The sequence below is a fragment of the Hirundo rustica genome, chromosome W, assembly GCF_015227805.2.
Source record: "Hirundo rustica isolate bHirRus1 chromosome W, bHirRus1.pri.v3, whole genome shotgun sequence".
NCBI classification, from domain to species: Eukaryota; Metazoa; Chordata; class Aves; order Passeriformes; family Hirundinidae; genus Hirundo; species Hirundo rustica.
In genome coordinates, this window is record NC_053487.1 from 19,278,659 (window position 1) to 19,350,747 (window position 72,089).

A 72,089-nucleotide genomic window follows, 5' to 3' on the forward strand; every position below is an offset into this window, starting at 1 on the left:
AGGAGAATCTGGATGATCTTCTCTCCTTTCTCAAACACTTCCATTGCCGTGTTCGCCCACACAATGTTGTCATCGATGTACTGTAGGTGCTCCGGAGTCTCACCCTTTTCCATTGCAGCCTGGATCAGTCCATGGCAGATGGTGGGGCTGTGTTCCCACCCCTGGGGCAGTCGGTTCCAGGTGTACTGCACTCCTCTCCATGTGAAGGCGAACTGAGGCCTGCATTCTGCTGCCAGAGGAATGGAGAAAAATGCATTAGCAATGTCAATAGTGGCATACTATTTTGCTGCCCTGGACTCCAGCTTGTACTGGAGTTCCAGCATGTCTGGCACAGCAGCGCTCAGTGGTGGAGTCACTTCGTTTAAGGCACGGTAGTCCACAATCAATCTCCATTCTCCGTCAGACTTGTGCACAGGCTAAATGGGGCTGTTGAAGGGTGAGTGGGTTTTGCTGACCACCCCTTGGCTCTCCAGCTCACGGATCATCTTGTGGATGGGAATCACAGCATCTCGAGTTGTTCTGTACTGTCGGCGATGCACTGTTGAAGTGGCAATTGGCACTTGTTGCTCTTCCACCTTCAGAAGACCTACAGCAGATGGCTTCTCTGATAGTCCAGGCAAGGTATTCAACTGCTTAACACCCCCTGTCTCTACAGCTGCTATCCCAAATGCCCACCTGAATCCCTTTGGGTCTTTGAAATACCCATTTCGGAGGAAGTCTATGCCCAAAATGCATGGAGCTTCTGGGCCAGTCACAATAGGGTATCTCTTCCACTCATTTCCATTCAGGCTCACATCAGCTTCCACCAAAGTAAAATCTTGTGAACCCCCTGTCACCCCAGCAATGGAAACAGATTCTTCCCCCACATGTCTTGATGGGAGTAATGTGCACCTTGCACCAGTGTCAACCAAGGCCTCATAGTCTTGTGGTTCTGATGTGCCAGGCCAACGAATCCACACAGTCCAAAAAGCATGTTTTTTCCCTAGCCTCTACCTGGCTGAGGCAGGGCCCCTCTAAGCCTGATTATCCTTATTTCCCTGGGTGACCAGAGCTGCTTCCTTCTTGGTAGAACTTCCTCTCATAGTCTTGCCATCCAACAATTCATGCAGCCGTTGTGCCAGAGCATCAGTAGATTCTCCATCCCATCTTTTCATGTTTTCTCCACAATCACACAGGAAGGACCAAAGCTTAGCTCGTGGGATGCCTTTTCCCTCTCTATCTGGGGAATGTTTGCATGTGGTGCCAGAACCTCTGACCTGTACTGCAGAGATTTGGAGAAAGCCCTCTTTCATTTCCTCCCTGAGTTTTTTGTGATTCTCCTCCATCTTGTCTGCTAATCCCCACATCTGTGTTTCCAGAGCAGCGATTCTTGCATGTGTTGGACAATGCACAGCATCTGCATATGCTCAGAGATTCTTCGCCATATTAATCACAGTCTCCTCTGTGTCATCCCGCTTCATTATTGCTAAAGCAGAAGAGTATTCTTGTGGCCCAAGTCGTACAAGTTTTCACCACATCACAGGTGTACATGGTACCAAGTTGGGGTTCCTAGTGTTTAGGTCATCTGAGAAGACAATCTCCATCACTGCCATTTCTCTCAAGCGCTGAATCTCTTGTTCAATGGTTTTCCACTGGGTTTGCTGCATATAGAGATTGTCTGCACACAGATATCTTTGTGCCACACTTCCCAGGACCCATTCCCAGAGACTGCAAGAGTGAGCCTCCCTCATAATTTCTTGGTCAATAACTGGATCATGTGACAGGGATCCTCAATGCCTTGCTTCAGTGCCATCCAGCATTGTAGCCTCGCCTGCAGCATCCCAAAGATGGACTAACCAACTAATTATAGATTCATCAGGTCGTCGAGTGTAATCCTTTCTTAGGCCATGAAGGTCCTACAGGGAAAAGGACTCAATAGTATCTCCTGATCTTGTAGCAGTTGGTTGGGCTCCTGATCTTGTAGCAGTTGATTGGGCTTCTGATCGTGTGCTAGTTGGTTGGACTCTCGATCCTGTGCCAGTTGGTTGGGCTTCTGATTTTGTATCAGTTGGTTCAGCTTCTGACTGTGTATCATCAGTTGCTTCAGCTTCTGATTGTGCGTCAGTTGGTTCGACTCCTGATTGGGTGTCAGGAGGCATTGAGGATCCTTCAGCTGAATCATCGTCTACTGGTCGATCGGTTTTGTCCATGTGCTTCTTTCCCTTCTTTACTGCAGCAACTGCTGGTGTCTTAGCCTCACTGTCTGGTTTAGCTACAACCTGAGTAGCTGTGGGGTTGGCTGCAGCCTGAGTGACTGATTTATCTCCCTGCTCCCTTGCCTCTATCTGCTGCCCTACAGTGTTTAGCAGTGTGCGACTCATTCTAGAAAAGCTACAAACTGTATAGAGGAAGGTCACCAGCTGAAATACCAGGAAGGTGGTGTCTTTAACATTCAGGAGACCCTGAACATTCTCCAAAAGTGATGTAACTGACTCAAAAGAGAAGAAGGAAAGGAGAGGCTGAAGAGCCTCATCCCCTACTCCTCCTCTAACAAACTGGGTGCAATTATTGATAAATCCCCAAAACATGCTGCTGGAACTAGGAGGCAGGGTAGGACGAAAAAAACATAAACCAAACATACCTGGAACAAACACCAGTACCTTTATAAGCCTCCTGTAAACTATAATCACTGAGCCCAGCAAAATAGCTATTCTAATTTGTGCATCCCTAGTGTAAAAGCTGTATCTTAGGGACTATATTGGAGCTATTTCTGGGTAAGAAAACAAACCTAGGGACCAGAAAGGTATTAAGACCTCAAAAAAGCCTAGGGAACAGAAACACAGAAAAGACTCCATTCTAAGAGACATTAGGAATTCAAGAAGCAACATGGCTACTGACTGTTTAATCCCCACACAAAGGACAACCAAAAATGCAGTTAATAATCAATACAAGTTTTTCCACTCTCTCGAGCCCCGCAGTGGGCGCCAATAAAAGTATTGTCCTGGTTTAGGGACAAATTTGGGAGAAAATCCCTGAATAGGATCCCTCTGGGAAGCAAATCCAAGTGGCCCCTCCCTCCAACCGGTCCAGAAAAAAACTTCTTTGGAGAAAAGTGGAAAAAACTATTTTACTTAACAAACAAAGTGCATACAAGTATAAAGAATGAATAATATGAAACAATAAAACTTCTCATTCTGGAGTGAGATGGCAAATTGAGAAAGTTCTTGCCGTGGGTGTAGCTCTGCTCTCTCTCAGTCTCTCATCAGTCCCAGTCCCTCTGGCGCTGCTGGAAAATGCCAAGGTCCAGGCCCCGGTGGGCCACAGGTGCAAGCCCCCAGTGATCCCCTGGGTTTTCAGTCCAGAGCAGGTTTAAACAGTTCCAAGAAAAAGGGAAAAAAAACAGTCCAGGGAACTTCTCTGCCCTAGCTAGATGAAACTAACTAAAAGCAAAAAGATCTCTGTCCTGCAGTCTCTCCAAGCCTCCGCTGAACACCCCGTCTGGAGAAGAATGTGGAGGAGTCAGGCAGTTTTCTCAAAACAAACTCCATGCTTCTCCTTTGCTCTTAGAACCAGTCTTAAAGGCACAGGACTCAATATACAGCACAAACAGAACAGGCATTGGGGATACAAGCATCATAAAGTTACCCTAGGACACCTGGCCCTGCAATCAGCTCTGAAACACCCTGCCTGTCCTAAGGGCACTTTTTAACTCCTTGGCCAAACCCAAACACCTTCCAGGCTAAGTGAAGAGATTTGGGGATTCTTTGGAGTAGTTTTGCAACCCTTGACTAATTCTAACTGTGTGTTTTGTTTGCCCAGAGAGCAAGAGCCTGCCAAGAGAGCTGATTCCTCCTTCTGTCAGGTATTTCCAGAGAGTCTCTTTTGGTTTGATTTTTTTTAGTGGAAATGTCTTTGAGATTATTGAATGTGATATCTTACAGTCTTTAACCTGTGAGAAGAAATAGAATTTTTCCCTCTGTTCACTACAAGCAGCTCTAGAAATAATGGTCTTATGAGGCAGCCAGGGAAATTTAAAGATAATCTTAAGGAAACTGATGACAGCAATTAAGCTATGGAGTGGATTGCCTACAGAAGTTCTGCTGTTGCTAGAAAGGGTCTGACAAACTTGAAGATGCATTTAGGTGGAGCTGATCCCTCAAGATCCTTCCACCTTGCATTGTGAATGAATCAGGAACAGAAATGAAGTGTGCCTTGTTCCTTTTCAGCCTCAGAGATTCCTTTCCTTTCCTTGTCAAGGCAGGAGTTATGACCCTGACTTGCTTTTACTCTCTTGGTTTATTACAGTTCAATTTGTGTGGCTTGGAGAAGCAGATTTAGCAATTGCACATGGCAGAGATTGTCATGGTGCTTTGCAGTTCTTTCTCTTTCACTTTTTCCCAAGACTGACAAAGAATCTTTATAATAAAAATGAAATTATAGCAGTCATTCTTACAGGCTTGAGCTGTCACATCCATAAAAATACACCAACAAATGTAAGTCCACACAGAAATGTTAAAGGACAGAGAAGACATCAGTATGTTGGAGGAAGAAAAAAAAACAAACTGTTGTCTCTAATACTGCATTTTCCTTTGAAATAAGTGTCATAGGCAAGTTCAGAGTTTCTAATTTCAACTCAGAAATTCTAATCAGTGAAGCCAGGACAGTTTTTCCAAGTAGAAAGGTGTTTAATTCCCTGGGATGGGGAGTGATGGTTAAGCTCATTTGACAGAGAGCTCTCTCATGTTTGAATCCTAAAATGAAATTCTTTGCACATGTTTATGCATTCAGTGAAATCAGAGGTCTTTGTACTGTGTTTACTGAACAGTTTTTATGATATATAAATACTAGCACATTCTAGTGGGTTTCTAACAAACAGAATGGTCTGCTCAGTCCCAATATGGTCCTGTGTTAGAGCAGATTGGATGGTGCCCTTTGATGATGGGAAATGCATTTAAACTCCATCCAATGACATGTATGGCTTATAAATTTAGAGAGGCTGTGGGTGTAGAGAAGTTGATTGTATAGCATTATTCATTATGTCCTTTATATCAAGTTTTGCCTCCTATTCTGTTCAATGACTGCTGTCCTAGGGTAACTTTATGATGCTTGTATCCCCAATCGTCTGTTCTGTTTGTGCTGTATATTGAGTCCTGTGCCTTTAAGACTGGTTCTAAGAGCAAGGAGAAGCATGGAGTTTGTTTTGAGAAAACTGCCTGACTCCTCCACATTCTTCTGCGGACAGCGTGTTCGGCAGAGGCTTGGAGAGACTGCAGGACAGAGATCTTTTTTTGCTTTTAGTTTCAGCTAGCTAGGGCAGAGAAGTTCCCTGGACTGTTTTTTTCCTTTTTCTTGGAACTGTTTAAACCTGCTCTGGACTGAAAACCCAGGGGATCACTGGGGGCTGCACCTGCGGCCCACCGGGGCCTGGACCTCGGCATTTTCCAGCAGCGCCGGAGAGACTGGGACTGAGGAGAGTCCGAGAGAGAGCCGAGCTACACCCACGGCAAGGACTTTCTCAATTTGCCATCTCACTTCAAAAGGAGAGGTTTTATTGTTTCATATTATTCATTCTTTATACTTGTATGCACTTCATTTGTTTAGTAAAATAGCTTTTTCCACTTTTCTCCAAAGAGGTTTTTTTTTACCGGACCGGTTGGAGGGAGGGGCCACTTGGGCTTGCTTCCTTAGAGGGATCCTCTACAGGGGTTTTCTCCCAAATTTGTCCCAAACCAGGACACTGCACATTAGCATTCTTCTTGATCTTTGGTGCATGACGCTTCCCGCAGAACTGGGTTGAACCTGTCCTCCTGCTTTAAGAATATTCTTTCTTCTGCCCCTGTCATTAGAAAAAACTTATTGATAGTTGATGATTTTCCAGAACTCTTCCCAGTTCCTAAAGCTACAGGCTGGATACTCACAGTCCAGCCATGTCTCTGGAACAGCACTGATGGGTGGATGGATGAGGGGCTGCTGGATCATTTAGGAAAGGCTCCTGGTGTCACCTTCTACTTTGGCCACAGGTAGAAGGTTCTCCTGTGTCTCTGACTGATCACTTGGGTTGGCAGCTGACTTGCAATTAAAATAATGAGGCAATTATTGAGTACTGGGAGTGATAGTCTAAATTGCACTGACCACAGAATTAGTAGTTTGTGAATTAGTAGCTCGTGAGGAACAGAGTCCCCTCTCTTCACTCTCACTGTCTGTAAAGCACATGCCTCTTTCTATTACACTGAGTTTATTTTAGCCCCATGCTCTGTGGTGTAAAATGCTTTCATCCTGCTTTGTGGATAATCTTCCTTAGAGACAGAGAAATCGGGCTGCAGGGAACAGGGGAACATATTTTCTGATATACTTATATGGATTATTATTATTATTATTATTATTATTATTATTATTATTATTATACTTTTTTTTTACCAGTAGCTTTAAGAGCTAAGTGAATTTGAGCCAGGTATGGCAAAGACCATCCCCAAGGGCATACCTAGTGTCTGAAACATGCCACCTCTAATTTATCCTTCTGGTTTTAATTTAGAAAAAAACATCCAAAATTTGTATCTTAAAATGATACATCTTGTTTTTCAGATGGTATGAAAGAATGGAAGAGCAATACCTCTCTTGCAAAGGAAGTAAAAATGTTTCAAGCTGATTATCTACAGCCATGTCTCAAGTAAGGACCATTCTCCCTTCCAGATATTCCCAGATATCTCATGTTGCCTTTAAGATTTTATGTAAACAGGGCAGTCTTAAAACAGCCTCCTTTAGCTGCAAGTTTTTAGCCTCTCTTAATTTGTCTTAAAGCTTGGACATGTTTATGGCTGAAGGTCCTACTTGTTCCCTGGTCCAACAGCAGCACAGAACAGGGAAGTGGGTGTTGATGAATATTCTGAGATGTTTCTCTGGTTTGTGAGGGTCAGGGACTGAAGTGACTCCGTACCAATGCAGACTGCTGCAAATTTCAGCTGCCTTTGGTCAGGGCCATGCACAGGTCTGGGAACACCTCTTCACCTATTTCAGCACTGCTCCAAACACCAGGATGGAGAGAACAAGGGTCTAACATCTCAGGAGAAGCAGCTTAACTCCTGGTTAATAACAAAATAATTTATCTCAAGATAAATTGAGATGGAAAATGTGTCTTTCTGAACACTGAAGTGTGCTTCAGGCAGAATGGAGCTGATGCTTCACCAACAAGCTCCAGAAGGTGCTGATGCCTCAGCAGTTTGTAGGAAGGGTTTTTGTTTTTCCATTGTTTCAGGACAAAAGAAACTGAGTGTTAAAGCAGATTCTTTAGAACTGAACTAATGCAGCAATAGCATATCAGGCAGAGAGAGGCTTTTTTAATGTCTCCGTGGTGGTGAGCTGCCTTTTTAGCCTGCGTATACCTTACAAATTATGCAAGTGAAAACTTTTCTCAACAAATATAATAATGCACAGATAAAACCAGTAAAAGAATAGTAAATACAGTAACAATAGTAAAAGAACAATTATGTGTGAACCAGACAGCAGAAAGCAGAGCAGGAAAGCTGAAGTATTACCAGTGTGTGAATGAGGTAATGTAGAAAACACAATCTGGTGGCATCTTAGTGAAATGAAAAATGTTGAAGGAAAAAGCAAACAGTCTGATATAAACATAAAAGCACCAGCTAATGTGGATTGCAGTAACACATGGAATATTGGTATTGTGCACATGTGGACTCACATACCTGGGTACATCATCAGCAGTAGTGAACCCCTTTCAAGTGCTGCTTGTTTAGAGCAGCCAATACCCAGGGATGACTGGAAACCACTCATTTGCTAAGCTTCTGTAAATGAGGAAACAGAAGGCAATTAGTGAAAGTCAAGACTTTAATCTCTTACTGCTCCATGGACTTTGTTCTCGCTCTGGAGCTTTATACAGACAGTGTGAGTGTAAAGACCTACCTGGGAGGAAGGTGCAAAGTATAACATTGTTCATTATAAACTAATAACCCTCCATATCCATAGGGTGTTTTAAAACATCATTTACAACACAACTGCATGTGGCTGTCTGATCCAGGAGGGAATTTACAGTAGTTGAGAAAAGAGTAATCTGATGGAGTTGTTAAAACTAGGAAGTGCTTTGAGTCAGTGGCAATAATCCCCAAAGTGGTGAGCTGTGTGTTACCCCACTATGCAGCAGCATGATCCCTGAAGTGTTGATCAGGGTGAAATACTAAAGGAAAAAAAACTTGCTTCCTAAAACTTTTGTGCTTCTTAAAACTGGGTTCATTTTGCTGGTTCGGGGCAGTGACTGGTTTTGCCAGAAGCAGTGTACCGGGTTAGCTTTACTGGGGTACAATTAATTCTTATATTCTAGTTTGGGGGCAAAACAGTTGCTGTGCTAGCAGAACAAAGCAATTCAGAGACCAGACAGTGGATCTGTGTCAAAATAAAAATTCCTTCCTCAAAAAATACAGCAGTTGTGGGTTTAAACTGCAACTGTTCTAATTGTGAAGTGAAAAATAAAATCAAAATACACATTTGACTCGAATGTTTTGACTCTTTTCCAACTTGAAACATAAATAAAAAGTAGTTATAAAATTAAGTGCATCAGCACACACTGTCCCTATCAGCACAAGGATCTCACTTTTGGAAGAATAATTTAAAACTTTTCAGGTGGCTTGTCGGCTAAAAAAAAAATAAAACCAAATCACCAAACTCAAGCTCACCATACAACTCATACAGGTGTCATGGGTTAGTACAGTTTGGTTTTTTAGTTATAGAGCAATGTAGAATGATTCTCCAGGTCAGGACCTGGGAATTGCTTTAGAAAGGACAGGGACCTATCAGAGGGTTAGTTGGAATATTGGCATCTGTTTTGACCACTGAAAATTGTTGGGTACGACTTTGGGAAGTATCACATAAAACCCCTTGATTTCCTGTAGGTGGGCCTTTTTCCTTCTTTCCTTTGGCCAGAGAGAGACAGGTAACATTGAATTGGGCTTGCTGCTCCCCCCTTTTAGGGGGGAGCTGGCCTGAGGCCTGGCCAGATTCTATCGGTGCCCGGGTGGGGGGGGGGAGGAGAGGTTGCTGCTTTACAACTACTTTCTCCAAACTTCCCTAGAGCAGGGAGAGATCTCTGCCAAGCTCCTAATAAGAGCTATGGGCACCATTTAGGCTGAAGCCACCCCGATTTACACTGAGGGGTGGCTGAGAAGGCATTTATGATCCTGCCTGGGTTTTTTGTGATTCCTGACTGCCTGGGTGCTCTGATCTCTGATGTTTCTGCGTGAGTTTTTCCTCCCTCACCAGCTCGGCCTTGAACATCTAATACCATGAGCTATGCGGTAAAGAAAAATACTCTGGGCAGATTTAACCCTTTCCTGGCAACATGAAGCTTCCAGAGCTTGGCCCTTCTCTGAGAGAGAAAAGAGAGGGACAGAGGACAGAGTGAACATAAAGAAGAAACAGCATGAAGTCAGTAGAGTGAGAGCGAAAAGACTATTGGGACAGAGGGCTGAAGAGTTGGTTGTTCCATTCTTACTTGAGCAATGGAAATGAACTCTATATTTAGATCATTCCTTTAAATCATGGGAAAGATAAGCATTTGAGGAGATGATTGTTTAGATTTGTGTGTGGATTTGAGCAAAGGTGTTTGTGATGGACTAAGTAATATTAATCCTATAAGATGTTTGAACAGAGATAGAGATGAGAAGCCCCCTGTGCCAGTGAAGAAGTGAGAAGATATCTCTGTTCCTTGAGATGAAGAATCCTTTGCTTTTGGAGTTATTCATCTTTAAAAGGTGACACCCCAGTATGCAAAAGTCTAAGACCCATGACCCATAAGCAGCTTAAAAACCTGCTAATGGGAGGGATCACAAAGGCAGGTTTCCCTGAGTGGCTGTTTTTGTAACAGTTTAAAAACCCACAAGAGAACCATTCTAGGTTGTCAGTGGGATCCATGACTCTAAGAGAGACTCTTCTCTTAAAAAATTGATGAAAAACTATTGTCAGATGGTAAAACTGACTGAAAATTACAAGTTTTGTCTCTTTATGTTGTTTTGTAGGAAAGTTAACAGTTTGTAAGGGGAGGGAAGAGTGGTTTAGGAGTTTCATTCTGTTTTGTTTTCGTTTTTTTCCTAACTTTCTTTTTCCATTCTTTTAGTGTGTGTTAATAAAACTATTTGTTCATTTTTAAGGTTGAGCCTGCTTTGTTTTTCTTCTAGTCTCTCTCCCACAGAAAAAGAGTGAGTACTAAGACCAAAATTTAATGAACCTAAAACCACTACAGCAATCAGGAAACCAGATATTCATTGCTTCACATAAGGCTCCTATCTGAATTCTTTCTTGTGCTAAAAGGTTCTATAAGATAACGAAATCTTTTATGCTCAAATGGGCGATAAAAGCCATAAAGCCTTCCAGTAAATGGAAGTTCTCATAAACAAAACACCAAGTTCCATTTAAAAGAACTGTTTCATGTTTATGCTGCCAAGTTGCTGATGGTGCATAAAGTTGTTCTCTTAATAATGAGTTGGGTAGAAGAACGCCCAGCATCCAAAAATGTGTTGCCTCCTCAGAAATCTGCATTTTAATCGGCTGATGAAACAGATGTGTGAGGATTGTCCGGAGCTCTGGTTCTGAAATCCCAGAGGAGCAGCTATAGATCTTATACATTTTTATAGGAAAAAAAAAAAATCAAGTTGATTTCTTGCTTTCTACCTGCCTGGTAATAGACAAGTCAGAAATGGAATCTTTCTCAGAACTGGAAAGGGCTCAAAATGAATATTTTTTTCAAAAATAAATTCTGCACAATGTTTTACCTCAGCAAAACCAAAAGCTTGCTAAATGCAACCATTACCTGAAAACTTTTCCATGTTGCATTAAGACAAACAGCATAAACTCTGTACTCACAGAAAATTGAAATTTCAGGTGTAATTTGTAGGAATATATCAAAACTTAGGTCACTCCAAGAGAGAGAAACTATGAAAAAAAACCCCCAAATTTCATAACAGAAAGATATAATATATACTATATATATATGTAGAAGAGAAGCTCTGTAGGTCCCAACAAGGTATTTCAGTCAGCCTCTTCAGCTGCTACAACAGCAACAGTAGTAGTGTGTAGTTAAAATCTTGTAGTTACTAATGGTCTAGAAGTAGAAGCAGGTTAAAATATTCCTATTCCAGTTTCTGTGCCCAGATTCCTCAAATATTCAGATATTTTGTTCTAGTCTCTGTATGCCTGTGATACACATTGACCAAAGAACTGTTCAGTACACTTGTTATTTAAAATCCCAATCATCCTTCATCTCAGCCATAGAAATTTCATAGCAGTTGAATAATGGAAATGATGATGCATCAGAAATTAAGTATATCTTAAGGCATTCTTTCATCTTGAGAGGTTTTTGGGTAGAAAAACAGTCTCTAAAATCTATAGCAGATTTTATTTATGGATGTTAAGAACTTACTCCCTCACTTTTAATAGTTTTATATTCTAAACACTTTTCTGTGCTACTTGCTTAATGATCTCAGATTTTCTTTAAAGACAGACCAGTTGTTTCTAAAACACATTTTTATTCGGGTACAAGTAACAGCAAAGATAAACCCCCAAAATCCCTGTCTTGTTCTCTCCAAAAATGCCAAGGTACCAACACATGTGTCACAAGCACAGCTCCTTTATCTCCTCTAATAAGGAGCATTGTTCCTCAGGCAGTCTGTCCAGGAGAGGGAAATGCAAATTGTTGCTTTGGAATTGAACTGGTTTCCTGCTCTTTGGTCATAATGAATGTAATATCTTTCCTTGGCATGGAACTGTGGAGTGTTTAACACACAGATCAGCTGCTCCCTGTGTTCCACATGTCTGCAGGCCCTTTCCTTTATCAGTTCCCTTCCAGCATCCCTGAACTGTAAATTAGAACTGGCAGCATAACGCAGATATCACTGCTGGGGTTCAAAGGACTTGTGTGGTGTCAGGAAGAAAGTTTAGCATCATCTTTTTATTTTGTACTAAGCCTTAAAATGTTTTGTTTATCATGCAATGTTCTGTTCTGAAGGGGGTTTTTTGCAAGTGATATTTGGTAAATGATAACTGGCAGTGTTTCATTCAGCTGAAGGATTTACTCCTTAGCATGCTGAATAAGGTCTTTAATGGGTAGGAGGAAATTTGTTCAATGAGGGGTTTTTTGCTTGATCACCAATCTCCTGCATAGTATTAATTATCTGAAACAAAGTAAAATGACTGTTAAGTAACCTCAGCAATTCAAACAGGAAAATGGTTAGAACAAAGAAGTGACTTCTGCTTCAGGGTAAGTTCAACACTGTATTATTTCATTTCATACCATGAAATACAATCTTTTGAGTAGTTGAAAATACTGAGAGCATCACAAACCCAGTGTCCTTATAAAGCAAAGTAATTTATTCTGTTTTGGTACTCCATGTACTGCTGTTATACTATAATACAGAGATGATTTTTCCTCTCTAGTGGCACAGCAAAAGTAGAAGTGTATTTACATGTTCCTTGACAATTTTAGATTATAAATCATCCTAGCTACTAATCAATAAATGCAATTTAAAAAATCTAGATTTTTTTCATATTCCAGAGATTTCCATTTCTTTTTGAAGTGTATAAGTTGCAACTGATATCACAATTTATTATAAGGAACATATTAATGGGATAAGAGAGCTTTCTTTCACTCTTTATGGTCTGACATGAGCTAGTGCTAGCAAGGTAAATGAGTCTTTAAACCATAACCTAAACTCTGTTCAACCCTTTCTGCTCGCAGAATTTTCTTACCACTGAATGTAAAAGGAGAGCTATAATTCTGAAATCACACAAGAAGCATTTCAGATCCAATGCTGCTAGTTATGCATTGCAAGATACCTTGTTAAAATACATTTCTAAATGAAATATAAAATGATACAGCAGATAAAAAGCCATTGTGGGTGAGCACACAAAAATGCTTATACAGAACAGTGGGAATGATGGGCTCTGAGCAGCCCCTTGCTGCTCTAGTGTGGGACTGGACAGACAATGAGTGCTGTCCTAAAACAATTCAAGGTATTTCACCTCATTGTGCTTTTGTATTTTCTTCTTGTGGGAAGTAGAGCATGTTGTCATTGCAGAGCCACAAACCACAAGGGCAAAGGATCAGGTAGTACCAAACCCAACCTGCCATTGTTTCTCTCAGCATCCTCTACCCCAAAATTGCTGTGGAGAGGTGGCAGATGGGGCTTCAGGTGCTGCAGAGCCAACACACCAACACTCGGGTGTTCCCCAGCCAGGCCTTTGCTCAGTGCTCATCTGTTGTTTCCCCTCTCCACTCACCTCCTGCTGCTCCTCTAAATCCTCTCTGCCTCAGCGTGGACCCCAAAGAGCAGAATCTGCTGGTGCCAGGCACGGCCACAAAGCCTGACCTGCATAAAGTGGGCTGTGACCATCTGTTGTGGTTTCAGGCAGATTTTGGGAGAAACCCTCCCACGGGGCCCACCCTCCCCTCCCCCAACCGGTTCGGGAAAAGGCTTCCTCAGAGAGAAGTGGAAAAAAACTGTTTATTAAACAGGCAAAGCACTCCCAGCACAATACCTGATGACAAGAGCTTCGTGCCACTTACGGAGGGATAACAAACTTAAAGAAAGTCTCCTCTTGAAGATAGTCACTGTGTTCCATTGCTCTGTCTCCGCTGGCGCCGGGAGGAAAGGAGATGTGCAGGGCTGGTCTTGGTGGGGTGGGTCCCCTGTGGAGGCCCCCGGTGCTTCCCCCAGGTCCTTAGTTCGGAGAGGTTGGAACAGTTCCAAGGAGAGGGCAAAAAAGAAAAAAAGGAAGAAAAAAAAAAGGAAAAAAGAAAAAAAAAGAAAAAAAACTTCAGCTATTCTACAGCGTCTAACTACGCTAGCACTAAACTAACTAACTGCCGTATGGCAGTGTCCCCTCACGCTTGGCAGGCGCGCAGGCTAGCTCAGTTCAGCACTGCCACAGCGAGGATTGGTCGGGGTTACAGGCAGGGCGAGTAACCTCCTCCCGGTGGGTTCTTGGTTCCCCACACCAGTGAGTGGACCTGATGGAGTTGCGACTGCAGCGACGGAAAAAGGATCGACTCTCTTGAGCAGGGTAGAAGGTAGTTTATTAAGGGGAGTCTGGCAAGGAGCTCCACCTCAGACCACTGCTGCCCAAAGAGAGCAGAGATCAAAGCCTGACGGCCACTTATAAACGGGGGAGGGCTGACAACGGGTCAGCCAACCAGGGAACACGGGGGTGGTAACAGAGGTGTCAACTTCTGAACCATTAACAAATCACAGGAGGGTAGGAGGGGATTCCCCGGGCACCAGCCTACCACTCGACGCCTCTCCTGGATCTTTCCAGAATCCAGGGAAGGGTCTCGAAGTGACAGACAGGGCGACCATGAGGAGAGGAGGGAGGACTGACAGGGACAGGTGCAGGGAAGGAATGACTGACATAAAACGTCTGGTTAAATACCTAACTCAAAAGGGGGAAAACTATTACAGAACACGGGGGGGTACAGTGGATAGAACCATTACAAAAATAACTTAAAATTCTTACAAAAATAACTTAATAACTTAATAAAACAACTCTTGCACCACTACACTGCCAGGGAAAAAAAAACAACAGAGCTTCTTTCGTCTTGCAGTGTTGCAATTCCCCCGCTTCAAGGTCACTCTGAGGAGCAGAGTTTTCCTGGGGAAAAACAAACCATGCTTCCCCTCCCCTTTGCACCCAATAGACAATTGGGGGATACACAGTCACCCTAGGACACCATCCTGAATAATTTTTGCTATAAACACACACTTCTGGACAGAGCTCAGTTTTCAAAAGCCAGTGGTGTACTTGTGATTTGAACAGCAAGTCCTAGACATCTGCTCTCTTGTCTGAAAATGCCTTGCATCTTCTTCATGGCAATTCCTGGTGCTCAGCTTTAGCTGGTACAAGAGCAGAGCCCTGCAGCCAGGCTGTCCCAGCCTTTGGAAGAAGGAGAGGGACATCTTGCTTTGATTCCCTCTACCAGCTGCTGTCCCACCATCAGCACAGCCTGACCCAGGCAGCCCAGGGTTAATAGGAACAAAGTGGGGACACTGGGCTGTCTGGATCAGGTAATTTGGGATGAAGTGGGGGCACTGGGCTATCTCTGCAGACTGGCACCTTCCACCAAACCTCAGGTGCAGGGTGGCTCTGCCTTCAAAGGGAGGATCACACAAAGAAAGCCTCTGCTCATCAGCTGGTTCTGACTTCACTCCCTATTCTAAAGCCTTCCTTCAGCTGAAAGCAGATTTTTATCTGCCTCAAGTTGTTTATGGGGTACTTCTGCCTACCAGGCTTCATAACCCTCTGTGCCCCCAGTCCTTCTGAGAGCTTCCCAACCCCATAAATAATAAACGGGGCTAAATAAATAAAAAATAAATAATGTAAGTATAAATGTAAACACTGTTCCTGGTCGTGGTGTTCCCAAGGGAGTATTTTTCTGTTTTATATCAAATCAGTTTTGTTCCTTGTAGCCCCAGCTGTCACAGCCAGAATTCCAGAGCAGGTAACACCCTGCACACACCACAGTGCAGCACCATCCCAAGGTTTGGATGTACATGGAATTTTGGTCACATTAAAATTCAGAAGCTTTGTTTGAGGCTCTTTTCATTACCTGGTACAGACCACCATGCATGTGTTACTGTTGTTATTTATGACTCCAATAATCCTCACCACATCTACAAGGCCTTCCAGAAGTTGTTCCCTATTTCCATTACAATGGGATGACTTTTGGGGCCCGCTTTCTACTGACCCTGGTAGAAAGTTCTTTATTAAGCAAGGCAACGTGCTGCATGCAGGTAACATTCCTGACCTGGCAAACCAACAGTGTTTCCACATTTTATATTAGAGCACCTTTCCTCCCCCGAGGAGGGTTACTGCAGTTTCTGTAGTTTCCTGCTGAAGCACAAAACACTTTCTTATGGTCTGTGCAAAACAGAGGCTGTTGTAATCATATTTTACTGCTTTCCAAGAAATGCTCTTTTTAAAATTGTTTGTGAGAAGCCACTAACAGCTCTTCCAAGCTGGTGAAGCAAGAATGAGGTTTTATGACAAGATTTTCTTTGCATTTGGTTCCTTTGTAACCAGTGGGATAGAATTTACCTGAAATGCTTTTTATAAAGACTCCTGTTTAAAGCAGGGTGTCTGTTTGGGTTTAATGCCTGGAGGAAAAGTAAAATTTTTTATATGTGATGAATGTCTCCAGATGCCACAGTGCCCTAAAATACTGTATTGTTGTAGGCACTCACCCTAAAATCCATATCTTTCCAAATGCCTGTTGAGCAGATTTGGTGAACACTTTTTAATTTCAGAGACAGAGCTTTTGGTGAGTGTAGAACAGTGTAGAACAGTGCAGAAGGTATTGCTCCATCACCTCAGAGGTGTTTTGCCCTAACATGGTACTACAGAAATGAGTTTTTATTCTGTGACTGACTGTACTTTGTGGCCTTACAGCACAGTAAACATGTAGGGGAAACAAACTGACAAAATAAAGAATTTTAGGTTTATCATTAAGCAGAATACTCATTACACAAGATTCTACAATTATGTTATTGTTACATGACCTTGCAGAACAAAGTTATGTTCTCAGTTAAGGCTTGCCTGACACTGCCAGAGGAATCCAACTCAAAATATGCTGGATTGAGAAACCGAGTTCACATTCTTCTCTGCAGAGTGAGATTTTGAATAAGTAACAAACTCCATCCTTTCTAGATAAGAGCCATGTGATATTCCATACATAATGATGAGGGCTGGGAATGACAGAACAAGAGAGAATGGCTTCCCACTGACAGAGGGTGGGTTTAGATGGGGTACTGGGAAAAAATTTCTCTTTGAGGCTGGTGAGGCCCTGGCACAGGTTGCCCAGAGCTGCTATGGCTTTTCCATCCCTGGAAGTCTCCAAGGCCAGGTTGGACGGGGCTTGGAGCAATCTGGGATAGTGGAAAGTGTCCCTGCTCATGTCACAGGGTGGAACGGGATGGGCTTTAAGGTCCCTTTCAACCCAAACCATCCTGGGATGCTCAGATCAGTTGGTCACTGAAGGCAGCCCATGCTCTGCGGTGCAGGTGCAGGGATGCAGGTACATGTGAGCCGGCAAAGGCGACCGCGGCTCCTGCAGGTGGGAAAGGCTCTGTGGCCAAGCTCCTAACCTCCCGCGAAAAGAATATTTAAGTTCATTTGAGCAGCAGATAACTATGGGTTTACACTCCCCGTACACACGTCGTAAAGAGAACAACAGCAAAGGGCTTTACTGAACAGCGTGGGGCTTTGCTTTTCTCCCAACGCTTGGCGATGTGTCGCTGCAGTGCTGTGCCAGGAGCGCGGTCGGTGCGGAGCCCGTTCCGGGCAGGTGTCGGGGCCGGGGCCGGGGCCGGGGGCGGGGTCGGGTCGGGGCTCCCCCCCCGCAGGTGCGGCCCGCGCAGGTAAAGCCGGAGGGGCCCGGCCGCCGCAGTCCTGCCGCGATGTTCGGGACGCGGCAGCAGCAGCTGCAGCAGCCCGCGTTGCCCCCGCACCTCCCCCAGCAGCAGCACTACTACCGGCGGCAGCAGCACTACAGCACCCTGCCCGTCCGCCGGCCCTGCCCTGAGCCGCTGCCCTGCCTGGACCCCGCTCCGCAGCAGCAGCAGCAGGACGGCGCCGTGGCCTACGACTGGGTGCACACCTACGGGCCGGGCTGCCGCCGGGTCAGCACCTCCTGCTCCCCCCGGGCAGCCTCGCCGCTGGACTGTGGGCATGGCTGTGACCCGCCACAGGTACGGCGAGCACGGACCGGGACCCTGCTCCCGCCCGGCCCCTCAGGCGCTGCCCCCGGACCGGGACTCTACTCCTGCCCGGGATGAGGCACCGTCGAAGCCGGAGCCCGACCCTGGGAGCTGCGGGTGCGCCCGGCGGGGCGGAGGATCTGAGGGTCGGGCCGGGCTCCCCTGGGGGTGAGACGGGTCCAGCCCCGGCCCCTCCGCTCGCCCCGCTCATTTCCCCCTGTGGAAAAACCGCTGTGGCCGGACCCCGCCGTCCCCAGCCTCACCGGGCTGTCCCCGGGCACGGATGTGGTCACTGCCAGCGGCCCCAGCGCGGTGTCACCCGTGTCCGCCCAGCGGCGTCACCCTTTTTCACCCTTTTAGCGCAGAACGTCGTTTTTGCCGGTTCTGTCACAGCCCCGCAGCAATCCCGCCGCAGGCGGTGCTCCCTTCCCACGGCGGGATGTCACCACGCGGCTCTGCTGACTTTGGGCTGCTCATGTAAATAGAACACGAAGCCTGTGTGCTTATTAGTTCTCTTTGAATCGGTGGTGCTTAGTAAGGTCCGAGACTGAGGTATCGGATTCGGGCTTGGAAAGCCCTCACAATGTAGTTCAGCAGGTTTGTTGTGTGTGTATCCAAGGCATGGCTTAAAAGTATTGGTGGTATTTAATGTCATTTTAACATATGCAACTGGTATATTAAAACTAGAAACCAATAGCTTAAGAACAGATTTGACTGCAAAACCAGAAAGGAGATGGGAATTTATTCTCAAACTATTTTTTCCTCATACAGTAGAATGCCATTAGCATCGATAGGATTGCTCTGCTATATTCAAATGGCAACATACGTTGGTTTCAAGATGAACTCTTACTGAATTTTCCTTCCTGTGTTATATTTACCTGTCAAAAAGAATTTGGATTAAGACCAATACAAGATCTGAATTCCTTTCAAAGCAGTATTTGCATAGTTTGAGGGCTGCCTACCTTTCCAGGATGGTTTATGTAAATCCTGGGGAGTGAGTGAGCAGCTGCGTTAATACAAGGACAAGAGGAAACAGCCTCAAGTTGTGGTAGCGGAGGTTTAGGTTGGATATTAGGAAAAAATTCTTCATGGAATGGATGGTTAAATATTGGAACACGATGTCCAGGGAATTGGTGGACTCACCATCCCTGGAAATGTTCAAAAATGTGTGGATGTGGCACTTGAGGACATGGTCGAGTGGTGGCCTTGGCAGTGCTGGGGAATGGTTGGACTTGATGATCTTGGTGAGTTTTTCCAGCCTGAACAAGTCTGTGATCATAATGGCTTTGTAGGAGTTGGTAATGGCAGAGCCATTCCCTCTGTATCCAAGCTGTTAATCCTCTTTTGCAAGATGTAGGGCAGGAGTGTAAACACAGGTCTCTCACCTCCCAGATAAGTGATCTGCTCAGCTAGACTGGATGACAGTCTGAATTGCAGTTAATTAATTAAATATTCATTGGCATAAACATTGCAGTCCTAGGCTTCCTCCACCTAGATAAATACGTGAACAAGGATTACAGACGCAAATGCTGTCACTGCTCTATGGAGGATGTTTAATTTTCAACATCTGCTGTAGTCACTGAATCCATTATGTCCTGCTGATGAAAATTTCTTGCTGAAGTGTTTTGCTGGATGAGACTTTAAAGACAAGAGGGTGTAGCTCAGTCAGGCTCTGTGTGGGTTGCAGTTTCAGTGGTGGAGAAGGAAGGTGCCTAATACAGATTATTAGGAAGTTATTAAAGCAGAAAACAGTAACAGGGAAGTCAGCTGGGAGGAGGAAGTGACATGCTTGGTGCTGAATGGGAGTTGCTAGAGAGAAGCCCCCGGGGGGGGGGGAGGGGGGTGTGTGTAGGACATTCCCAAAGAGTGGATCAGTTGCCCTTTGAGCTGACTGTGTAGGGCCACGTAAAGTGAATAATGGACTGATACCAAACTCACATCTGTGTTTGTTGTAACGGGAGAATTTGGGGTTAGTGGCAGCCCAGAGCTGCAGTTTCAGCTCTGTACTGCTGGTAAAGCAAAGGGCTGTCTTTGAGCAATGTTTAATTTGTTTCTGCAGAGCTTGTGTGGATTAACAATAACAGACGTATATCCCTGTTGGCACAGTGCCAGTCTTCAGTCATGTGGCTGGGGTGTGCTCTTGTGTTTATGTACACTTAATAAGCTGGAGAGAGGGAGAATTTGAAATTGGTGTGTGCACAGAGCCCATGTGCTGGTACTTTTTGTGGTTCAGGATTCAGGTTTTTTTTACTTTCTTGGTGTATCTTTGTTTTGTCTTTGGAGTAATTCACAGCAAATTTTGCTCTGCTGGATCTAAATGAGAAGTGTTTTGAATAAATTCCCTTCCAGTGTGGCTTATGTGTATGAGTCCCTTCTCTATGGTAGAGAAAAGATCATTTATGAAGTGGCACGTATAAAATGTTTGCAGAGGGCAAAACCCTGACATGCTTTGTAGAGGTTCTCTGTCCATGTGAGAAATTTTGGGAGTCTGGTGTTTGTGTGTCTGGGCTCAGTTCTGTGATGTGCAAAGGGCTCCCATGAAAATGGTGTAATATTAACCAGCTTTAGGGTTGGTCTGTGTTGTAACAGCCTCAGCCTGCCATTTCCCCATTTCACCTGCCAACTGGAACTCATAAATTATGAGCAGATGTCTGGATTGCTTGCAATTAGCAAGACAATGTGTTATGCATAAAGGCCTTTGACATAGATGAAATTCTCACTTTCATCTCTGGGTTGGCTGAAGCCAAGAGTAACCTGTTGAAATAAAAAAAAAAAAAGGACTGGACTGATTGCTTCTACATTAAATTGGCACACAGTAAGGATAAATCTATCAAATGCTTACTGTTAAATTAAAAAATCTTATTAAATATCTTGTCCTAGGGTAACTTTATGATGCTTGTATCCCCAATCATTTGTTCTGTTTGTGCTGTATATTAAGTCCTGTGCCTTTAAGACTAGTTCTAAAAGCAAAGAGAAGCGCAGAATTTGTTTTGAGAAAACTGCCTGACTCCTCCACATTCTACTGCAGACAGTGTGTTCAGCAGAAACTTAGAGAAACTGCAAGACAGAGATCTTGTTTTGCTTTTAGTTAGTTTCAGCTAGCTAAAGCAGAAAAGTTCCCTAGACTGTTTTTTTTCCTTTTTCTTAGAACTGTTTAAACCTGCTCTAGACTGAAAACCCAAGAGAGCACTAGAGGCTGCACCTGCGGCCCACCGAGGCCTAGACCTCGGCATTTTCCAGCAGCGCCGGAAAGACTGAGACTAAAAAAAAGCACTGAAAAAGAAAGCCAAGCTACACCCACAGCAAAGACTTTCTCAATTTACCATCTCACTTCAAAAAGAGAAGTTTTATTATTTCATATTATTCATTCTTTATACTTGTATGCACTTCATTTGTTTAGTAAAATAGCTTTTTCCACTTTCCTCCAAAGAGTTTTTTTTTTTTTTACTAAACCAGTTAAAAGAAAAAGCCACTTAAGTTTGCTTCCTTAGAGAAATCCTATACAGAGGTTTTCTCCCAAATTTGTCCCAAACCAAGACAATCTTAAAGACTAGCAAAAATATTAATGGAAGTTTTAGTGTTACCTTTTAAAATCCTCCTTATAAGCCCTATGGCAGGGGGTTGGAACAGGAAGAACTTTAAAGTCCCTTCCAACCCAAACCATTCTGTGATTCTGTAAAACACCCAGACTGACTGGTCAGGATGTCATAAATCCCAAACCTAGTCATGCCACTGAAACCCACAACAGCACTGGTCTTTCCCTTTGGAATCCCACCTTCCCCTTCCTTCTCCCAGTTAGAAAATGCTGCACCTCCAAACTGCATCTTCTGACTGCTTGGAGAGAGTAGCCTGAGCTGTGCCCCTTGGGAATGCTGGAAAATGGAAACAGCCTGAGATCCCTTTCCATGGCAGTGTCCCCACTGCTGGGGGCAGCTCCAGAGGCCTTGGAGGTGGCAGCTCCTTGTGCAGAGCCCTGAGCTGTGTGTGGGCAATCCAGGCTAGCACAGACAGTGTTTCTGCCTCTTGGTCCCCTCCCAGCCTGTGCCAGCCCAGCCTGCTTGGCTGGAATGGGAGAAAGGGCAAGCAAATTCGTGTTTGTAAAGCAGCTCTTTGAAAATGAAAGAGTTTGGGTATCTCAAAAAGAAGCATAATTTTATCCAGGCAAAACATTCTTAGGTTCTGTATAATATTGCATATACAATGAGACTGTCCTTGTGAATATTATAAAGGTCTGTTTCAACTTAAAATGCTCCAGCCTTCTCCATTGTGGGTTTATTCCTCTGTGACACCCTGGATGTGTTATCCTCTCTAGACTTTGAGTTAGTCCTGGCACGTTTGTCTAACCTTTCAGCGAATTCCAGGGCTGTTGTTTAATGTCACACAATGGCCATGTGTTGTCCCTGTGCTGGAATGAGGCACTCCCTGGTGTCTCACAGCTCCGTGTGCTCTGGCACGGACACTAGGCTCAGGCTGTGCCTGCTCTGACCAGTGCCCATTCCTTTGCTGAATATTTCACTTTTTAGTTCCAGTTCTGCAGGTGTCAGTGGTGCAGGATTGGGCTGCATGTTCCACCTCTCTGTGCTGTCTCTTCTCTGTGTTGTGTCCCCAGAGTCCTGCCGGCACTGCTGCCACATGGGGTGGCAGCAGCACTGAGCAGCTTCCCAAGTTTCTGCAACAGTTTTAATTTTGAAATTTCTTAATTGCTCTGCTGCAAAACCAGTTTTTTTACTTTTGTTTCTCTTTCCTGGTGCTGTTATGATTCACTCTTGGGAGGTTTGGAAAACTGCTCCAGGCTTCCTAAACTTATGCAACAGTTGACAGGAAACCTGGCCTACTTCAGAGCTGTTCTCACCTGGCTGAGAATGTGTCTGAGACTGAACTGCAGTAACATAAGCATCCCCTGGCTTTGGGGAAGAAATGATTCATTATGAAAATTGGAGGTTTGTGCTGTGAGGGAGAATAAACAGTATGCTGCAAACGGACAAATTGCCAAGTCCTTAGATTGGGTTCAGTGGGAACTCTGCTTGTTTGAGTAAAGACCTGGATGTAAAGAGTTGAAGTAATGTGTGATTTGTTAGAACTGGTGGAGGACAGTGTCTGCAATTGCTTCTAGACAGTGCTGGGGCAAAACCTGAAGAAATCTATTTGAAAACAAAGCTGCTGCCAGGGACAGATTGTGTCTGGTTCTGTCCCCGCACCGGGTGGGAGCTGACCTCCAGCTAGCTCTGGTCAACACAGCCACAGATGTTTCCAGTCCGGGGGGCATGCAGGCTATTACCTGCTGGGTTGGCTTCTCGGCAGCTGGGCCCAATAGTGTCGTGACAGCAACAGCAGCAGAAGAAAAAAGGCTGGCTCTCAGCTTACCAGGTTAAAAGATGTTTATTAGCTGAAGAGCTGAGGAGCAGAGAGGCTGAGAGGATTTGAATCTCCCTCCTCCACCTTATAAGTGGGGGAGGGGTTCAAGGGGGGTTACAACAAGACAACAAATCAGGGGATTCAGGGGGTAACAAGGTGTGCCCACCCCCAAGCCTCTGACCAACCACCTCCAGAGGAAAAGAATTCCCCCCAGGCTACCTATCACCTGAAGCCCTCTCCCTGAGATTTCACAACCTGGGAGGGCTCCTCAAAGTGATAGAAAGGCTGCCCCAGAGAGGGGGGGGGTGGGGCAGAGGGGATGTTACAAGTCAGGAGAGGAGTGGGAGGACTGACACAAAACAGGTTATTATACAGAAAACACAAAAGGGATACAGAATTGGGGATACAGTGAAATGAACCATAACATAAACTTCTTATAAAAACCTAATAAAACAGTTCTGCACCACCACAACAGATTTTTGTAGTTTAAAGAGGCACATCTCATTTTTCATTCAGGAATGTGCAGATGCTCTATGTGGGCATCATTCCCATAGGTGGCAGTTGTTGTTGTGTGCACTGGATGTGACCCAGTGGGTTGTTGGGCAGCTCCTCTACCTATTCACTCCTGAGTTTAAGCAAAATCTGAATTTTCATGCCTTGGTGAAACAAAAAGAGTATGATGCATCTCCATCTACACCAGCTGAGTTTGATGTGCAGCATGAAAAACCAAAAATAAAAGAGATGGACTGGAACAGGGACATGGGATCCAGGCAGCCTTATCCAGCTTTGATTTGTAGCCTGTTCTGCTGTACTTACAGAAAATATGGACTATTTCCCTCAGACCTGCAAAGAGGGGACTGAGGAAAACTCAGCTCTTAAAATGCAGTGATGGATTGTACTGCATGTGGACCAATTCCTTTGGGGTATGAAGGCCTTGGGTTTAAAACATCTCCATGTGATTGTGGCCAGTAGATCCCAAAGTATTTACAGCCCATGTCCATAATCAGATTCCTCTGCAGAAAAGCTGTTAGAGGTTGAAGTGCAGTAATCTCTGAACCTTTTTTCCTGCCTTGCAGGGTGCCATTCACAGGATCATTATCGAGAACCCAGATCAGGTAGGGAAACAGCTGAATTTCCCCCAGCTCCTTCCCCAGCTCCTCCACAGGGGATGATAAACACTCAGAGCACACAGCTCATACCTCTGAGGGTGAGAGATGGAATTATGAGGGATTGAAAACACTGCAGAATGGCCACTCAGGCTCCCACCTCTCAGCAGTTAACTGTTTATTAATCTTGATTAATTACTAACTGTTTCTACTATATTTATTTCACATAGTCCCTATGCAAGCACAGCCACTTTGTTTCCAAGTGGACACACACTCACATGTTCACATCCTAAAGGACATCTTACATATCTTTAAATTATCTATTTTTAGTCAAAATTACCCTAATCCTGAGTTTGCTGTTTGATGAGATTTATGGATGTTTTTATTTACGTGTTTTACAGGAGCCATTATCCCCTTTTCTTAGAGGGGCCAATTTCTCTCCTGGAAATAATGTCATCTATGAAAAAACAATAAGAAAATATGAGCTATTAAGTCCCCTCCAAGTAAGTTGGGTGTTTATATTATCTATTCCAAGAAGAAAAATGAGTTGGTAGCAGGAAATTGATGATTCTGGGTTGGTTTGGTTCTGGGTTTTTTTAAAATTTTTGTTAGGAGTAGCTGCCAACCTGAGAACTGCCTTGTGATCTAGGACACATTCTCAAAGTAAATGAAGCAATATTTAAGGAGAGCAGAAGGTGGAATGTTTGCCATATTTTTCCTAAGAATTTATTATTAAATAACAATGAAAACTGCTGTTGTATCTCTAACACTGTCAGTCTATATCTGACTAGTGGCTGTGAATTAATTTCATGCAGTAGCTTCACAACAGAGCAACCAAGATACATTTTTTAGAAAAAAATTAAAAACACAATTTCTTTTCTACTAACTCTTGAAAAAATGTGTTTGGCAAACCTGTCTGAAATTTCATCTCACAACTGGTGTTTTGTCAATAGCAAAAATATTGCTCCATTTTATTGCTCTTAAGCATTTCCAGCAGGAAAAAAAAAAATTGAAATTTAGCATATCACAGTGATTTACCTGAGGTTTTTTTACTTTGTTTTTTTTTTTAAATGGAAGTTTTCATACCTCTCTGGATTTTAGACAGCTGAATTCTCTGTGATATACAGTCTGAAGTGGAAAAGGAGAAAAAACGTAATTATAAAAAACAGCTTTCTTTCTGCAGATGATGTGCAAAGAAAAGGATAAAAAATTGTGGAGTTTAGCCCTGGAAACCATAGTTTTACTTCTGGTTTTCGTTACCTGGGCTATGCTTAGATTCAGGTCAAATCAAGAGCAAGGTTTTGAAGGAAATTTTCATGTAATGGGACATCCACCTTGGGAAAGGTTTGTTGCCTGTGCTCCTCACTGGCAGCTTCTAAAATTGGAAGGGAAATGGGTGAATTACAACCCTGGAGTATGAAAGTGTGAGGCAAACTCATGTTCAGTTAGGTATAGAAGCAATTTTATTCGGATTATTAAAACATCCAAACCCACCACCAGCACTGCTGGTCACAGACACATTTCATTCTCTGTTGAGGTTGATGTCCCACTCCATGCAGTGTCCAGCACTAACAGGTCCTTCTGTATGCCAGGAGAGGCAGTTCCAGGTGTGCCCGGCAGAGCAGTGCCCGCCGGTGGCCATCACCCAGCAGTGCCAGCAGACACAGACGGGCTCTCCCTGCAAGCTGTGCCCGGGCCCAGGCAGCGACGAGTGCCGGGGACATCCCGTCAGGAGGGGCATGGCCCCCGCCGAGCTGGTGAGGGCTCCGCGCTTTGTTCTTAGGCAGAGACAGAACTCCGGGAATGAGCGGTTTTATGGCTCCGCAGCCTCCAGAGATTTGTGTTGGACTCTCAGCACCACACCCTTGTCCCTAAGCAGGGCCTGTGTGTCTGTCTGGTATTGTCCAAGGCTTTCTCATGTGCTGTTGGGGGGGAAAGGCTGTTTGAGGAATTGTATTTCTTGTTGTCACAGACCTGTGCTCAGGTGTGCACTGAGATCAGCCCATGGTGTTTAACTGTGCTCAGTCTTACTGGCTTGTTGGGTTTTGTTTTTCTTTACCCATCAATTCATCAATTTTACTTGTCAGTCTGTACACAAACACCAAGGGATGCACAGCCTCTGCTTTGGGAGGAAACACACACTGCTTTATAACCTCGGCAAACATCAGCTCAGGGTTCCTTTCCTCCTACGCTGATGAACCAGGGCTTCAAATATATTTCAATTTGATGCGAGTTGTTGACACATTCAGTGGAAGCACAGAAGGAGCTTCCTGGTGTACCTGTCGCTTGTTAGTGCAGCTGCGGAGGGAGTGCAGCAGGTCCCTCCTGTGCATCCAGTCAGTGTTTGGGTGACAAACACCCTGGGGACCTCAGTGTCAGACCTGTGCAGAACCTTCCAGAGCCCAACATGCCCATCAACCAGCTCAGGACACTCAGCTTGGGCTGATGTTCCCATAGAGCTGAGGACACTGCTGTGGAAGCAGGACTTTGCCTGTTTCTTGTTCTAAAGGAAGTAATTCCTCTCTGTACAGTTTATTGAAAACCAGCAGGTATGAAAGACTCACCACTGAGTAAAGCGTAAATAAATTGCAAATTGCTAAGAGCAGCCAGACCCAAATCCATCCTACCTGTTGCATTTTCATGTTCAGCTTTCATTCCAAAGAAGGGATCCTGTTCTGATGTCCTGACTGTCTCCTGCCAGGTGAGCTGCCCTCAGGACAGCCCTGAGCAGCTGGACTGTCACTTCTTTGGGGAGCTGCTGGCAGAGCTGCACTGCAAGAGCACTGACCTGTACAGCTGCTTGCTGCAGCACGTGGAGAAGACTGGGACAAGGTATTGCCACTGGATCTGTCATTCCTGTGTCCCAGACATCCACAGCACTGCACATCTGACAGGGACAGTGTTGTTTGTGAATTGGTTGTACTCTGTTTCTCCTTGACAGCTAGAATTGACTGGATGTTTTACACATTCATCTGATTTGCAAGTAACTGAGGACATAGAAATGCTGTAAGCTGTTAGGAAAATTAATCCACGAACACCAGAGGTTTATGTCCAAAAAGGAGACGGAGGAGTCCTTTTACTTTATTCGAATAAAGGGAGAGACCATGGGGCATTTCCCCTGGGGTCTCTCAGTTTTTCAGAGGACACAGCTGTGGGAGATTAGGGACAGGCGGTCGGAAGATATCACGCTGTACGGGCAGACAGAACCCCTCCCTCAACTCTTAGTTGGTTAGTGTCCTTGATAAGATAAGCAATACCTAACCTGTAACGTAAGCAGACGGATGTGATGTAGCAAACAGAGGTTTTATAACTCCATGTAACCAGTTAATAAACGCCATTAGCCGTCCACCACACTGGTGTCTGTGAGCTGATGGACCGAGCAGCCTGGGTGTGGCTGCTGTGTCGTTCCTGAACCAGGTCGCTACACCTCAGCGGAGGTAGCACACAGCCTCCTTTTTATCCTAATTTCCCGGCCGCATTTCCCTCTCTCTTTCCCCATTGGCTGAGGTACTTGAGAGGTACAGACTTCCCGAAATGCCTAAGATTCCCCTTTTAATATATAACTCCCCCTAATTTCTAATTCTTGTGGGATTTATGGGTTTTCCCCATTGTTACTTTCATCTTTCGATATTCAATTTCATTTATAAACAAACCTATGGTTTGTTTGTAAAGGCAAGTATCTTCTTTTTCATTCATCAATCAGTAGAATACTTTCCATTGTCTATCTCTCAGTGTTAGTTTTATCTACCAGCAGGCCCAGGGCTTGTTTGTAAAGACAAATCTTGTCATTCCTCTCAAAGCCAAGGAAATTTATTGAATTTGATGCTTAAGAATTGTGTCTCCCACACGTGTTTGTACATTGAGCAAACAAGAACTTACAGCACACTGACGTATATTTCATAACATAATTCTATTGCTGTGTCCTGACGAAACAACCCAAATGTCCAAATTTCCTCTGTCCTGTTGTGATATTGTGTCGTGGATTAAAGGACAGACACTACCAGGCATAAAGCTCAGTCTCTACATCCAAATGAACATTAAACACATTTCCTGCAGAGTCCTGCAGACCCTCTGTGGGAAGAAATGGGAGTCACAGCAGGCAGTGTCCTGTACAACCTTCCTCCCTTCCCTCCCAATCACCTTCATTGTTGCCCCTCACTCCCCGGTCTTGTCTGGTGCCTTCCAGGGTCACTGAATAAGGAAAATGGTCCTGTAGCAGGGGAAAAAGGGAATTTAACCATCACAGAAACCCTGACAGTGCCGAGTCAACACTTGGGGCAGAGCAGTGCATTGCAGCAGTTGTGGGCAAACCATTACCCAGGCAATTAAGGGAGTAATTGGGTTAACTGCCCATAATTGGGATAACTGCTCAAAGGACTGGGGATAGTTAGCCTGTGTTAGCAGTGCTGCCATAGGACTCCAGTCTCCCCAGGAATTCCTCCACAGAGGGAAGGTAATGACTCTTCTGCTGATAAAAACCCTTCCTTGCTCTGTATTGTCCAGATAATTTTTTAGTGGTGAATATGAGCCTGAATCCTGAAAGTTCTCAAGCAGCTTTGAGTTAACAGATCCTTGGATTTTGTGTTTTACAGGAACCACAACATCGAATTCCCATGCCAGGTAAGGCCCAGGCTGTCCCCTGACACCTGTGGGGGGAGAGTTTGAGCAAATTAAAACAAAGCAGTTGAAATGAAGGAGGCTGGTCCTTGTTAGTTAATGCTTCCTGCTTGGTAAAAACATTCAGAGCCTGAAAACTACTGCCAGGCAGGTATTTTCAAATGTGATAATACTGAAAGGAAACTTCAAGAATTTGCATTATTCCAGTATGAGAGTCAAATGTTGGAAGTCTCTCCTAATGTTCCAATAATGGTTTCACTGGAAATGACTTGCACAGGTACCTGTATTTTTACAATGTGTTTTTTGCAAAGGCTCTTTCACTCCCTGGCCAGTGAAGCTGCTGCTGAGCAGCAGCTGCTGCAGCTTTGAATGCATTCAGTGTGAATGGGGCAGAAATACCTGTCCAGGGGTCACCTGCAGGAAGCAAATGCCACTGAATCCTGGCAGCATCTCCTGATGGTCATCTGGGGCTTATTGGCAGCCCATTAAAAAACACGAGGTTTTGCCCCACCACAAACTGCTGGTGGTAGTTGTAGTATCAGCTATTAATCCCTGAGAGAGGATTGGTTTGAGTACTGCTTTTAAATGTTAAATTTAAGGATTTGAATATATGCTTCATGTATCACTTTATCTCACTTTGTACATGCCCCACATATAAGACGACTTTGGAAGTTTTCTGGATAGACTTTGATCTATATTTGTTCTTATTTGCCTTGTACTAAGGATGTTTTTCATAGCAGAGCTGTGTAATTAATGAAGAAATCACATTACTATCTACCAGGCAAAATTCTTAATCAAAATATCTCCCCTTTCCTCCCTTCTTTGCTCAGACTGAAGATATTGAAGAATTAATTCCCAAAGGACTGTCTGAGGCAACAAAGCAGCAGATTTGTTATCTCCTCCAGGTATGGGAGCTTGGCAGCCTGTAGGAACTGGGAGCAGTGGGAGCTGGCTCACACACAGGAGGGACTTAGTACATAAACACCCTTCACTCTCTATTCCCTCATCCCATTGTTTCTAGAGTGAAGGGGATGGAATGGTGGCTTTAAAGGACCTGTCACATGGACCCACAGTCCACTTGTGTATTTTAAACTTTACTGGGGCTTTCCTGCAGTTTCACTGGAAATTGTCTTGGCTTTTGACCACTGGCAGGAGAACAGAGACCTTTCATCTTTCTGTGTTGTGTATTAAGGCTTTACTTTAAAAGCCAAACACAAACAGGAGGTGCTAAAAACCCAGAAGCAGAGCCTGAAATCCCACCTGTTCCAAGACCAACCCCATGGCTGGGCATGGAGCAGGGAGGGAGCTGAAGAACCAGCCCAGGAGGACAAAACCCTTTACCCCTGAACCACAACAGGAATGGTTCCATTTGTTGCCTGATGTCAAAAGCACAGCTCAGCACTCAGAGCTGCCTTTGCCAGGCAGGTGTGTCAGAGAGGGATCCGGGGCAGTCTCAGCAGGAGTGTCCTGATCTGGGCTCCCTCAGGTATGGGGAGGGTGATCCTACCTGGGAGATGCACCTTGGAATCACTTCCTGGTAAAAAAAAAAAAAAAAAATGAAAAAATGCATTGAAATGAAGTTGAGAAGGAGCAGCTTGGTCTGAGTTTGCAGCTGCCCTGACCTCCCCATCCCTTCCAACTGGAATTATTCTGTGCTTCTCTTACAAGGAAGATGGACATCAACCCCTAAATATTCCATGGTCTCTGGCACACTGTCCTGATTCAGCTCCAGGTGAAAAAGCTGAACAGGCATTTCCTGTTGTCTCTGTGTCCAGCTGGTTTTACATCCTCACAGTTGTGATTATAAAATGCAGCCAAAATGGCTTTTGGGGAACTAGGTGTTGTCAGGATCCACCCAGAGTGCTCTTAGAGCCCTTGGCCACCAGGACAGAGCTGGGAGGGAAGGGTTTGCACAGCCCAGGATCCTGAGCTGGGAATGCCCAGAGGCTCGTCTAAGGACACAGAGAATTCCACTGGAGAAGCACATGGCACCTCTGGGATTTAGCAACCTCTAGCACTAAGCAGTTGCTGAGTGGGGTTTTACTTACATTTTTACAGTCTAAATTTCACCATTTGACTCAAATCCTTCTTTCAAACTACTCTATAGTGTATTATACAATAAAACCAACAAAACCATAAGGCAAAAGTGAAATTCCACTTTAATTACAAAACAAACAAAAAGGTGAGTTACACTAGGAATGAAGTCTCAGTCACACCATGGCACCAGTGGAGATAAAAAACTGGGCAAGGGCCAATCCCCATATGGATAGAGAGCATGAAAGCTCATTCTTCCAAGTTAAGGGAACACACAGGAGGGTTTTACTTTTGTCCAGATAAGAAAAACCACAGCTTTTGCACAGAATATTCAGCCCTTCCAGGAGAGTCACAACTTGAGGAGTTATTTTGTGTGTCCTTTCAAAGTCTATTTTTCTTTAGATATTATAAATGTATAATGAAATGCAAGAATTTATGTTTTCACCTGAATCAATACAGAGCTATTCGAGGCATTCAAATTAACATTCCGAAGGAGAATAGTGTTGGGCTGTGGTCACTTCTGGTTTTCTCTTTCATCCGTGTGACTCCTTTCATCTTTAGGATCTTTTTCCTTTTAAAGGGAGGAGTTGGCTGTATGGTTTTTTTTTTTAATTTAAATTTTTAGAAATGTTAATTAAATTCCCTCATTCTTGAGCCCAAAGCTTTGCCAGATCTCAAACATGACTCATTCCTCTGTGCCTTTTCAGGCAGGGCAGTAATTTTTAAAAATCAGTATAAGTACAAAGCTTTGAAAGCTCAAATAATAATTGTGCAATATTACCACGTTTATTTTTCCCTTTATTGGTGTACAAAGGCAGTTCCTTATCCTGTTGTTCCTTCTGCTTTTAACAACGTTGTCCTGTGTTACAAGGCAGAAACTGAACACTGGCATTTGCAGAACGAAGCGCAATGAAAATGTTTCTTGTAAAAACTGTGGGCACTGCAAAGGTTTTGGAAGTTACAGTCATCTGTAAAGCAGTTTCTGTTCTACCTCTTGTCAGGCATATTGTAAACAAAGCTGTCTAATTAATCCCAATTATCCTTTTAATTTCTCCCCTCCCAGATGAGAGCGACATCGGACAAATCCCTGAGACTTGTGCTTTCCACGTTCAAGAATCTGCGTGAGGAGCTCTGCCATTTGCAGGATGACCTGGGGGTGAGCCCTGTCCTTCACTGCCCATGGCTCATCCAGCTGCTCCCAGCTGGCAGCAGGAGTCAGGGCTGGCATTCCAGGCTCTGGCTGTCCTCGTGGCAGTGGCTGCTCTGTTGGGGAAGTTGGATGGACACGGGTGGCTTTGGCAGCTCCAGAGGTCCTCTGGCCTTCAGCCATCTCAGCCCTGTGGCTGTGGGTGCAGGCACAGACAATTCCTGTTGGGGAAGCAGCAATGTTTCCCACATCAGCCCAAGTGCTCAGCACTGCTGGGAATGTCACAGCATTGTCCTGGAAAATGCAAAATTGAAGGAGAAGGAGTTTGAACTTGAGTACAGAACAAGGAGTCTGTGCAGTGGGCTTAGTTTTGGGGTGGTTTTTGTTTGGGTTTTTTGTTGGCTTCTATTTAAATTGTTTCTGGGACAGACTGGAAGGGCAATGTCTGGGATTCTAGCACCCAGCACAAAACCACAGGTACTACAGTGTGTGCTGTGTACCTAAGCCCCAAACTTTCAAGAAAGTTGAGCATTCTCTCAGTTCTAAAACATCCCTTTATTAATGACTGTGTTGCACTTTATGGGAAGAGTTTACTGAAAATTTGCAGCTTTTGACTGTGCACTTTTGACTTTTGTCCTGCAGAAGCTGGAAATCGACAATGTATTGCTGAAGAAGGATTTGGATTTTAAGGATTCTCAAGTAAAAGAATATGAAACAATGTTGGCTTCTCTGAAGGAGAACAATTGTCAGCAGCAGGTGAATTGAGAAACATTTTCAGTGTCATTCCAGGCAGCCAAAATGGGGGCAGTTTGCTGCCTTTTGTGTACAGCTGCCTGCTGCCTGTGTGATGCTGTTCCTCCCCTGAGGAATTCCATGTGCTCATTCCCCCTGTGCTTTCCAGCAAGGGCTCAGGGACAGCACTGCCAAATGCCACTCCCTGGAGGAACAGCTCCTGTCCCTGCGGCTCAGCGAGGGGAACAAGGACTGCCAGCTGAAGGAGCTGGAGTACAGCAAGAGGGCCCTGGAACAGGAAATCCAGAGCCTCAAGCTGCAGGTGAGGGCTCACCTGGCTGGGTGCAGTAGCTGAGTCCCAGACTCAGAGGGATCAGTGTAGGAAAACTGATGATGAAAAAAACCTCTCTTTGTAAAATAAAAACGGGTTCTTTGCTGCAGAGATGCTTCAGTCCAACCCTGCAGACCACAACGGACGAACTCTCCAGCCGCTACGTGGAGATGATCAACAACCTGAGGGAGGACAAGGACAGGGAGATCTGCAGCCTCAGGGTAAGGGGGCTCTGCTGGCACTGGCTGTGTGCAGGGACAGCTGCTCCTGCAGTTACAGCAGCAGAGATCCACCACAGGCACTTTTTGGGTTGTAATGGTTTTCATTTTGACAACTGAGCGGAAACACCAATTAATGTAGTGGTTTCATGTTTACTAAATTCTGGTCTTAGTACTTACTTTTTTTTTTTCCTTCTTTCATTTGGCCAGAAAGAGACAGGTAACATTGAGTTAGGCCTGCTGCTTCCCCCTTTTTGGGGGAGAGCTGGTCTGAGGCCTAGCCAGATTCTATCAGCTCCTGGGGTGGGGGGGGGAGGAGAGGTTGCTGCTTTACAACAACTGCTTATTCTAAACTTCCCTGGAGCAGGGAGAGATCTCTGCCAGGCCCCTGATAAGAGCTATGGGCACCATTTAGGCTGAGGCCACCCCGATTTACACCGAGGGGTGGGCTGAGAAGGCATTTATGATCCTGCCTGGTTTTTTGTGATTCCGGACTGCCCGGGTGCTCTGATCTCTGATGTTTCTACATAAGTTCTTCTTCCCTCACCAGCGCAGCCTTGAACATCTAATACCTTAAGCTACCGCAAAAGAGGGAAAAACTCTGGGCAGATTTAACTCTTTCCTAGCAACATAAAGCTTCCAGAGCTTGGTCCTTCTCTAAAAGACAAAAAAAAAAAAACAAAAAAAAACCCCACAACAGAGTAAACATAAAAAAACCCAGCATAAAGTCAATAAAGCAAAAATAAAAAGACTATTAAGACAAAAAGTTAGTTAGTTGTTCCATTCCTATTTAAGCCATAGAAATGAGCTCTATATTTAAATAATTCCTTTAAATCATAAGAAAGATAAGCATTTAAGGAAATAATTGTTTAGATTTGTGTGTAGATTTAAACAAGTGTTTATGATAAACTAAATAATATTTATCCTATATAATACTTAAACAAAGATAGAGATAAAAAGCCCTCTGCGCCAGTGAAAAAGTGAGAAGATATCGCTGTACCTTAAGATAAAAAATCCTTTGCTTTTAAAGTTCTTCATCTTTAAAAGGTAACACCCCAGTATACAAAAGTCTAAGACCCATGACCCATAAGCAGCTTAAAAACCTACTAATGAGAAAAATCACAAAAGCAGATTTCCCCAACTGGCTGTTTTTATAACAGTTTAAAAAACCCACAAGAGAACTGTTCTAAGTTGTCAGTGGGATCCATGACTCTAAGAGAGACTCTTCTCCTAAAAAATTGATGAAAGACTATTGTCAGATGGTAAAACTGACTGAAAATTACAAGTTTTGTCTCTTTATGTTGTTTTGTAAGAAAGTGAACAGTTTGTAAGGGGACGGAAGAGTATTTTTTAGAATTTCATTCTGTTTTGTTTTTCTTTTTTTCCCCAACTTTCTTTTTCTATTCTTTTAGTGTGTGTTAATAAAACTACTTGTTCATTTTTAAAATTAAGTCTGCTTTATTTTTCTCCTAATCTCTCTCATAAAAAAAGTAAGTACTAAGATCAGAATTTAGTAAACATGAAACCACTAAATGGGTGTCTTCTGGTTGTAGTTACTTTACTCATAGACACTGCTGATGGTATGAAACCTTTATAGTAGAACATAAAACTGTGACTTAAAAATAACCCAACTGTTCTTTACATCAAGAAATTAGGGATCAATCTGATTAGCAGGCTATCTAAAAGGATATTTCGTGTGTCCTGATAACATCATAAATTACTTCAAAAGATGCTCAACAGGAAACAAAAATAAATCCCAGTCACAGCTGTGTGTAGGAAGTGTCTCTCATGGAAACCAGAAGTAAAAGTCTCCAACCCTGGAAGCCAATTCAACCGGTTCACTGCTGGTTTAGCTTTAGAATTACAAAATCATTAAATTAATACTGGGTAGAATTCAGTCCAATTAGCGTTTTCTGAATTTACTGTGTAGCTCAACTTCCTGACCTGAAAATCCCTGGGTCTCACTGTTGATGGTGTTAATGAAATGCCACCCCTGGAGCCCTGGGTTGGTGCTGAGGGGCCTTGCCCAGAGCCCCCCACACCTGAGAGCTCCTGCCTTGTTCTGCAGTCCCAGCTGTGCCAGTTCCAGCAGGACATAACCAGGAGAGAGGGGAGCAACAGCGACTTGCAAATGAGGCTGCATGAACTGACGTCGCTGCTGGAGGACAGAGGCTTTTATTAAACAACAGCAAGAGGTAAAATAATACAAAGTTATTTCTCTTCTAAGTGTTTTTGTGTTTAAGCCTCCATATACTGTGTAGGTGGAACCTTACCAGGAAGTCCCTTGTCCTCTCCTGGCTCAGGAATGGGGGTTAGGATTTGTTTTAACTGAATGCTGTTCCTCTGCCAACCTTCTGGCAGGGCAGATTTTCAGACTTTTTTGAGAGAAAATTCTGCAAATATTGTGTTGTGACTCTATTGAACTGATACTTCAGAAAACATTACTCAACATCAGTGTTTGCTTTTGGTTTTCTCAGGAGCTCTTCAGACTGAAGCACGAGAAGTTATCTGGCAGTCAGTCCCCTGGGGTGACAGCCATCATCACTAAAAAGTAACGTGTTATTCACTTTAGAAACACATCCTTTGGGCTTTCCTTTGTTTAGGCTCTGTTAAACAACCTGTTCAACTCTCTGCAGGTACAGGAATCAGTATCCTATTCTGAGTCTCCTGTCTGATGACTATAAGGTCACATCACCTGTCAGTAAATCACAAACGATTGTAATTGAGAGGACTGGAGAGATCTGGAAACATGTAAGTTTACCTGGAGATGCACTGTTCCCTCTGCAATCCCTAAGTGTTCAATTTAACTTCAAAGCAAGTATTACCTAAACTGAGAGCTCAGAAATGCCCTGGTGGTAATTTAACTGCAAAAAGTAAAGTGACTGACTGCAGCCAGGGAACTGTCCTGGCTCTCAGGAGCAGGCAGTAATTGGTGGGTGTGGTACAAATAAAACTTGTTGTTTTGTTTTCTCTGGCACGTAATTACCCTGAACAAAAGCAGCAGCGTTGCTCTAACACTGGCCCCAGAGTGTTGCTGTACTGGGCAGGTAGGCAGGGACTGTCCTGCTGTGCTCTCAGGTGAGGAGGGATTTGGGAGGGCTGTGCTCCTCTGCATTAGGAGCATTAATGACTCCAAGCTATTACTAAAACATACAAAGCACCACATCCCTGAAACTCACCTTGAGCCAGGGCAGTGATGAACCCAGGAATGCAGAAGAGTGGTGACATTTTAAGGAGTGATTCAGAGTAAAAATAGAGAACAGGGCTGCAGAAGCTGTTTCTGTTACAGGCAGGGCTCATGGTGCCAAGTGTGAAAAACACCATTCACTTGTTTTTAAAATTTTGAAAGTTTAATAGTAAATAAGATGGTTATAAAAATAGAATTAGAGTAAAAAAATTGAACAATTAGGGTTAGGACAATACGAGACAATAAAAACAAAGTTACAGACATCTGGGTGCCTCCCCAAGCAAAAAAGCTCCGGAGAAGGACCCCCATTAACAAAGGATTATCTCTTAAAAGCAATAGCCTGTTGAATATTCATACATTTCATACATGATGCATAAATTCCATTCAAACAAAGAATTGTCTCTGGTTAGTGTCACTTTTTTCCTTTAATCTCTATGGCATCTTCAGGGCTGAGCAAGGCAGGAGAAATTGGTCTCTTCTGATAAGGAAGTAGTAAATTCTTTTTTCTCTGAAAGATTTAGGTTTTCCTGTGCTTGGTACATAAAAACTACATTTTAACTACAAAACTTCATTTACTATACTATCAAAATATTAATACAACATTAACAGTCAATCCAACATAATACATATAGTAAATATCTTGCGTAGAGCCATATAATATGCACTTTTCACAATCCTCCCTCTTTCTTTTTATAATTAATTTGGCTTGAGCAATATTCATTGTTTTCTAGCCTTCATTATTCACTCGTTTTTTTCACAAATCAATCTCGCTTCTTTGAAGGGGTCTTCTATGTTATTTTGTTTCTTTAACACTATAATCCTTTGTGGTGTTGTTGTTATAGGCAACTTTTGGTCAATGTCCACTAATTGCATGCCTTGTACCACACTGGTGATGAGCCGAATGATACGGGATCAAACAAGGAAGAAATATTAGACCAGCTGTAGCACAGAAAAGGAAGAAGCCTAACTTTTTCCACCATTCTACTCCCAACACATTATCCCACCAGCTAGTATTTAGCATTGATTCCCACTTTTGAACTGGTACATGGGAGATTTTTCTGATATCATTGACTATGTCCAGGATGGCATCTCCATTGTCGTCTATTTTTAAACAACAATCTGATGTACTGAACTTTCCACAAACACCCCCTCCTTCAGCTAATAGATAGTCTAAAGCCAACCTATTCTGATACACAGCCGCTCTTGTTTGGGTTTTGTTGGGGTTTGAGTCTCCTGTAGAATTTTTCCCCCCTCCCAAGTTGCTAGGAGACTAAGTGCTGAGTGCTTAACGTGGACAAAAGAACTGATAACTTAGTTTTGGGGGAGGGAAAAAAGCTCCCGGAGAGAGCGGAGGGTGGGGGGATCTCGCGGCTTTTCTTTTCTTCTTCCGGGGGGGAGCACCGAGCGGGCCACGGTTGTTGGAGTCCACAGTTAACAAAGGAGTCTGGTCCTGGGAATTCTATCATCTGTTGGAATACCCAGGAATTCGGAGTTTCTTCGCTGTCCTGCTGGATTTTGGGTGAGCCCGAGTCCCGCCGCTGCGGCTTCTCCGGCACTGCCACCTCTGCCTGCCGAGGACGCCCCCTGCCTGCGGAGGACAGTCCACCGCGCCCGGCTTCCAGCCATCAGCGCCGGAGCTGCCACCGTTTGTCCTCGGGGTTCTTGGTTCTGTTCTACTATTGTTATAATTGCTGTTGGTTTTTGTCTGTCCTGTTATATTTACTAGTAAAGGACTGTTATTCCTTTTCCCCATAGCTCTGACTGAAAAGTTTTATTTTTAATCTTCCAAGTTATAATAACACGGAGGGAAGGATTCAAATTCCTCATTTCCTAGAGAGGTCTGCCTCTCCTTAGCAGACACCTGTCTTTTCAAAACCAAGACAGGTTTGTTGCCTTGATATTAATTCCATTGCCTGACCAGTTTTGTTCGTTATTATCTCTACAGCGGCTTGAAGTCTTATAATACGATTTTGCATATAATTTGGGGTTCGATATCCCCAACTCCCATCTTGTGCCCAGGTGGCTGGCCCATATGTTTCTAGTATGCATTCAGGGGGCCATTCCTCATCTCTCCATTTTTGGAATTCTCTAATCAATTCTCTTTTGTTTCTCTTTAGATCCTCATAAACTGGTATCCCTAATTGATCCCCATCAGGTCCTGGTAAAAGAAAAAACCCTGGCCGTATAATTCCCAGAGTGCAGCTCCCTTTCCACTGGGAGGGGAGTTTTGGGTATGCTCTTTTTCTACATATATAAAATAAGCCATCTGGAGCTTTATAATAGTTAAATTTTTGTTGATCTATATTCTCTCAAAATTTGGAAATTTCTGGGATGCCATAGTAAGGATTTTTACTTGTATCATTACATTGAAAAAGTTTTATTTTTTTATCATACTTACAATTTACTTTTTTTGCTTTTTCTTGGGTCTAATACTGTGGTGGTGTGAGAATTGTTTTATTAAGTTATTAAGTTATTTTGTAAGATTTTTAAGTTATTTTATAATGGTTTAGTTCACTGTATACCCCTGTGTTCTGCATTGGTTTTCCCTTCTGCATCGGTTGTTTTGTTTATTGTAAAACCCGACGTTTTCTGTCATTCATCCCTTCCCTGCACCTGTCGCTGTCAATCCCCCCCCCCCCTCCTCGTGGTCGCCTGCCTGCCACTCAGAGACCCTTCCCTGGCTTCTAGAAAACTCCGGGAAGGGTGCCGAGTGATAGGCTGGGGCCCGGGAGACCCCCTCCCCTCATTTTGTGATTGGTCCCCAGTTCCATGGTTCACACCCCCGGTTAACCCCCCGATCCCTGTGACTGGCTGACCGGTTGTCGCCACCCCTGTTTCCACCCCACTTTAAAAGCTCGTGCACGCCTGCCCCCGGGGTCTCTTCTGGGCGGTGGGTCAGAGAGTGCTGAGCCCTGTGCTGCCTCTCCCCCTGAATAAAATCCTGTTTAACTGAGCCCAGAGGAGACCGCCTTTTGATTGGCTGCCGTGGGTTGCATTTGCCATCTGCTGACCGTCGCTGAGGGTGGGATCCAAGACCCCACAGGGAGGAGGTGGCTCGCCTGGCTTGCCACCCCGACCTCATACGTTGCCGCGGTGCACGAGACTGAGCTAGCCCGTGGCTGCGCTCATCAGCACAAGGAACAGCACCGCGACAGCGGTTTGGCACCCAGCTCAGGGCCCCCACCCTCAGGACACGAGGCGGACCCCGCGGCACGGACTGAGGCTGCAAGAGCCTGAAGAAAAGTCCCTGGACGCCCCGCTACCCTTGGTCGAGTGGCTTCGTAAGATCACGCTCCCAAGGGATGAAGAGGACAGCCTGAAGCGCCCAGCAGGTCCTCTTCAGGCAGCTGATCTCGAGACCCCAAGCTTCATCGCATCCCAGGAGGGGGTAAGCCTTCTTCGTGAGGGGGCTTACTTTCGGAGGGTGCTCCCGGTGTGGAGACCCTAATTTCGGGAGGGATCCTCCAGGAGTGGGGGGGATCTCAGGCTGCGCACCTCGGGGGGGTGGTGGTTAGCCTCATCCCCCTGTGGGTTACTCTCCTCAGGGTGCTCTTTTGTTCTTTTTTGTTTTGTAAACTTTAAGTTTCGGGCAGTTGTCTTTTGGGTGGAAGTGTCCACAGGGGTTTTAGACACTGCGATTTTATTTTTTGGTGCGGACCCCCCGGGTTTGGGTTTCAGGTTTTGCCCGGTTTTAGGGGAGTGACCTCCGCGTTCGTTTTCTGTTAAGTTTGCTTTTGTCTGGGTGTCATCGGGTGGGCAGCAGGCAAGGGGGATTTGTTCGGGTTGAGGTGTCCCCGAGCCCCTGATTTTGGTTTTTCGGTTTCGGAGAGATGGGCGCAAAACTCTCCGCTGCCCAAAAAGGTGTGTATCATAGTTTTAAGTCGGTTGTGGAGCTCGCCCAGTTAAAGGTTTCGAAGGGCGAGCTCAAGGGGTTTGTGAGGTGGCTTTTCCTGCACTTTCCTCGTGTGTCCCCGGAGCAGGTGTACAGCCCCAAGTTTTGGACGGTTGTACAAAACAAAATCCATGATCTGGTGCTCCAAGGGGACAAGCAAGCCACAAAATTCTTTAATCTGGCTGTGCAGCTCTCAGCAGCTGCTTCAACTACCACCAAGGGAGTGCAGAAAAAGCCCAGTTTTAGGCAAACCTCCCCTTGTTCTCCCTGTCCCCGTTCCCCTTCCCCTTGTCCCCAGAAGGGAATTCTGAAGGGAGCAGCAGGACCCCAACCTGCTGGCTCAGGCTCCCCCAGGAATTCTCGACCCCCCCGCCCGGGCAGTCCTAGCCAGACTGCTCGGGGCTTCTTGGGCAGCCCTGGCCGGGCTGCTCAAGAATTCCACCCTTCCCCATCTTCCCCAGTTAATAAACCTCATGTTAGATTTAGTCTAGCTGAGACTCCCCAACCACAAAATGGCTCCCCTACCCCTTATCCCCAAGATGGAGGAGACCGCATGGCACGGTTCTCCCCATCCCCCTCTTCCTCTTCTCTAAATCCTTTTCTTCCCGCCCCAAACTCTTCCAACCCCTTCCTTTCCTATACTCCTCCCCTTCATAAAAGGGCTCCGCCCATGCCTCCTCCCTCTCCAAAAACTCCACCCTCGGCTCCTCCCAGTTACTCCCCTCATGGGAACACCCACTTTACATCATCAGGTTCCCAAACCACGCCCCCTGCTGGTAGACCTGCCTCCTGGGCTTCCGGTTCCCACGCTCCCCCTGCTGGTTCCCACGCTCCCCCTTCCGGTTCCCACGGTCTGGGCCCGGAGGGGGCGGGGCCAGGGCCTGAGCCTGCAGGGATGCATCAGCCTTCCCCTGTTCCTTCGGTATCCCCAGTCATTTATAAGGGCTCCCGAGGAGGGCAGCGGGTCCGAGCGATCCATCACCCATTCCCCCAGTCCACGATCCGGGATCTGTGCAAGGCCCATCGAGATTATGGGCGGGACAGCCCCTATTTCAGGGGTTTGCTCCGTTCAGATCTCGATGCCGCTGTTGTTATTCCTGCGGACCTGAGGCAGCTGTTCTCCTGCCTGCTTGACTCAACAGAGTTCAAACTGTGGGTAGCGGCATGGAGGCAGCAACTCAGGGAGGCCTTGCCCAGTCTCCTCCGAGACCCGGAGACTGCGGTGGACGACAACGGGAACCCCCTCACTTTAGAACACCTTATGGGTGAGGGGAGATGGGCCGACCCATCGGACCAAACCTCAGATATCCCCATCAAAGCCCTCCAGATTGTCAAGGAGCATGCGGTCTCTGCATTTTTTGGAATGGTGCCAGACGGCCCGGTCATACCCTATTACAAGATCATGCAGGGGTCCAAGGAAAGTTTCACGAAGTTCGTCGAGCGGCTCACCCGAGCAATCGAGGTGCAAGTAACGGAAGTGGCGGTAAGGGATGGGATCTTGAGGGAGATGGTGTTTGCAAATGCAAATAACATGTGCCGGAGTGCAATTTTGAGTCTCCCTCTGGACCCCCCTCCGACCCTTCCAGATATGCTCAGGGTGTGTCAGCTAAAGGTCCCCTACATGCAGGGAAACGACCGGGAAGGGAAATCAATAACACCAAGAGTTTCAGCAGTGTCTGGCACCCAAGGACTGACACGCAGACCGTATGTGCCCCAGAAGAACCGGTGTCTAATCTGCCGGGAGCCCGGGCACTGGGCGAACACCTGCCCACTGTGGGATGCCGTTGAAGCTTTGAAAAGGAAAAGGGGGGAAGGCGGGGGGAGTGGGAACAGGGGAGGGTTGGGAGATAGCTCCCGACAGTTAAACTAAGGGGGGAGTGCAGGTCCGCCCGGCGCGAAGATAGAAATAGGGCGGACCGAGCAGCGGGGGAGGGGGAAGAAACATCTAGTGCCAATGATACGCTGCCTTTCACTGAGACAGACAATAATACCGGACGTGACACACCGAACTTGACATACAATACTGACCATGACCTTTCAAAGCCAATTTTAGTAACATCATCAAGGCATGAACCTTATCGGCTGCGGCTCACCGAAGCGCTCCATCTGAGGACAGCGGATTGGACCTTCCTTTCCATAAACACCAAAGAACAAGGAGCCTGGCCAGTCCAAGGAAAGGAGCTTGTCATCATCGGGGACTGTAAGTACACCCCGCAAGAGGTCGAGATTCTTCCAGGGGTTCTCGTCAACAACCCCGGAGATCTCGTCCTCTGGCTGCGCTGCACCCATCCACCCACATTCATACCAAAAGGACAGGTGATGGCACAAATCATCCCTACCCGGGGACCGAACAACACCCCAGTGACTTGCCCTGTGCAAGCCATCACTAAAGAAAGGCCCCGGGTAGACTGTGAGTTCAGGGTGGGCGGGGAAACAATTAACATCACTGGTCTTTTAGACACCGGGGCACATGTGACTGTTGTGCCAGCGAAAGATTGGCCGTCACATTGGGCTCTGCAGGACGTGGCTGGACACGTTCAAGGTGTCGGAGGGTTGCAATTGGTGAGACAATCCAGGAGCATAGTGCAAATTAAGGGGCCAAAAGGACAATTGGCTAACATCCGTCCTTTTGTTTTAGATTATAAGGAGCCTCTGCTTGGCAGAGATATCATGTCGCAATGGGGGGTCAAAATTGACATACCCGACCCCTCAATGGAAATTTCCACAGCGTCCATTGACGAGCATCCCACCAAGAAACTTAATTGGCTGACGAACGAACCAGTTTGGGTGGAGCAATGGCCGCTTTCAAAACCTAAATTAAAAGCGCTCGAGGAGCTCATGAAGGAGCAATTGGCCAAGGGCCACATTGTAGAAACCGACAGCCCTTGGAATTCCCCAGTTTTTGTGATTCAAAAGCCGGAGAAGGACAAGTGGCGGCTCCTTCAGGACCTCCGCCAAATTAATAATGTCATCGAGGACATGGGGTCTCTCCAACCTGGGATGCCTTCCCCAACTATGCTCCCCCAAAATTGGCAATTGGCTGTTATAGATATAAAGGATTGCTTTTTTCAAATTCCTCTGCACCCTGACGATGCCCCATGTTTTGCTTTCTCGGTTCCCACCATCAACCGGGAAGCCCCGAGGAGACGCTATCACTGGCGAGTTCTCCCGCAAGGGATGAAGAACTCACCTGTTATCTGCCAGTGGTATGTGGCCTCCTTGCTGTCCCCTGTCCGCGCAGCCGCGGGACAGGCCATCATCTACCACTACATGGATGATGTCCTGGTGTGCGCCCCGAATGATGACATGCTTTCCCATGTGCTTGGTCTGACAGTCGATGCACTGGTTGCTGCAGGGTTTGAGCTACAGGAAGAAAAGGTTCAGCGGATGCCGCCCTGGAAATACCTCGGGCTCGAGATCAGGAAGCGGACCATTGTGCCGCAAAAATTGGCGATTAAAACAAAAGTAAGTTCCCTCGTGGATGTCCATCAACTGTGTGGGGCTTTGAATTGGGTAAGGCCCTGGCTGGGTCTGACCACTAACGACCTAGCCCCCCTTTTCAATTTATTGAAAGGGGGAGAGGAGCTGAGTTCTCCTAGGGTCCTTACCCCTGAGGCGGAGAAGGCACTGGAAAAGGTCCAGGATGCAATGTCAAAGAGGCAAGCTCACCGATTCGACCCGGAGCTTCCTTTCAAATTTATCATCATGGGAAAGTTGCCGCACCTCCATGGGATGATCTTCCAATGGAGGAACATCCCAAAGAAGGACCGAGAAGGGAATGATCCACTCTCAATCATAGAGTGGGTCTTCCTGAGTCATCAACGGTCCAAGAGGATGACCCGGCCACAAGAGTTGGTGGCAGAGCTGATCCGGAAAGCGAGATTCCGGATCAGAGAATTGGCCGGCTGTGACTTCGAATGCATTCACATCCCAATTGGTTTAAGATCGGGCCAAATTTCTAAAGCTATGTTGGAACACTTGCTTCAGGAAAACGAAGCACTCCAATTCGCCCTGGATTCCTTCACTGGGCAAATTTCTATTCATCGGCCTGCCCACAAAATTTTCAATTCGGAAGTTAAATTTGTTTTATCTCTGAAAGAGGTTCGCAGTAGGAGGCCCCTCAAGGCTCTAACCGTTTTTACAGACGCGTCCGGAAGGTCCCACAAGTCAGTTATGACTTGGAAGGACCCTCAAACTCAGCAGTGGGAGGCTGATATTGCCGAGGTGGAAGGATCACCTCAAGTCGCTGAGTTGGCCGCTGTCGTTAGGGCATTTGAGCGGTTTCCCGAACCCTTTAATCTGGTCACAGACTCCGCCTATGTGGCGGGGGTGGTATCCAGAGCAGATCAGGCGATTTTACAGGAGGTGTCCAACATAGCACTTTATGACTTGCTCTCAAAATTAGTTAGATTGGTCTCCCACCGAGAGCAACCCTATTTTGTGATGCATACGAGATCACACACCGATTTGCCAGGGTTCATCGCAGAGGGGAACAGGAAGGCTGATGCCCTTGCTGCCCCCGCTGAGATGGCCCCCCTGCCAAACATCTTTATGCAGGCGAAACTCAGCCACCAGCTCTTCCACCAAAACGCGCCTGGCCTTGTTCGCCGTTTCCACCTTACGCGGGAACAGGCCAGAGCGATCGTGGCCACGTGTCCATCGTGCTCCCAGCAGGCTGTTCCAACTCTACATGCAGGGGTTAACCCTCGGGGGCTGAGGAGCTGTGAGGTGTGGCAGATGTCACACATTTCCCACAATTCGGACGACAAAAATACATACATGTGTCAGTGGATACCTTTTCTGGAGCCGTGTTCGCCTCTGCCCACACAGGGGAGAAGGCCGGGGATGCCATAAAACACCTCATCCACGCCTTCTCCTTCATGGGCATTCCGAGAGAACTGAAAACCGATAACGGCCCGGCGTATAAATCCAGGGAGCTTCGTAGCTTCCTGCAGCAATGGGGGGTGGAGCACAAGACCGGCATCCCCCACTCCCCCACAGGCCAAGCCATGGTTGAGAGGACCCATGGGACCATCAAGCGTGTGCTGCATCAACAACAGAGGGTCCTCAGGACAGAGTCACCATCGGTCAGGCTGGCCAGAGCTTTGTTTACAATCAACTTCCTGAATTGTTCTTACGAAGGTCTCAATCCGCCCATTGTCCAACACTTCGGCGCGAGCTCGCTGTTTGGGGTCAAAGAACGACCGCAGGTCATGGTCAGAGATCCTGGGTCTGGAGGGACAGAAGGGCCACACGATCTGGTCACGTGGGGACGTGGGTACGCCTGCGTGTCCACCCCCACGGGGCCGAAATGGATTCCAGCAAAGTGGGTGAGGCCCTATGTTCCCAAAAGCCCAGGATCTGGCAAAACCGGTAGTCCGCAAGTCACTGTGGCAGCGTGGAGGCGGAAAAGGAAAACATCGATTGAGGAGGACTGAACATCAGTTCTGGGCGGAGCCACCCCCTTTTCCTCACTGTGTCCATTTTATATAATGTCTTTATTTAGTGTTTTTCAGTTGAGATGGAGCTAGCCCAGACCGGATTCTTTACTCCGAGGAACCAGCATCTCATCCTCGGAGTCCTGGTCGCGCTCAGCCTGAGTCTCCCGGTGGACGGATGGGTGGTACCACAGCCGAAAGCCAATGTGTGGGCCACCCTGGCCAAAGTGATGAATCAAGACCACATCTGCTTGTCGGCCACCTCGGCGAACAACCCCTTGTCAACCTGCCTTGTGGGGATCCCTTTTAGACTAAATGAGTTTCCACCGATATTTCTTCAGAAAATGAGGTCAGCCAATCAGTTTCGGTCCAATTATCTTAGTCCTGAGTTTCGTTATAACACCATTAAGGGAGTTACCTACCCTGTTAGAAACCCGTTTGCTTTCTGGGTCCAATATCTTCAAGGCCTCCTCTCTTTAAGTTCTGACCCCACTGATTTAGAATTACTAGGTTCTGTTAATGCTTCGTTTTGTATTAAGTTTGTTTACAAACCCCCCTAAAGGGCAAGAGCAGAACTACCGCCATGTCCGCCCAGTCAACATGCCAGATGACTGGTGCGAAGACACAGTAGAAGTCACACGACCCACCTCCTTTGGTAGTAAGTTCTTTGCTCTCCCAAAAGGAACCTTTTTTATTTGTGGGGACCGGGCCTGGGCAGGCATCCCCCCTCTTCATGTAGGAGGACCTTGCACACTGGGCAGATTGAGCTTGTTTTCACCCAACAAAACCACTCTAGCGAATTGGCAGAGAAAAATTGCTTCAGATTCGGCAGTTCAGAAAAGAGATCTTAAAGCATTGGAACCCGATTGTGACTCCGAAATTATACATTGGACCAAATCGAAAGGCGTTGCAGTCACAATCTTCTTGCCGTGGGTTGCCATTGCAAAGTCTCTAGGTGAATTGGCCCACCTAGAGTGCTGGGTAGCAAAACAAGCAAATTTGACTTCAGAAGCCCTGTCAAACCTCCTAAATGAAGAGGAGATCACAAGGCAGGCAACACTCCAGAACCGGGCGGCCATCGATTACCTGCTACTCTTGCATGGCCACCGGTGCGAGGAGTTCGAGGGGTTGTGTTGCTTCAATCTAACATCAAGAGCCGAGGACGTCCACGCCGCCATCCAAAAGATGAAGGAGATGGTGGGCAACATCAAGAGGGAGACCGAAGATTGGCTGGGTGGACTTTTTGCGAACTGGGGGATCTCTGGCTGGGTTTCCTCCATCATAAAGACTGTGTTGCTTTGTTTGTTTGTTTTGTTATTAATTGTACTTGCGTTCGGTGTACTAAAAAAGATGTTGTATAATTTGGTTTCTGCCACCTCACACTCCCCCACAGTTAACCATGTCACCATGCCATCAGAAGAGGACCATGAGGAGGAAGGACTGGAGTTGGAAGAGGTGCTGGAGGGGACCCCAGAAGATGAACAAAGAAATCCGGATGAAGAAGAGCATGGACTGGGGTACCCAACGCAGCCTCACTGACCTCCCTCCTCCGTTCCAGTCCCACTCCTCTTGAAAAAACAAAAAAGGGGGAGATGTGGTGGTGTGAGAATTGTTTTATTAAGTTATTAAGTTATTTTGTAAGATTTTTAAGTTATTTTATAATGGTTTAGTTCACTGTATACCCCTGTGTTCTGCATTGGTTTTCCCTTCTGCATCGGTTGTTTTGTCTATTGTAAAACCAGACGTTTTCTGTCATTCATCCCTTCCCTGCACCTGTCGCTGTCAATCCCCCCCCCCTCCTCGTGGTCGCCTGCCTGCCACTCAGAGACCCTTCCCTGGCTTCTAGAAAACTCCGGGAAGGGTGCCGAGTGATAGGCTGGGGCCCGGGAGACCCCCTCCCCTCATTTTGTGATTGGTCCCCAGTTCCATGGTTCACACCCCCGGTTAACCCCCCCGATCCCTGTGACTGGCTGACCGGTTGTCGCCACCCCTGTTTCCACCCCACTTTAAAAGCTCGTGCACGCCTGCCCTCGGGGTCTCTTCTGGGCGGTGGGTCAGAGAGTGCTGAGCCCTGTGCTGCCTCTCCCCCTGAATAAAATCCTGTTTAACTGAGCCCAGAGGAGTCCGCCTTTTGATTAGCTGCCGTGGGTTGCATTTGCCATCTGCTGACCGTCGCTGAGGGTGGGATCCAAGACCCCACAGGGAGGAGGTGGCTCGCCCGGCTTGCCACCCCGACCTCATACGTTGCCGCGGTGCACGAGACTGAGCTAGCCCATGGCCGCGCTCATCAGGGCGAGGAACAGCACCGCGACATAATACACAGTTAGTTCTTCTGGGATCCACCATACAGAAGTTCCATTACTAACCTTGTATCTTTTACAGGGTGTTTTTCCTACTTCATAGAGGAAGCTTTTCCCAGTGCGCCAGAGACATTCTTCCCCTATCACTGCTGAGCTTAAAATCCACCCTTCTGTGTTGGAGTCTAAGGCATTTTTTTAGTTGCTTTGGAGGGTCAGAGACCTGGACAAGAGGGTCTGGGACTTCAGCTTAGAGCTTAGAAAGACACTGGCTTTGATCTCAGTCTATAGGAAAGACTTCCTGCACTGCGGAATAGATTCTAGGCTATAAGAGTGTAAAAAATAGTAGTTTAGCTTATCACAAGGTGAAAACACAGTAAATTTAGATTTATAGCATTAAAGTGAATGAGGGCAAGATGGAGGATTTAGGGCATTGTCTCCTGCTTCTTCTTTCTTCTTCCCTCACTCCATTTCAGCAGTGACGTTGGCACAAAGTAGTTTAAGAAGATTAGGTCAAAGCAGAGATGACTTGTTTAGTATTAGTGATAAGCATTAGCAAGTAATGATAAATAAAGAATACATAGCAATTAGTATAAAAGATAACGACAGCCCTAGGCGGGGAGGAGTCGTCAGATGTCCGAGCAGCTGCGAACATCTTGTTAGGCACTAAAAAAATTGTAAGATAAGAATTAATAAACAAAGCATGCAACCTTGAAAAATCAGAACTTGAAAGCTCCATCTCTTTCATCCGTTTAGCACAGAGCTTTGCAGAGGGCAAAAATACTCTAAAACCACCTGAATGTCAAGGAAAGCCCACGACATCTGGCGTCCCTGGGTGGGCTCCTGCAAAAGAGCACCAAAAGGGTCAAAATAAATCCTCTGCATGGAACGTCACAAGCTCTCGGAAAATCAAAGTGCCAAACCAACACCTCCAGAGAAGAATCACACTTCTGGCCAAAACAGCTCGTCTCTAATTCGTCCCAGACGACAGATCTCCAAGGGCCCTAGAATCCGTCACCCTGAAACCTGCTGGACAGCGATCAGGACACCTCTGAGGCGAATTCGACACGGCTGCACACAAGCCTTTGTGCTTTAGTAAAAACAGTCAGATCTAAAACATGAAGAGAACCACTTCACAAGAATGAATTTCCAGACAAAAAAAAGACAAAATAGCTGTAAAGTTTTTATCCACAGAGAGAATTATGTTAGAAGTTATAACAGAACATACCAGAGAAAGCTCCAGAATTGAAGAGCTGCCAAGAAGCAGCGAAAAGAAAGATAGCACTGAGCCAAGACAGACAGGCAGGCTATCTCCAAGTTTAGTACCTCCTCCGAGGGATAGGGGAGGAAGAACCTCTCAGCCATTTCAAGATTTGCCAGAAAGCTCATCAAAAACCTCAAAATTAGTTCCAAAAAAAGAGAAGCTTTTAATTCACCCCAAAGATCAAGAGGAATTAGACATGCTTTTCTTTAAAGCAGTTCCAGAGGATATCCCGCATTTGTCCAGAGGGGGGTGTAGAAAAGCCCGCCGCGGAGCCCCTTTACCCCTCCCCAATCCCCGTGCAGCCACACCCCCTGGCCACCATTGCTGCTTTCCCTCCCCGTGGAAAAACCGGGTGCGAGCGGGGAAGACGGGGGGGGGAGAAGTGCCAGGAGAAGCGCCGACAGAACAGCGAGAAGGCGGAGCTGCGCGGGAAGGCGGCGATCCTAACCTATCGCGTCAGAGGGCGCATCGGGCGGCGCAGGGGCAGATCACGGAGAAATGCAATTCGCAGGCGAAGAGGGAGAGACCGCGGGCGGCGAAGCTGAGGCTGGGGGGAGGCCGAGAACCAACTCGACGACTCGGCGCACGCCGATGACACAAGCTACGAGAAGCAGCACAGTTCAAAATATATCCGCGTCGCAAAGCGCCGGGGGAGGGCCAAACCCGGAAACACCGAGCCGAATACTACAATCCCCAGAAGCCTCAGCGGAAAGTCCAGGCACAAGCGCAGCAGGGGCGGGAGGAAGCCCAAAGCGCGGTCCTGATCGGAGCGGGACAGATTCTGATGACGAGGGAGAGAGAGCGAATCCTGAGCGTGAGAGGAGACAAGACATTCCGTCAGAGACCGCCAGGCCAGGGCAGGCAGAGACAGAACGAGCAAAGACGGGGCGTAGCCAAAGCGGAGAGAGTCTCGAAGGTGCCACCCCCAGGCAGCAGAAGCTGCGGAGCCCGACTCCGCCCATCAGCAGCCTTGATTCTGAGCCGCCTGCGCGCGGAAATTCAGAAACAGCTGCCTAGATATTGCAGACAAAAGCGCGTCCAAAAATATCTCAGATTTTACAAGCATTCCCAAAACTTAAAAGATATTTAAGAACTCCAAGTCCGCAGAAGCCAGAGGTCAGTGTGCCGCCGTCACCAAGGGGCAGAGCAGAGAGGCAGCGAGCACGGAGACAATCAGTCGCATCCAGTGAGGCATCAGTTTAAGAGGACACACCCACGCTGCACCGCTTCTTTCCAATTTCATATAAAAAATCAACTTCTTCAGAACAGCAGTTCAAACAAAAGCCGAGAAAACCTTTGCTGAGGATGAGGGACGATAATGCTGTAGAGGAAGATCAAGAGATGTCAATCACTAACGAAGACATCATCTGAATTACTGCTTCAGAAGGCATTCCTGTCCGAAAAGCAAAAGCACTTGAGTTTTCACAGCAAGCTTCATCCATCTTGTTATCTAGAGATTTTATGAAACAGTTTTTTCGACAATTTACTGAAGCAGCTTCAGCATTTCAGCACAACCCCACATCTTTCTCTCAGATTTTTCTTCCAAGGAAAAATACTGCAGAGAAATTTAGAGATGCCCAGCAAACACTAGTTTCTATTCAGCGGGAAAAAGAGAAAGAGAAAGAAAAGAAAAAAGAAAAAAAGAAAGAAAAGGAAAAAGAAAAAGAAATAAAACCAGATGAAGCAGCAGCAAAACCACAAAGCAGACAATTTCAAAGGCAGACAAGGCACAAGCTTCTGCCACATCGGACTTTCTCGCAACAGACTAGACAGACATAAGAAAATATGCATTAAAAGGAGAGACGCTTTTGATAGGTTCAAAGGGCATGACTATGCCAGTGACTTATGATGCACAAGATGCAAACCCAAGATGGGAGAGATTGGATCGTGAAGTCGTCAGGGATCTGATGAAAGCCGTTCATGATAATAGATTGAGGTCTCCATACTTCAAACAACTTTTAAAAGGAACATTTAATATTTATGATTTAACACCATATGACCTCCGATCCCTTGCTTCAATGATCCTGAGTGACTCACAATTCATCATCTGGAAAGCAAAATACAGAAAAATTCTTAATAAACTCAAAACCAAGTACCAGGGAGAGCCAAATGCAAGTTTCACCATGGTACAATTGGCTGGTGATCCTCCACTTGACAGTCCAGCACGTCAAGCCAGGCTTTTTCCTCGAAAAGTGTTGACAGACATCAAGAATGCAGCCAAAAAGGCCATAGTGCAAATTCCACCAGCAGGAGTTACAGAAAGTATTTTCACAGATATAAAGCAAGGTCCTTTAGAATCCTTCACTTCATTCGTCAATCGTCTCACACAAGCAGTGGACAGGCAAGTCACTGATGAAGGAGTGAAGTCACATTTGATTCGGTGTCTTGCATTTGCAAATGCCAACCCAGAATGCAAACATGTCATCAGTGCAATGCCAGGACAACCTACCATGGCAGAAATTCTTGAGGCATGCAGCAAAGTCAAGACACCACAGCATGTTGCCACAATTTTAGGGGATCAAGTGGAAAAAGCTGTCAAAAAAGCATTTGCAAATTTTCAACAAAGGCAGTGCTACAAGTGTAGCAAACCAAGGCGCTTCAAAAAGAACTGTCCAAAACTTGCAGAAATTGCAAGCTCACTGGATGTTTGTCCAAAGTGCAGTGCTCATGCTTGCAGTGCATGAGAACATTGTTGTAACACAGACAATGTAAGTACGCTGTTTCTAACATCAGGGCACATTCATTTCTTTTAGGATTTTTAGTAAAAAGTAATGCACATGCAGACAAATTGACCATTTTCAGGTGCAGTTTTTGCATCATTGCACACAAGTGAGACAGCACAACATGCTTGTCAACATTTCTTGCAGGCATTTGCATCTTTAGGCGTACCGCAAGAAATCAAAACAGATAATAGACCAACATACATAGGGAAAGTGCTTGACAAATTCTTAAAGAAGTGGGGTGTCCATCATACCTTTAATATCCCACACTCTCCAACAAGTCAAGCAATCATTAAAAAGACACATCAAACATTAAAATCCATTTTAGACAGACAAAAAAGAAGAGAAGCAGACACAACACCATACATGTGCTTAAACAAAGCCTTGTATGTGTTGAATTTTCTAAATAGCTCTTTTGCAGAACCAACTCCACCAATCATCAGGCATTTTTCAAACAGCACAAAAGCAAAACTGAAGGAAAATCCTTTAGTTTTAGTCAGAAACCCAGAAACAGGGCAGATTAAAAAGCCATTCAAATTAATAACTTGGGGCAAAGGATATGCTTGTGTCTCCACAGCAGTTAGACCAAAGTAGCTAGCGGCGAGGCACGTAAAACCGTACCGAGTCCAGACGCAAGCAAAAACAGACCCCAAGACCAGAAGAAGAGAAGTAGGCACGCAAACGTAAGCCGGTGTCAAAACAGCAGACATCCCTTTGTTCTACGTGCAAAAGAGACTCTAAGACTTGAGTTTTCTTTAGAGCTTAAGTAGTGTTGCATTTTTAGAGATTCCCATAGGAAAAAAGCCATTGAAAATAAAAGAACTATCCTTGTGCCTCATTCTCTCTTTAGTTGCCTTAAGCAATGCGGCAGTTTTGCCCGTGGCTCAACCAAAAGAAAATGTTTAAGACTCTAGCCAATGCATCAAATTTAGATACCATCTGCCTAACACACTCAAAGCCAAGGAAACCTTTCTCAACATGTTTAGTAGGGTTGCCAGTGAGCAAATAGCTGATTCCAAAAAACATCCCTCCAGTGATTTCAAAGTCCATTGCAAATCCAGTAGACCAATAAGATGTTTAGACGAAGTTCCTTCCTGTAGCTCCTTTTGAACCCCAGAAACTAGAAATTCTTAGATCAGTCCAAATGCAATTCTGTGTGAAATTCAGCCTTTTTGGAGTAGCACAAAATAAAACTATAGATGTCACTCCAAACCTCAATTTTTACAGAAATTCCTCATCTTAGTGTAATTACACTAAGATGCTAGAAAAACCATCCAATCACGTTCCAGCTCAGTTGCCGAAGGGAAACTTTTTCATTTGTGGGGACAAAATTTAGCCTGCGATCCCCGCAAATGCCACAGGTAGTCCATGCAGCATTAAAATGCTTTCATTGCTAACACCCAACATAACACTGATGAGAGAACGAAAATATATAGAGAAAAGATCTGTTCAAATCTATGATCCAAATTGTGATGATGATGTTCACACATGGAGCAAGGCTCAAAGAATTGCAGTTGCAATTTTTTCACCACAGGCAGCATCAAAAAAAGCCTTGACACAATTAGATCAAGTAGGTTGTTGGCTAAGCAAACATGCCCAAGCCATCTCTCTTGCACTGAGTGACATGTTGTTAGACATCGACAGTGTAAGACAAGCAAGTCTCCAAAACAGGGCAGCGATTAATTATCTTTTGCTAACCCACAAGCATGAGTGTGAAGAATTTGAAAGAATGTGCTGCATGAATTTGTCAGATCATTCCAAATCCATTCATAAAAACATCAGGCAATTGCAAGAGAGTGTGAACAAACTTAGAGAGGTAACTAAGTCATAGATAGATAGTGTGTTCAATTTGTTTGACCTTTCACCATTGTAAAAAGAAATTTTAAAAATAGTTATATATATTTTAGTAGAGCTTGTAATCCTTCTCATGATTTTGCCGTGTTTGTTTCTATGTATACGACAAGCCATAAACAGAGTTGCCAAAAAAGTGTTCTTGGTTCAAACAGGAAGAAGAGATGTTGGAGTCCAAGGCATTCCTTTAGCTGCCCTGGAGGGTCAGAGACCTGGACAAGAGGGTCTGGGACTTCAGCTTAGAGCTTAGAAAGACACTGGCTTTGATCTCAGTCTATAGGAAAGACTTCCTGCACTGCGGAATAGATTCTAGGCTATAAGAGTGTAAAAAATAGTAGTTTAGCTTATCACAAGGTGAAAACACAGTAAATTTAGATTTATAGCATTAAAGTGAATGAGGGCAAGATGGAGGATTTAGGGCATTGTCTCCTGCTTCTTCTTTCTTCTTCCCTCACTCCATTTCAGCAGTGACGTTCGCACAAAGTAGTTTAAGAAGATTAGGTCAAAGCAGAGATGACTTGTTTAGTATTAGTGATAAGCATTAGCAAGTAATGATAAATAAAGAATACATAGCAATTAGTATAAAAGATAACGACAGCCCTAGGCGGGGAGGAGTCGTCAGATGTCCGAGCAGCTGCGAACATCTTGTTAGGCACTAAAAAAATTGTAAGATAAGAATTAATAAACAAAGCATGCAACCTTGAAAAATCAGAACTTGAAAGCTCCGTCTCTTTCATCCGTTTAGCACAGAGCTTTGCAGAAGGCAAAAAGACTCTAAAACCACCTGAATGTCAAGGAAAGCCCACGACACTTCTGGTCTGTTTTCTCCACTTGTACTTGCTTGGTTCCATTTTAGAAGCTCAATTGGGCCTAAGCTGCTGCCTTTCCATGGCCATTCTTCTGACATCAAAGCCCCTCCACAGACCCAACAATTGGTTATGTTAAGTTCCTTACTTATTCTTTCCCCCAATTCTACAAACTGATTTTTACCCATCCTTGAGATATCTATTTCTTTTTCTAATTGCTGTTCAAGTTTTGTATACAAATCGTTGATTGAAATTGGCACAGGTTTAGGTGGTTGTACTGACTTAGCCTTTTTGCTTATCAATTGCTCTTTTACTAAATCTTGTGCTTTGTGCCCAATAACGTAGGTAAAACAAATCCATCTCTCCTCTTTTGGGCATTGACTTCCCATCCTGCTACCACTTGTTCCTAAGTTCTCTGCAATCCAGTACTTCTTCCCTTTATGTATGCAATTGCCTAATTTGGATGGGTTATAACAGTGACTGTTGACATGAGTGTGAGAAATGAAAAAAGAACCTCGATGTCTTTCCATGTACAGCTTTTGGTAACACCTATAGCATGGCCTTGTCGATATCCCAAAAGGGAAAAGCCAAAAACTGAGTGACAGAAAAAGGAGTAACAGAGGTCCAGTATGGCTTATACTCCCACCTCCCATGCCTATGGGGTTGCAACCCACAGCAGGCGTATTTGATCTTCTTGGTGGAGAATACAGAGGCCAATCTGGTCTTGCCCTCTATTTCCTTGTCACTTCCTCTTAGCTAATTTCCAGACAAATCGTTTTTGACACTCCTTAACTGTCATTTCCCACTGTTCTTCAGGTATCTCCCATTCAACAGGCACTAATAATTCCCATCCACAAAACAAAGTTATTATTTCAGTTTCTTGGAATTCTACCTGGATAGGAGATCGATTTGGCCCTTGACACTTCCTGCAACGAGAGTGTCTCTTGTGTGAACTACAATACCAATTCTTCTCACAATCTAAACATTTACATTTAACCCAGCTAACATGTCTGGTATTTGGGTGGATCAAACAGGGTATTTGGTCTGGCACTGATGGAAGTTGCAACTCCTTTTCTTCTTTGCATAAATCACAGGCTAAGGCGTGAATACAAGAGTTCTCTGTCCGAAACAGTCCTGATCCTCCTGTTTGGAGTGGAAGTATTCCTCCCCAAGGAGGGTATCGGAGGCGTCTCAAAGCTTGTCCAGGCGGTACTTGAAACCACTGATATAAGCTTGGCCTTATCTCCCAATTAGGTGTGATCCTGGGTATGTTTCTTGGACCATTTGGGTCTTCCCAGTTCATTACCACCCAGTCCCTGTTTAAGAGTCAATTTTGTATCACCCGGTTCAGATGTAATCGTCCACTCCTTAGGTTCTTCCACAGGTCCTTTGATTCTGCTGGCGTGGATCCACCCTCATTCCTTGGTCTGGATCGCAGCCTCGGTCGTCAGCAATACCTGAAAAGGACCTTCCCATTGAGGAGTTAAAGATTGTTCTTTCCAGGTTTTTACTAGCACCCATTCCCCTGGATGAACATTATGGATTTTAAAGTCTAAGGGTGTGGTTTGAGGGATTATTCCTTTCAACTGTAAGTTTTCAAGAGTTTTTGCAATGGTGTTAACGTATCTTTTAACACTCATTTCCCCTACCTCATAGGTAGCATTTTCATGTTGAGTGGTTAAAAAGGGTAACCCAAACATCATTTCATAGGGTGACACTCCCAGGTCTGACCTGGGTTGTGTTTGGATCCTCAATAAGGCCAAAGGTAGGCATTGTACCCATGACATTTGGGTTTCAACTATTAATTTGGTCAAAGTTCTCTTTAAAGTCTGGTTCATCCTTTCTACACGACCAGAACTCTGTGGATGCCATGGGGTATGCAGCTCCCATTTTATCCTTAAAGATTGAATTATTTGTTGTAACACTTTTGATGTAAAATGCGTTCCTCTGTCTGAGTCTATTCTATTAACCATTCCATATCTGGGAATAATCTGTTCTAAAAGGGTCTTACTTACCATGTTGGCTGAGGCCTTGGTAGTAGTGGGAACTGATTCTACCCAATGAGTTAGATGGTCTGTCATTACTAATAAATACTTCCATCTTTGTACTTGAGGAAGTTCAGTAAAATCTACTTGGATACTTTGAAATGGTCGAAGAGCTAACTCACGACCTCCTAATGTTGTTTTTCTCATCACCTTTTTGTTTATCCTTTGGCAAGTTATACATTTTTCAGTTACTTGCTTTGCTACTCCAAAAATCCCAATGCATCCATAGTTCCTTAAAAAATGATCACACAAAGCCTGAGTACCCCAGTGGGTTTTCTCATGCATGTCTTCTAATATTTTTCTAGCCAGTATTTTATTAAGTAATTGTCTTCCATCAGGAAGTTTCCATTTCCCTGATTCAGCCTGTTCTCCTCCTATCTTGTTTAATTCTTTTTTCTCTGCTTCACTAAACTTTGGGATTTCTAACTTTTCCTCATTTGGAGTTAATATTAACATAACTCTTTCAGCTCCATTTTCTGCTGCATCCTTAGCTTCCTGATCTGCTAAATTATTTCCTCTTATTTCTGGGGTCACTCCTCTTTGGTGTCCCTTAATGTGTACTATAGCTATTTCTTCAGGTAGTTTCAATGCCTCTAAAATCTCTAAAATGAGTCCCTCATGTACTAATCCTTTTCCTCCTGAGTTAAGTAATCTTTTTTCTTCCCAAATTTTTCCAAAAGTATGTACTACTCCAAAAGCATACTTCGAGTCAGTATATATAGTTCCTTTCTTGTGTGCTAAATATTCCAGTGCCTTTTTTAGAGCATATAATTCACAAGTTTGAGCTGACCAGTTTGAAGGTAATTTTCCTTTTCCAATAGTTTGCATGTTTTTTCCATCAACTACTGCATACCCTGACATTCTTTTTCCTTGTAGACATCTGGAGGAACCATCCACATAGATTATTTCCCCTTCTGAAAGGGCTTGTTCTTCAAGATCCCCTCGAACTTTTGTTTGGTATTGGATAATTTCTAAACAATTATGTATTAGGTTATCTGCTGGTTCTCCATATAAGAATTGAGCTGGATTTAAACTCCTGTTTACCTCTAATGTCAGATCATCACTATCTATCAAGATTGCTTCATATTTTAACATTCTAGAGTCTGTCAACCATTTTTCAGCTTTCTGATTTAACACATTTTGAACCGCATGAGGTGTGCACACAATTAGTTTACCTCCAAAAGTAAGTTTACGACTTTCTCCTACCAGGATTGCAGTAGCGGCTATAGCTTGAATACATACTGGCCAGCTGTGGCTCACTGGGTCTAACATCTTTGATAAATAAGCTACTGGTCTCTTTACTCCTCCCCACTCCTGGACCAGAGCTCCACGAGCTACCCCCTTTTCTACATTCACATACAGATGAAAGGGTTTTTCTAGTGAAGGTAAGCTTAAAGCTGGTATTGAGGCCAGTTTTAACTTCAATTTTTCTAATTTATCATCATCTTCTTTGGTCCATTTTATATTATCTCCCTCTGTCAACTTTTCATACAAAAATTTTACTGCCTGTGTGTACCCCTCAATCCATAATCTAGAATATCCCAATAATCCGAGTAGTTTTCTGATTTCCCTCTTTGAAGAGGGAGGTGGAAGGGATAAAATTCCTGCAATTCTCTCTGGACTGAGCCTTCGACTACCCTTACTTATCAAGTGTCCAAGATATTTTACTTCTGCTTCTACAAATTGCAGTTTCCCTTTTGATACCCTTAATCATTTTTCTCCAAGAATATTTAAAAGTTTTAGTGTAGCTTCTCTAACAACTTCATCTTCCCCAGATAGTAAAAGATCATCCACATATTGGATAATTTTTATTCCAGGAGGAGTGGAGAAGGCTTGCAGTATTTTTTCTAAAGCTTGCCCAAATAAGTTTGGAGACTCTGTGAACCCCTGCGGTAATTTCGTCCATCTTAATTGCTGCTTTCTTCCAGGTTTTGGATCCTCCCATTCAAAGGCAAAGATATCTCGGCTCTCCTTGGCCAGTGGACAGGCCCAAAAAGCATCTTTAAGATTCACTACACTAAACTACTGATGCTGGGGTGGAACTTTACTTAGAAGTGTATAGGGATTGGGTACCACTGGGTAACGAGACCGAGTTCTTTTGTTAACCTCCCTTAAATCTTGTAGTAGTCTATAACTCCCATCAGGCTTCTTTACTGGGAGAATAGGGGTATTATGGGGAGACATGCAAGGTTCTAACGTCCCGTCCTTTATTAGTCCTTCTATTACTGGCTTCAAACCTTCCCGTCCTTCTAAAGATATGGGGTATTGACGTACACGTATGGGACAATCTTTTCTCTCTATTGTAACACTTATAGGGTCAATATTTAATCCTCCCCTATTTCCTTCCCCAGCCCAAACTTCCTTGTTAATTTTTTCTTCATCCTCTTGGCCTAATTTTAAAACTTTAGCTGTCATTTTCCCATCTTCTGGTATAATCCCTATTCCTAATTTCACTTGTAAGTCTCTTCCTAGGAAGTTGCTACCTGCCTTTAGGACCAATAAGACATCTCCCATCCAAATTTTAGTTTCCCCTTCTATTACTACATCTTTAATGACTGGAACTGTAAAAGTTTCTCCTTTTGCCCCTGTTACTTTTGCATTATCTTTACTCACACTATAACCTTTTGGTACATTTAGCAGGCAGGTTCTTTCTGCCCCTGTATCTACCACAAATTCTAATTCTTCTCCTTGGGGACCCACTTTCAGAGTTATCACAGGCTCTAGATGGTATTTGTCCCCTAAAAAATAGAGCCTTTGACCTCCCTATTCCTCCTCTGTGCTCATCTCTTTGAAGATTTTCAGATCTATTACCTGCTTAGGACAATTTCTCCTATAATGTCCTTCACCCCCACAGTAAAAGCAGACATTCCTGGAGTGCTGCTGAGACTTGGTTTGTATTGGGATTCTATTCTTTTCCTTTCCTCTGTCTCTACTAATTTTATATCTAGAAATAGTGCCTGTATGTTTTTGATTTTTTTGGAAATTGTTTTCTCGCATGGTGACTGCCATAAATTTTGCTTTCAGTTTAGCTTTCTCTTCATCTCTTCGGACATAAACTTTCTGAGCCTCCTTTAATAAGTCATCTGATGATTTATTATGCCAATCCTCAATTTTTTCTAATTTTTTTCTAATATCTGGCCAGGCATTAGTAACAAAGTTAATCCTTAACAAAGCTTTTCCCACATCAGTTTCAGGGTCTATTCTGGAATATTGTTTCATATTTCTCCTAAGTCTGTCCAACCATTCAGTTGGAGATTCTTCTTTTTTTTGCTGTGCCTCAAAAGCTTTTTTAGCGTTGTGCTGGCTTGAAGGCAAAACCAGCGAGAGACTCCAAGTCAGAAAAAACAATTTAATAGGAGAGGAAAAAAAAGTAAAATAAAATAAAACACATGCAATGGTACAAAAGATTACTGACAGAGTCAGAATACAACCTGAAACCGTGGTGGTGGCAGTCCAGATGAAGTGGTCTTGTTGAAGCAGTGTTCTTGCAGAAAGGTCTGGTAGCTCTTGTCCTCTGGGAATCCAGTGGGTAAGGCTGCCTGTGCTGTCCCAAGGCCCCGATTATATCCAGGTGGGAATGCTTGGCTCCTCCCCCTGGGCGGAGCATCTCACAATGGACTGATATCATTTTATCAGTTTTGCAATGGGTCCTTGATTGCCTATTAAACAGAGATAGCTCCTGGGGAGAGTTATCTATGAGTCATGCAGGGCGGTATTGATGGGCCATTAACAGAAGATAGTCTGGAGGGAGGGGGCACGGGAAACAGTGGTGCACAACAACATTTCATGTAGATGGTGATAGAATACATACTTTGGGCACATTTTACATTGTAACCTAGGACATAATCCACCCCTTATTCTATGACCATCTACATTATACCTAAATTAATACATTCTTACAGCTAGATAGATAAATATACACATATACAGAATGAAACCCTACACTCAGTTCTTACTTAAAATTAGGTCTCCCTGTGGTACACAACGGGTTTCCCCATCTTTCTGCATTACCCACCAAGTGGAACCAGGTCCTTGAGCAAAAACAATCCCACGGATGGGTCTGCCTTTGCTTGATGTGGGATTAATCCAAACAGTTTTTCCTAAGATGCCTTTCATGTGTACCACAGGGACTTTATCTCCATCCACTGTGTGCAAGGGTTCAGACTGGGCAGGACCAGCTCGATTGATTGACCCTCGAGTGTTGACCATCCAGGTGGCCTTTGCTAAGTTCAGTTCCCAATTTTTGAAAGTCCCCCCACCGAGCGCCTTCAGGGTAGTCTTAAGTAACCTATTGCACCGTTCAACTTTCCCGGCAGCTGGTGCATGATAAGGGATGTGATATATCCATTCAATGCCATGTTCTCTAGCCCAGGTGTTTATAAGGCCGTTCTTGAAATGGGTCCCATTGTCTGACTCGATTCTCTCAGGAGTGCCATGTCTCCACAAGACCTGCTTTTCAAGGCCTAAGATAGTATTCCGAGCAGTAGCATGAGGTACAGGGTAGGTCTCTAACCATCCAGTGGTGGCTTCCACCATAGTTAGCACATAGCGCTTGCCTTGGCGGGTTTGGGGAAGGGTGATGTAGTCAATCTGCCAGGCCTCCCCATACCTGTACTTCAACCATCGTCCACCGTACCACAGAGGCTTTACCCGCTTGGCCTGTTTGATTGCAGCGCAGGTCTCACAGTTGTGGATGACCTGTGAGATGTTGTCCATAGTAAGGTCCACCCCTCGGTCACGGGCCCATCGGTATGTTGCATCTCTCCCCTGATGACCAGACGCATCATGGGCCCAACGGGCTAAGAATACTTCTCCCTTGTGTTGCCAGTCTAGATCCACCTGTGATACTTTCACCTTGGCGGCTTTGTCCACCTGCTCGTTGTTGTGATGCTCTTCATTAGCCTGACTCTTGGACACATGTGCGTCCACGTGTCGAACCTTAACGGTCAGCTTCTCTACTCGGGCGGCGATGTCTTGCCAAATCTCAGCAGCCCAGATGGGTTTCCCTCTGCGCTGCCAATTGGCCTTTTTCCAGCGGTTCAGCCATCCCCACAGAGCATTAGCTACCATCCACGAGTCGGTGTAGAGATAGAGTCTTGGCCACTTCTCTCGTTCGGCAATATCTAAAGCTAACTGGATGGCTTTAAGTTCTGCAATTTGACTTGATCCACCTTGTCCTTCAGTAGCTTGTGCAACTCGTCGTGTGGGGCTCCATACTGCAGCCTTCCATTTCCGGTTAGCGCCTACAATTCGGCAGGAACCGTCAGTGAAAAGGGCATATTGTCTTTCAGTCTCCGGTAGCTCGTTATACGGTGGGGCTTCCTCGGCACGTGTCACTTGTTCTTCCTCTTCTTCAAAAGATAATCCAAAAGTCTCACCTTCAGGCCAGTTAGTTATAATTTCTAGAATTCCAGGGCGATTCGGGTTTCCAATACGGGCGCGCTGTGTGATGAGGGCAATCCATTTGCTCCATGTGGTGTCAGTGGCATGATGCGTGGAAGGAACCTTTCCCTTGAACATCCATCCCAGCACTGGTAGTCGAGGTGCCAAAAGCAGCTGCGTTTCAGTGCCAATTACTTCTGAGGCAGCTTGAAGTCCTTCATAGGCGGCTAAGATTTCCTTCTCTGTGGGAGTGTAGTTGGCTTCAGATCCTCTATAGCTTCGGCTCCAGAATCCCAGTGGTCGGCCCCGAGTCTCCCCAGGCACCTTCTGCCAAAGACTCCAAGACAGGCCATTGTTCCCGGCTGCTGAGTAGAGCACGTTCTTCACCTCTGGTCCCGTCCTCACTGGGCCAAGGGCTACCGCATGAGCGATCTCCTGCTTGATCTGGGCAAAGGCTTGTTGCTGTTCAGGGCCCCAGTGGAAATCGTTCTTCTTGCGGGTGACCAGGTAGAGAGGGCTCACAATCTGGCTGTACTCAGGAATGTGCATCCTCCAGAAACCTATGGCGCCTAGGAAAGCTTGTGTCTCCTTCTTGCTGGTCGGTGGGGACATGGCGATGATCTTATTGATGACCTCAGTGGGAATCTGCCGCCGTCCATCTTGCCACTTTACTCCCAGGAACTGGATTTCTTGGGCCGGTCCCTTCACTTTACTTCGCTTAATGGCAAAACCAGCTTTCAGCAGAATCTGGATGATCTTTTCTCCTTTCTCAAAAACTTCCCCTGCTGTGTTCCCCCATACAATGATGTCATCAATGTACTGTAAATGTTCAGGAGCCTCACCTTTTTCCAGTGCAGTCTGGATCAGTCCATGGCAGATGGTGGGGCTGTGTTTCCACCCCTGGGGCAGTCGGTTCCAGGTGTACTGTACGCCCTTCCAGGTGAAGGCAAACTGGGCCCTGCACTCTGCTGCCAAAGGAATGGAGAAGAAGGCATTGGCAATATCAATGGTCGCATACCACTTTGCTGCCTTGGACTCTAGCTCGTACTGAAGCTCCAACATGTCTGGCACAGCAGCACTTAGTGGTGGGGTGACTTCATTCAGAGCACGGTAATCCACAGTCAGTCTCCATTCTCCACTGGACTTACGCACTGGCCATATAGGGCTGTTGAAAGGTGAACGAGCCTTGCTGACCACCCCTTGGCTCTCCAGTTTCCGAATCATCTCATGGATAGGAGTCACAGAGTCTCTGTCGGTGCGGTATTGCCGTCGGTGTACTGTTGTTGTGGCGATTGGTACCTGTTGTTCTTCAACTCTTAGTAGTCCCACAGCACAGGAGTCATCTGAGAGACCAGGCAAGGTACTCAGTTGTCTGATGTCTTCTGTCTCTACAGCAGCTATCCCAAAAGCCCAGCGATATCCTTTTGGATCTTTGAAGTATCCATTTCTGAGGTAGTCTATGCCAAGGATGCATGGGGCCTCTGGGCCAGTCACGATGGGGTGTTTTTGCCACCCATTCCCGGTTAAACTCACTTCGGCCTCTAATACAGTCAGCTGCTGGGACCCTCCTGTCACTCCAGAAATAGAAATGGATTCTGTTCCTACATACCTTGATGGCATCAGGGTACATTGGGCACCAGTGTCAACCAAAGCCGTATATTTTTGTGGGTCAGATGTGCCAGGCCATCGGATCCACACAGTCCAATAGATCCGATTGTCCCTTTCCTCTACCTGGCTAGAGGCAGGGCCCCCCTATTCCTGGTCATGGTACACGTTGCTTTCTTCCTGTAAATATGTTCCTGAGGTCCCTTCAAGTGGATCAGTCATATCATTCTTCTTATACTGTCTGGGGTTCTGTGCCTTTGAGACTGGAGCAGTGTTGGCTCTAGATGAGCTCTTCATGGTAGGTGTCTCTCTCTTCAGTTCACGTACCCGGGCTGCTAAGGAGGAGGTGGGTTTTCCATCCCAATTCCTCATGTCTTCTCCATGTTCCCGAAGAAAAGACCAGAGGTTACCCCGTGGAGTGTATGCTCTCTCCCTGGCTGGTGGGTACCTGCTCCTAATGGCAGAGACTCTTGTTGGTTCTGGCGAGATGTGGTAAATTTCTTCCTTAAGTTCCTTTTTTAGTTTCTGATGGCCCTCTTCAATCAAGCTCCGGACTTGCTCAGCCAGCCTTGTTTCCACGGATGAGACATGGGTACGAAATGGGGCGGTGACAGTGTCCTCGTAAATTCTTAGTTTATTGACCAAGACGCCCACCTTGTCCTCACCTTCCCTCCATTGCAGCGTTGCCAGGTAACGGGAGTACATCTCTGGTCCAAGCCGTGCAAATCTCAACCACATCTGCGATGTGCACTGGACATCATCTGGGCTTTTAGGAAATCTCTCGTCTTCTGAGAAAATGATCTCTAGCACAGCCAATTCCCTCAGGCATCGGGTACCTTGTTCCATTGTGCTCCATTTTCCTTGGTGCACCTGGAGGTCTTCTTTACAAAGGTATCTGTCCCTCACACTTGTTAGCAGTCGCCGCCAGAGGCTGAGAGTTTGTTGGGTTCTCCCGATCCCCTGGTCAATGACCACATCCCGAGACAGCGATCCCAGTTGCCTGGCCTCACTTCCATCCAGAATGGTGTCATTGGCTGCAGCGTCCCAGATGCGGAGCAGCCAGGTCAGGATGGACTCGTTTGTCTGGCGGGTGAATTCCCTCCGCAGGTCACGCAGTTCACCCAGGGATAGAGAGCGGGTGATGATCTCTGGCTCTGTCTCTTCTGCTGAGTGTGAAGGTCCTGCCACATCCTCATCAGTCATTATGCGGACTGATTTGCTCTTTGATTTCTTCTTCTGAACAGGGGCAACTGCCACTGGTTTAGGTTGTTCTGCTTCAGTGACAGTCTGTGTGGAGATGCTGATGGCACCTTTGGTTTCTTTCTCCTCTGTGACAGCTTGTGTAGACACTGACACTGTTGCTTTGTTTTTGGTTCCTTTCTTCTCTGTGATGGTCTGAGTAGATGCAGAAACTGTTGCTTTGTTTTTGGTTCCTTTCTCTTCTGTGATGGTCTGAGTAGATGCAGAAACTGTTGCCTTGTTTTTGGTTCTTTTCTCTTCTGTGACAGTCTGCATAGATGCGGTTCCTGTTTCCTCTACGACAGTTTGTGTAGACACGGATGCCGTTGTTTTGCATTTGTTTCTTTTTCCCTCCTCCTCAAGGAGACGCTGCACCACCCCATGTAGTGTTTGATTTCTAAACATGGTGAGCATGGTGCAGGCCGTGCAGAGAAGGCAAAGCAGAACTAACAACAATATTATGCTGTCCTTGGCACCTAGAGAGAACTCAATACTTTTGAAAACTGCTGTGCCATACCTAAAAGACTGGAAAAAATCATTCTTTACCCCTCCCCACAGGGGCTGGGTGCGATTATTGAGAGCCCAGATGTAGCATTCTGGACCAGGACAAGAACACAAAATAGAGTATATACTCCGAATGATGCTCATTGCCTCAGAGGTTATCATACAATAAACATAATAGACCAATACAGCAATTCTGGTACCATACCCTGGTCTACACATGAGCATTAAGACCGGCAAATACTGCCCCATGTGTGGGAAAATGTAGAGAGCTAGGTATAAGATATATGAAAGCATGTTGAGCATCATAGCGGACAGCTGTTTCTTTTTTCCTCACTACAAAATTGTAATTCTGACTTCTCTCAGTACCTCCTGCCCCACGTTGGGCGCCAAAATATATGTGCTGGCTTGAAGGCAAAACCAGCGAGAGACTCCAAGTCAGAAAAAACAATTTAATAGGAGAGGAAAAAAAAGTAAAATAAAATAAAACACATGCAATGGTACAAAAGATTACTGACAGAGTCAGAATACAACCTGAAACCGTGGTGGTGGCAGTCCAGATGAAGTGGTCTTGTTGAAGCAGTGTTCTTGCAGAAAGGTCTGGTAGCTCTTGTCCTCTGGGAATCCAGTGGGTAAGGCTGCCTGTGCTGTCCCAAGGCCCCGATTATATCCAGGTGGGAATGCTTGGCTCCTCCCCCTGGGCGGAGCATCTCACAATGGACTGATATCATTTTATCAGTTTTGCAATGGGTCCTTGATTGCCTATTAAACAGAGATAGCTCCTGGGGAGAGTTATCTATGAGTCATGCAGGGCGGTATTGATGGGCCATTAACAGAAGATAGTCTGGAGGGAGGGGGCACGGGAAACAGTGGTGCACAACAACATTTCATGTAGATGGTGATAGAATACATACTTTGGGCACATTTTACATTGTAACCTAGGACAAGCGTTTTGCCCTCAGGGTGCTGCCTCTTTTATTCCCTTGATTATTAAATTCCGATATTCATTCATGTGTTTCCTCCCTTCCTCATTATTTTGACCCCACTCAGGAGGCGCAGTTGGCATTTTGTCTTCTCTGGGGGGCCCCTGTGGGTTCTCTTTTTCCCAAACTTTTATTCCAGCTGCTCTGATTAGTTGCCTTTCTTCCTGAGAAAATATTATTTTCATTATAGACTGCATCTCTTCCCAAGTATAAATATTCGGACCTAAAAATTGGTCTAATTGTTCAGCTGTGCCCATGGGATCTTCTAAAATTCTTTTGATTTCTTTTTTAAAATTTCTGACCTCAGAAGAAGTCAAAGGGGCATTTACAAACCCTGTTCCACCCCCTCCCATTGGGACTTCTCTTAGTGGGAATAGACTAATTTCTTTATCCCATTTTTGGTTTTTATCCTCTGTCGTCTTTTTCCCGTGTTTTGAGAAAGAATCCAGAGAGGGCTGTCTTTTAAGTGAACTTCTAGTGTTTCAATAAAAGGCATTTCTAGGGAGAAGTCATTTCTCTGAGCAGTAGCTGTGGTTACCGAGGGAACGGAGCTCAGGGCCGGAAGGGCGGTGAGGGGAGGGCAAAGCGCTTAGGCTTGGTCCTCCAAGGGCGGAGCGTAGGCGGGGTTTGCTGCCGGGACCGGCAGAGGAGGGGGCAGTTCCGGGGGATACCAGAGGGGAGCGCAGACAGCCTGCATGGGGCTAATGGTGGCTGAGTCAGCGGCTCCCGGCAGGGACAAAGCAGCAGCGGCAGCACCCAGCGCAGCCGGCACGGGCAGGGCAGCCGGGGATCGGGCAGTGGGGGAAGCGATTGGAGATAGGACGGCTGGGACCGACGGGACCCCCGGCACGGTCGGGGCTGCAGCCCTAGACCACGCATAAGGAGGGACCCCCGGCACGGCCCTTAGGGCGGCCACAGACCAGGCGGCCGGGGCAGATGAATTCACCGGCGGGGCCGGGGATGGGGTGTATGCGGGGACCGGCGCAGCTGCTGCTGGCTGCGAGCCCGCGCTCGGGACGGGAACCGGGGCAGGCGGGGCTGAAGCGGGACCCGGGACAGGGGGCTCGGCCGCGAACGGCGGGAGCGCGAGCGGGAACGGAGGGGGCAAAGCCTGCAAAGGATCCCACTCTTTTTCCTTATTTTCTTCTTGTTCCCTTCCCTTTTCTTTCCCCTTTTTCTTTTCTTGTTTCGTCTCGGGCGTTTCTGATACGTTAAAGATTTTTATTCTCCTAAAATCTCCTGTCCAACATGTGGCATATTCTCTTTCTTCAGGATTAAACGGTTCTTTTGAATTTACAAATACATTTAGAGCCTGGCAAATCCAATTCTCAAAAGAGCCGTATCTGGGCCAATAAACGTGGTCAGATCTTATTTCCTTCTCTGCCCATTCTATCATGCAAAATTGTATCATCTTTACCTTTTCCTTTCTTCTGGTACAAGGGTTGTTATCCCAGTTAGCTAACATAATGCCAAGAGGGCTATCTTGAGGTATTTCTGTTGGTAATTTTTTACACTCTTTTTTCTTCCTTGTATCCAACTTACTGTTTTTCTGTCCCATTTTTCAAGATTTTATCTATTCGTCCCCCACCTCTGTTTTTCACTTTCTCTTACAACCTAAAGACCACTTACTTCTATCTATGCACACACACAAAAATCCCTTCTATCCCACACAAATACAATACACCTTCCTCTAAGGAGATATAACAATCAACATTACATGTGCTTTCTTCCATCTACTCTTACTTCATTCCTCCTTCACTTTTACACACTCTTTCACACTCTTAGGACATGAAGCCTGTCGCCAGAGAATCGTGGCTTTGTGTGGCCCCCCCTTGCCTTGGGTTTGGTCTCTGGGTTTCAGTATAGCTGGGCCTCTGAGGAGGGCCCAGAATCTGATCGCCTCTGGTGCCGATCCACCTATGAGGCTAATTTGCGTGTCACTTACACTCTTACTACGACCCCCCCCCTCCACACGCCTAGAGGAAAAGGGCTGAATTGCAGGTCACACACACGTTTTGCTACAGCCCCCACCCGCCCGGGGAAACTGAGGCAGATTTTGTGTGTGACTCTCTCTCACACAACAAAACAATAAGGTACCTTTTACTCTCAAATCACCTATTACAAGTTTTAGGTGCTACTGGCCAGTCCCGGTGCTCTTGGATATCCCCTCAATCCAGCTGTGTTGTTCAACCCCAGATGCTCTTGGGCATAACCTCAATCCGGCAGAACCCTGGGTGCTCTTGGACATCAATCCCTCAACCCAGCAGGTTTCAGTCCTGGATGATCTTGGGGCAATAACCCCTCAATCCAGCAGACTTTTTTTTTGACTTCCTAGGGGTCCCACCCCTTCTCTAAAACTCAGTCCCAGTTTCCCTGGGGGGTTCTCTCACTCTTCTTATCACCCGCTTCGTCTCTTTACTGGCCGTCTTTCTCACGAAAGAATGGAAACGCAGCATAGGAGACTCCGCACTCGCTTAGCAGGTCTGGGATAACCAGCTGCCTCTCATTCACACACATTCATCCCCCCCTTAACCGCCCCCCCCAAACCAGTACTTACCTGTCCTTTGTCCTTGAGTCTTTGTCTTCGTGTACACTTTAGTCTTAGGGGCTAACTACCGCGGTTTTAGGGAATCTTTTCCCTTTTCTTTGTTTTATTGCCTCCTCTTGTCCATTGATCATAACCTGCATCTGTTGGTCACAGCAGGGGAACACAGAGCAAGGCTGCCAACTGGGCAGGGCGCGCTGTCCTCACCCTGATTCCACTGAGGCACCGGCAGTGAGGTGTTCTAACCATCCTCTGCTACCATAATTGTGAAAAACACCAATCACTTGTTTTAAATTTTTGAAAGTTTAATACTAAATAAAATGGTTATAAAAATAGAATTAGAGTAAAATTTGAACAAATTTAGAGTTAGGACAATACGAGACAATAAAAACCAAAGTTACAGACGTCTGGGTGCCTCTCTGAGCAAAAAAGCCCCAAAGAAGGACCCCTGTTAACAAAGGATTATCTCTTAAAAGCAATAGCCTGTTGAATATTCATACATTTCATACATGATGCATAAATTCCATTCAAACAAAGAATTGTCTCTGGTTAGTGTCATTTTTTTCCTTTAATCTCTATGGCATCTTCAGGGCTGAGCAAGGCAGGAGAAGTTGGTCTCTTCTGATAAGGAAGTAGGAAATTCTTTTTTTCTCTGAAAGATTTACGTTTTCCTGTGGTTGGTACATAAAAACTACATTTTAACTACAAAACTTCATTTACTATACTATCAAAATATTAATACAACACCAACAATTAACACAACACATATAGTAAATATCTTGTGTAGAGCCATATAATATGCACTTTTCACACTTCTTTTAGGAATGAGAGAAACCTCTGAGCCTTCAGAGCTACTCCAAGGAGTTCACAACCACTGAAACCGCTTTACTTTCTGCTCTTCTGCATCCAAAAAAAGGTTCAGTCTAATAGTAAAGAAGGCTGGGAAAACATTAAGAAGTCATTTTTCCCTCGGAAGAGTGGGATGCTATCCCTCTGTGAACTTCTGTTCTTGACTAGCTCCTGTTCTTCAGCCAGTCCTGAGGCAATCTAGGAGACAAAAAGAAGACACCTGAAACCTTTTCTTCTTCATCCTTGTAGCCATGTTTTGTCTCCTCATGCTGAGAGTGGGAATGACCCCGATGTCAGTCCCACCCCTCCCACAGCTGCTTTCAGTGCAGTCATGGGCTGCATGGGAACTTCAAAAATACTTCACTGGGAACTGCTCCTTACCTCACACCTGCCTCTGTCTGGGAAGCTCAGACACAAAGGACAAAACTTACATCAAACTCAACTTCTGACCTGGCAATTGCCAGAAGGACCCAGTTCAGTGAAGGGCTGGGCCAAAGCTCATTTTAGAGAATGTTTCTGACCTCAGAAGTTATGTCTTTTCAGCCCCAAATCAGCTGTAAGTATTTATTTGCTGTGCTTCAAATTCTCAAGAACTTGGTATATTTTTATATAGAACCTTGTGTGAAAATAACTCCTGGACTAAATTTCCTTATCAGACCAACCTGCCATTTACAATTTCCACTCCTTGCAGGACCACAGAAATTCTTTCAAACTGATTTGGTGTTTGTGAAAAATGCCAATCACTTGTTTTAAAATTTTGAAAGTTTAATAGTAAATAAGATGGTTATAAAAATAGAATTAGAATAAAGAAATTGAACAATTAGGGTTAGGACAATACGAGACAATAAAAACAAAGTAACAGATGTCTGGGTGCCTCCTCGAGTAAAAAAGCTCTGGAGAAGGACCCCCATTAACAAAGGATTATCTCTTAAAAGCAATAGCCTGTTGAATATTCATACATTTCATACATGATGCATAAATTCCATTCAAACAAAGAATTGTCTCTGGTTAGTGTCATTTTTTTCCTTTAATCTCTATGGCATCTTCAGGGCTGAGCAAGGCAGGAGAAGTTGGTCTCTTCTGATAAGGAAGTAGTAAATTCTTTTTCTCTGAAAGATTTACATTTTCCTGTGGTTGGTATATAAAAACTACATTTTAACTACAAAGCTACATTTACCATACTATCAAAATATTAATACAACATTAACAATCAATACAACGTAATACATATAGTAAATATCTTGCGTAGAGCCATATAATATGCACTTTTCACAGTGTTCATGATTCAGTAGTGTTGGAGTCCAGGGCATTCCTTTGGTTGCCCTGGAGGGTCAGGGACCTGGGCAGGGGGGTCTGGGACCCCAGCCCAGAGCCCAGAGCTCAGAGAGACACTGGATTTGATTTCAGTCCATGGGAGAGGCTTCTTGCACTGCAGGAAGCATTGCAGGCCACAAGAGTGTAAAAATAGTAGTTTAGTATATCACAGGGTGAAAAAACAGTGAGTTTGGGATTCTTGGCATTGAAGTGAATGGGGCAAGATGGAGAATTTAGGGCGTTGTCTTTCTTCTTCCTTCTTGTTCCCTCACTCCATTTCTGCAGTGACGTTGGCACAAAGTAGTTAGTGAGGATTGGGTCAGAGTAAAGATGACCTTTCTAGTAATAGTGATAGACATTGGTAAGAAATAGTAAATAAAGAATACGTGGCAATTAGTATAAAAGATAAGGACAGCCCAGAGACGGGGGGAGTCACCAGATGTCCGAGCCGCGGCAAACATCTTTTGGACACTGAGAAAATTGTAAGATAAGAACTAATAAACGAAGCATGTAACCTTGAAGACTCTGTCTTTTCCTGCGTTTGGCACAGAGCTTTGCAGAGGGCCAGAACTCTGAGACCACCTGAATGCCGGGGAATTTAAGCTCCTAAAAAGGAGCCCCCGACAACTGCCGTCCCTGGGATGGGCAGAAACAACTGACATCCCTGGGATGGGCAGAAACAACTGGCACCCCAGATGGGAAAGAAACAACTGGCACCCCAGATGGGACAGAAACAACTGGCACCCCAGATGGGACAGAAGCCACAGGCGTCTCTGGTCAGGCAGCCACAGGCGTCTCTGGATGCACGACATCTAGCATCCCTGAAGGAGAAAAATAAGACCTCTGCAGCAACATCAAAGCTCTCAGAAGATCAAAGCCAAACGAAGACAACTCCGGAGAAGAAA

General features: G+C 45.3%; 1 protein-coding gene across 1 annotated transcript; it reads left to right on the plus strand.

The window, feature by feature from the left end:
- Window positions 1-17,426: 17,426 nt before the first annotated feature.
- Window positions 17,427-36,125, plus strand: POF1B (POF1B actin binding protein). The gene is given in 15 exon segments (XM_040088980.1): window positions 17,427-17,717; window positions 24,158-24,196; window positions 24,589-24,690; window positions 25,780-25,944; window positions 26,889-27,019; window positions 28,780-28,807; window positions 29,635-29,709; window positions 31,902-31,994; window positions 32,628-32,741; window positions 32,887-33,039; window positions 33,159-33,269; window positions 35,335-35,432; window positions 35,434-35,461; window positions 35,744-35,817; window positions 35,903-36,125. Coding segments are annotated over 15 exon segments (1,725 nt in total).
- Window positions 36,126-72,089: the final 35,964 nt, after the last annotated feature.